Source organism: Lacerta agilis, chromosome 7, assembly GCF_009819535.1.
Source record: "Lacerta agilis isolate rLacAgi1 chromosome 7, rLacAgi1.pri, whole genome shotgun sequence".
Taxonomy (NCBI): domain Eukaryota; kingdom Metazoa; phylum Chordata; class Lepidosauria; order Squamata; family Lacertidae; genus Lacerta; species Lacerta agilis.
In genome coordinates this window covers 1,988,060-2,060,148 of record NC_046318.1, presented here as the reverse complement: position 1 = coordinate 2,060,148, position 72,089 = coordinate 1,988,060, and the positions used below count along the sequence as shown (strand labels likewise).

At 41.7% G+C, this 72,089-nt stretch overlaps 1 protein-coding gene across 1 annotated transcript; it reads left to right on the top strand.

Moving 5' to 3' along the window:
- The first annotated feature begins 32,967 nt into the window (after positions 1-32,967).
- LOC117049607 (bifunctional protein GlmU-like) lies at positions 32,968-55,838 on the top strand. Its single transcript, XM_033154405.1, is given in 5 exon segments — positions 32,968-33,225; positions 54,157-54,237; positions 54,240-54,344; positions 55,469-55,573; positions 55,575-55,838. Coding segments are annotated over 5 exon segments (702 nt in total). The 3' UTR covers positions 55,728-55,838.
- The last annotated feature ends 16,251 nt before the right edge of the window (positions 55,839-72,089 follow it).

The window sequence follows — 72,089 nt, the reverse complement described above, 5'->3', positions numbered from 1 at the left end:
GGTTGGCTCGAAACTGAGCTGTCTTTTCCCACCCTTTGACTTCTGTCTGGCTATGCTGCCCTGACTTAAGCCTCTAATTTAACAGGGTAAAGTCCAGCATGTTGTTTACTGGCCATGAATAAGTGCAGTTCTTACACAGTCTGTGAGCTTGAGGTGGGGAACGCAAGTAACCAAAGAATAGCAAAAAGGGCGATATCATGGTGAGTGATGGTGCCACTATTTCATTGTTATAGGATTGCCAATAATCCATTTTTCTAGTGCTTCAGGCACTAGAAACTAGATATACTGTAATGTTTTAACATACTGCCAAAATCAGTAATTACCCCTTTGCCATGTTTTTTTCCCCACACAGTAATATGTTTTGTTACAGTCACTTCAAATATATTCAGGTGTGTACTAAACCACTAAACCACCAGATGTCATCATTGGCCTAGGGGTGATGCAGGGCTCCATTCCCTTCATACTTTTTAACATGTACATAAAAGCAGCTGGGTGAAGGCAACTGGAGATCTGGACCAAGGTGTCGTAACAAGTATGCTACTACTCAGCAGTATCTAATTTTCATCAGAGGCAGTGGAAACCCTGGAATGATGTCTGGTGGTGATAGGGATTGGATGAGGGAGAACAATGAAAGTTCATTCAGATAAAACCTAAGTACTGCTGGTTTGAGGCTGATCGCCGAAGAATTGATGCTTTTGAATTATGGTGCTGGAGGAGACTCTTGAGAGTCCCATGGACTGCAAAAAGATCAAACCTATCCATTCTTAAGGAAATCAGCCCTGAGTGCTCACTGGAAGGACATATACTACAGCTGAGGCTCCAATACTTTGAGAAGAGAAGACTCCCTGGAAAAGACCCTGATGTTGGGAAAGATGGAGGGCACAAGGAGATTGGGACGACAGAGGACAAGATGGTTGGACAGTGTTCTCAAAGCTACCAACATGAGTCTGACCAAACTGCGGGAGGCAGTGGAAGACAGGAGTGCCTGGCGTGTTCTGGTCCATGGGGTCACGAAGAGTCGGACATGACTAAATGACTAAACAACAACAACTGCTGGTTTGGGGTGTGGGTGAGTCTGGGGTTAGATGTGCAGCCTGCATCTGGGGTCAAGGCACAGGTTCAAGGTTTGATGGGTTCTCTGTAGCCCCCTCAGGCAAATATTGTTAGAAGCTATATTTGGGGTGTCTGTAAATTTCAACTGGTTCAAAATGCCGCTTCCAGACTTTTGTCTGGGACTGGTTGGAGGAGCATATTACTTCTGATGGTTATGATCTTCTCCTGCTTCATTATGGGTTGAATTCAAGGCATTGGCTCCTATATTTAAAGCACTACGTGACCTTGACCTGAGAACCTGAAGGACCATCTCCTGCTTGTTCTGTCCTGTGAATTCCATTCAATATCTGTGGATTTGCACTGAGTTCACCCACTGACTCTTAACGTAAGGTGTCGTGGATCCTTTATGTTATGGTGCCAACAGTGTGGAATGACCTCTCCAGACAAGTCTCCCTGGTCTTCCTTCCTTCCTTGTACCCTTGCCAAAAGGTGGTTCTGCACCAGAAGCGGTTTAGTCCTGCTGGCCACATGACCTGGAAAGCTGTCTGTGGACAAACGGCGGCTCCCTCAGCCTGAAAGCGAGATGAGCACTGCAACCCCAGAGTCGCCTTTGACTGGACTTAACTGTCCAGGGGTCCTTTACCTTACCTTTACGTCTTTAGGTAGACATTTTGAGGAGGCCAATGACTGACCTGTTTCCTTTTTTCTTTCTGCTCTGAGTGGAGATGGCCCTTTTATTTTGCTGACTATTTTGGTATCTCCCATTTTTTTTAAATGAATAATCATTTGCCAAGTTTACTTAATGCATCATGTTGTTGCCATTTATATTTTATAATTTATTGTTAGCCACTTTGAGTTCCTATAAGAAAGCTGGGTACAATTTTGTAAAATAAAGGATTAAATAACAATAAACTATATCATCTCAGTAAAACAGTCTACCACTTCACCACCAGGTGTCAATGTCTCAGTAAGATACCATTTTGAACTTTGCATCATCCTGGCTGTTGATTTCATATATTATTTTCAGTCCTGTTTTTCTGATACCTGACCAGTCTGGAGAGTGGCTGGAGTTTTGGGGAACTGTTTCCTAGTGTGAGTTGCAGGCATCAACTCATTCCGTTGGCTTTTGTTTATTTTTTGAAGGAAAAAGTCAATTACTCTGGGAATGAATGCCAAGTCAGAAACACTCGAGCCCTTTCTGGTGCACGTAAGAATACCTGTCCATTCTTGTCTCAATTGCACATGCATAGAAATGCTGTGAACAGGGCCGTCTTAAAGGGATCGGCCGCCGTGGCGCAATGATCCCTCGGCACCCCCGGCGTGCCGCCTCTCCGCCCGCCTCCCTCCCGCGCTAGCCGCCCCTCGGGTGGGGGGGTGGGAGAGCGGGGGATGAGGGGCGTGGCGCTGGAGCGGCGCAGGGCTTTGCGTGCCCTTCCCAGCGCTCCAGCTGGGGCTCCAGAGGGCGGATGGCTTGCAGCTTGCCCGCCGGCACGCGAGCACCCGCCCGCCCGCCTGTGGGGGCAGGGGCGGGTTGGGGAGGGGGCGCTCGGTATGCCGGTGGGCTCGCGGGGGCGCCCCGGGGGGCCCGGCACCCTGGCGCGCCGCGCCACCCAGCATCTATGACGAGACGGCCCTGGCTGTGAACCTGCCATTTCACTTGCTGCAGCTTGCATGGCCTATTGTGAATAAATAATAACATGCTACAGGACAATTGTTTAAAGTATATTATCATCATAAAGAACAAAATTCTCATTGGTTTCAAATCAGTGCAGATGAAGCCATTGCAGAGGATGATAGAGCACAGCATAATTCAAGCTGCATAATTCAGCAAATGCATGACATGGCAGTGCAGGGGAACAGAAGTGTTATATGCACACACACAAGTGATGCTGTTTTCATTTTTGAATGCTGCAGAATATAAACAGCATTTTATCCAGCAGGGGGAGCAGGAGCTACACCATTGGAATTCAAGATATTTGATGCATATTACTCCCGGTGATGGTTTCTTCCTTGGCTGTTGTCCACTGCAACTAACCTCACAGAGGGAGCGAGTCACGGGTGGAGTGAAGCACAAGGCTCAAGCAGGACATTTTTTAAAATTGCTTTTTGGCACTTTGCCTTGTTAGCCCCCCACCCCACCCCCCACTCCAGTGCTTCATCTTAAGTTGATAAGACGGTTTATTAGTGGTGTGTGTTCAGCCTAAGGAAGGGCGCAAATCCCTCGAAATGGTCATTGAGTAAGCTATGGGCTTCTCTGTGTTATTGACAAGTCACTAATTAATTCTGCTTATATATACACAACACTTGTGAAACTTGTTAATCTGGTGTTTTATTCATAGCACTCTGCAAGCTTGAACAAGGCCATCCCAACCACTTACCACAACCCAATACTATAAAATGGGAGCTGACAGAAAGGGATGTACAGAGATTGTGCCTGGCTACTGAGAAGAACTCTGTGAGTGAGGTCTTTTTAAAGGGGTGAAAGGTTCAGTGACATCCATGCAGCATTTGCAAAGCTTACAAAGTCTGCCTGCTAGCTGCACCCTTCATCAGTGGAAATGGTGAACCAACAAGGCCTGGTCTGAAATGCACATGGCTGCTTCCAGTATCCTGTGCTGTGCTAAAGAAACAGAGCATTCACATTCAAGATACTGTAGCTGCTTAAGGAAAAAAAGTAAGCGCCAATTCTTAAATGGGGTTTCTATCACTACAGTACGTTTGTGTTGCCCTCTCCTTTACTTACCCCTGTATCAAACATACATTACTTTTTTGTATGTTGCATGGGCAGAAATGAATATTCCCGCAGCAAATTTGTGTTTCCAAACCCATGTTTGCAGAAATGCTGCAGATAAAGGGGTGAGGTAGTTGAGTGGGAAAATCCGGTAGGATTAAGCATCCCTCCCATACACTAATTCTCCCTTGCCCACTCTGTGTTTGTCTTGTAATGTGTAGTTCTGTCTGTATGTGTTTATTGACAGGGAACTAGGCTATTCTCACCCTCAGATTAAAAGTGAAAGAGATGAGCTAAGTCCCTTTGGAGTAAGAGTGAAGTTGATCCAAGCATATTCATGACCTCTGCCCTGCTGCATTAGCTTTGCTGAAGTAATTTCCTAATTTCTGCCTGAATATATTAAAAATGGATGCCAAGACACAGCTTGACAAACTCCAAGCTCTTCATTTTTATTAAAGATTTTTGTTGACATTGAGTCTTGCAAGCAAAGATGATGGGAACACAGTTATTTCTGTTCATGTATCTCAATCTGTCTATTATTCGGGCTAGGGAACACCTGCCATGAGCTGAAAATGAGTATTTGGTTTGGATGTGGAAGTTGATGGAGATTCTACAGGAAAAAAGGCTTTATTGCTTGAGATGCTGCACAGGAAGAAGCTGAATCCCCAATTTAAATAGGAATTTGGTAATATAACTAGTATTTCTGCAAGCGTCAATTATATTTCTTGCACTGGTATGTTAGAATTTGGGTCTTCCCAGAAAATTGTATTTTTAATTCAACAAGTTGCACAGTACTAGCTCCTCATTTGTTGACCAGGATCCAAACCTCTGTCCGCCAGGTAGCGCTTTTGTTGTAGGAATGCAATGCTCAAGCTACAATATTTTGTTGCTGTGATTAACGATTATGTGTTCTTTGGCAGATGACTACAGCCCATGCAATTAAGTAAAGTTAATTAGAAAGAAAGTAAAATTAATTAGAAAATATGACTGGAAAAACAGTACCAATCCATTAACTGTTACTGTTCAAGTTTGCTAATAAGAAAGTCAGTACTAAACTGGTCAATGTTCTAATTATATTCTTTAAAAAAGAAAATGGTGGCATGATGGCTGTAACTGACAATTCTGCTGAGATCATGGCTGACCCCCTGGAATGAGAAAATGTTTCGAGACTCATTTGCTGTCACTCATAAGAGTCAAAACAGATTCCTGTTTTACGGAGGAATCTGAGGGTGATACAGTGGCAGGAATGATGGCAGGGGTGGTTCCACTGAAATCTTTGCAGCATGTTAGCTTGAGACTCGGCAGAGGAGAAGTTAATGTTATGAAGCACATTTACAAACTATATAAGACGTGGATGAGGTGCTTTTGTTTCTCCACCACTGCTGCTGTTCAAAAGGTGGAAATAGACATACTGGAGGGAGGGAGGGCTCTTCCTCATTTGTGACCTAGCTGCAGTCATGCTACCAGGCTGCAACAGAGGGAGAAAGTGGAAGCAGCACCCACTCTTTCTGCTCTGCTGGAAGACCAACTCCATTCAGCTTCTCTCTCCTTCAACTGTCATGTGGCAGTAGATATTCTAGCAGGGGAGAGATGGCAAGCAGGGCTCACTGCATTGACTTGACAAGAGAGAACAGCTCCATTTGGCTCCACAACCCTTTTTCCATTCCAGCTTTTCAATATACAAAATAGAATTTTAAAAACTTATACCCACGTCCCCTTTTCTTTTCATTTTGTGTTGTGTCTTTTAAATTGTACACCTGAGAGCAGAGACAGCCTTTTCAGTTGAAGAACAGGGTACTAGATTGTTGGACCTTTAAAATAATGGCCATTTGGCAACACTGACTTAGGGCAGCTGTAATGGTGGTGAATGTGCAGACTAACTTTTCCAGTCTCCTTCTGTAAAGGAACATCATGGAAATTCTGGAAATTCTGGTCTTGAATCTCAAAGCAACAGGCACGTCTGTCCCCAAAGAATTATTGGAGCTGTATTTAGGCGAGATGCTAAGAATTCTTTTAGAAAATTCTTTGGAATTATGAGTTTCCTGGGAACAAGCAATGACTATAAAATCACTTAGTAGTGCAGATATGTTGTAAACTGCAGGGACTATATTTTCCTTTTTCCAGTACAGCAAAGTTTATTTGAAATCTTGTACATAGCTATGTACAAATCTTGTGAATATTTCAACAGGATTATTATAAACAGGAAAAAATTATGGGCATATTTGTTTCTAGACCTGATCTAAGGGTTCTACTGTCTTGTAGCCCTGGTGCCACAGCAAGTTCATTGTCTCCCACCCCCCAGCAGACCTTGGTGGATTATGTGCACAGTGCTTGTTCTCCTGATTGCAACATCATTTATCAGATAAAATGCTGGAGATGGTGTTTGGCACAGTTTCAAGTTGGCAGCCATCCAGCTTTTCTCATTCAAAATATTACATATTATCTCCAGATCTGGAACACCATTATTCAGTGTTGAGCTGGCATATGTTCCAATGAAATGGTTTTTGGAGGTACAGATTTTTTTAAAAAATTGTGAATCATTTCTGCTTGATGAAAGGGTTTATGTAACACAAAGGCTCGGAAACTCCTACCCCCACCAGTAGTTTACTTGCTAAAAACACAGCAACTTTCCCTTTCCTTAATTTTGGAGGCAAAGAAGGCAACTGTTGCATACAGCACAAAGCAAGTAATTTTATAAAACAATATCTTAGTGCTTTGACAGAATAAAACAATTTTTATATCTCAGAAGTGCTCCCCCCAACACATATGGGCTCCTATTTAATTGATTAATTTCTTCTAAGATGTTACAGAGTTGCTAATAAGCCTACCTGATTTGTGCATCTGTCTCATTGATAACAAGACAACAGTGCTCCCACAGGGAGATGACATCTGCTGTTGTGAAGTCAGCTGGCAGATCACAGGACTGCAAGGGGATGGTTTTCATCTCTCCATAATGTACAAGTCTAGGTATCACTTCACATTCCTTGGCTGTTCTTTTAAAAAGAAAAGTATTGATGGTAATTGTTTTATTTATTTATTTATTTAATAAAATTTATACACTGCTTATTATTTTTTAAAAAATCCTCAAAGCAGTATACAAAAAGATAGATAAATCAAGAAAAAATCACAACCATGCTTTAAAATATACAAAAATTGTTTACTAAACATATGGGTAGGCTTGTCTAAACAAGAATGTATTTTGCAGGTGCTGAAAAGAGTACAGTGCTTTTAGGATCATGAAAATATCTAAATTCCTGTGTAAGACAGAACACAGAATTTGGAGTATGTTAGTATTGATTCATGAACTGATGAGCTGAAAAATGATCTTGGAAGGAAAAGGCCCACTGGGATGCCCTGTGCTTAAGAAAAGTTAAGACAATGTGCACCCTTACTCATGGATGACCACATGTAGTCTGGGGAGCTACTCTATTCCTCAGACAGCACTTTGGGGGTCAGAAATGCGTTAAGGCCAACTAAGGTGCCACAACTGTGAGCCATAGCATTGAAATGTGGAATATGTGTCTTTCAAGCTCTGGAAAAAGCTTTCTTTTCCTGATGAATGAAATTGTCCTGATTAGAGTTAGAGTTGCTTAGCAGCTAGATCTATGCTGCAGACTAGCCCTCTTCTTTCTAAGCTGATTGCAAAAAATACTGTGCTGTTCTACATCTCCAATTTATTTCAGTAGGGAAGGTTCAAGAGGACCTCTGGCTTTCCTGCTGGAGGGGTCAGTGGAATGGTGATCTGAGAAAGGGCATTCTTGGTGGTGGCGCTTCATTTATACCCATGGTGACCTCTTGTTAGCCCCCCACCAGAAACATTTGACCACAGGCGAAATCCATTTTTATTGCATAGATCAATAAATTTGTCTCTGTGGATGCTGATGCTCTGTCTGCTCTCTGGTGCTCGTTCTGAGTGCTGGAGCGGAAAACAAACCCAATGTTCCTTAGTATTGAAAGAGCATACTTCACTCATATATTATTTCTTTGCACATTATTTGAAAACTTCACTTTTATTAACTCTGCATCAGAACTTGGGATGAATTCTGTTGAATTACTAGCAATGGATTCTGTTGTGTCTATAAAATACACATGTTACTGAAGTAAAATTAGCCCTCTGGCAGAAGACTATTTTTAGGATTAGGAATCTGCTCCCAATGGGACAAAGTAGATGTGGCAGCAGGAGTTCCATGTGAGGCTTTTACAGCACAAGGCGCCTAGAGGCAGGCAGTGCTGGATCTTCTGCACGTCCAACTCCCTCTCCTCTTTCTCCACAACCACTTCTCACCCAGTTGAGGTGACGTCTTACAGTATATCAGCATAAGTGATGCTGGAGACAAATGCTGCAAGAAAAAAGGATTCTGCAGTTGTCACCCAACACCCCCCGTTGCAGTACACTAGATGCCCACTCTGTCTTTCTATAGGATATGAATACAGTTCCATGTTTAAACACACAATACTTTGCCATGATTTGTCTGCATAGTGCACAGTAAATGGTGGTGGTGGTTGGATGATAGCGTCTTCCCCAAGCCTGAAGAACATCATTATGTGAATTTCAGACTTCTTAGTACATCTTCATACATTGGCCTTGAGTGTATTTCTCCATCCTCCTTCCTCTTTTTGAGCTCTGAGCAGTGGGAAACCCCAACCCACACTGCCTCATCAGCTGTCCCTGCTGCTTTAGGGGCATTTTGATCTAACTCATGTGGAGGCATTATGGGGTAGCAACCAAGACTTTTCTTCAATGCACTGACACTGAGAGCGCAGGTGTGCAAACACAGCTGTAGCAGCTGCTCTGTGCAACCACCCTGAACTGTCACTTGTAAATGATTGTGGTGACCCTGTCTATAATATAGATCAAAAAATCCAAGATAAAAGCAATGTGGATGCAAACAAGCCTGATTTGAATTATGCAATGTGGATGATGCAAGAAAGAAAAGAGACTTGTGATTTTTAAATAGAACATTATCAAACACTAAAGGGACAAGAGAAGCAGATGAAACATTCTTGTAAGGTACAGTGACAGACCAAAGCCCAATTTTTAGTGCTTTGAACAGAATTTTACAAATCATGCATGCTCATGGGGATGTTAATATTGTTTTGGCATTCTAAATTGTAACTTCTAATGTCCTTAAAAATGTTGGTTTTACTTAAGATATTTTTTATTGCATTGTCGTTTACTAAGCAGCTCCAAAATAATAAGATACTAAGTAAGTGCACATAGGTGTGATGTCATGACTCAGGTAGGGTTAGGAAACAGGACAAAAATCAGTGTGTTAACAATATATTTAAAGCTGTTTATCTGTTTGGATGGAAATGGTTTGAGAATGTTAAATGTACAAGAATGCTTTTTACCAGCTGCTGTGTGTGTGTGTGTGTTTGTGTGTGTTTTCCTGGCTTGTTGGGAGGCACCATGCATGTTGACCAGCTAAGTCAATGCCTTGAAGTTCACTTTATTAGGAAGGGCCCCTCAAATATCTTCTACATTTCAAGGCAGGTATTAGGCACCCAAAGATAAATATGTTAAGTGTGTACTTATGTTTAAAGATTCAAAGCTCTGTTGATAATCTATTTTTCAAGTGCCTGACTTTTGTTGGTCTTATAGTCCCTTAATGTGTATAACAAGGTTATTGTTGTTGTTGTTGTAATTTAATGTGTATTAACAACAATGTACTTAACGTTTATATAGTGGTTCTTGTGTGTTCTTAATGGTTCATATACACTGGGTGGTACCTTACGCTGAGCTGTGGTGTGTGTGTGTGTGTGTGTGTGTGTGTGTGTGTGTGTGGATTGAGTGGAGACGTCCCTCTGTTTGCTTCTGCCAGCCCCGACAGCCACCTCCTGCTGACCACCCCTTCCACCCACCAAAAGGGCAGAAGGTATCCCTGCCAGTAGAGCCCAGTGGAAATCCTGAAACAATATGTTCTGGGCATGGGGTGCGGCTGAGCCAGCCCAGGATCTAGTACTGCTGATATCTGGCCCATTCCAGGCCTGATCACTGCTTCAGCCTGGAGCTGGTGCAGAGATTGGGCCCAATCTGTCTGCCCCTTCCCCCGACTTCCGCTGTTGTGAATGTCTGGACTGCGGATGTGACAATGGTTCCCGGGGCCCTGGCAACTGCAGTAGGGACTTGCGATCACTCTGCCAGTGTAAGGCCCACTGAAATCACTTTGGGCACACAGCTGAGGGCACCCACCTGCCAATCACATGATGCCAGGCAATTCAAAGTACACTCCAGTTTCTCCCTTTCTTCCTTTGTAGGAATGGCTTCTTCAAGCTGCACCTGCAAAGAAAGGTTTTTTCTTTGCCACCTTGGCTTGAATTGAAGCTTTGACTGCAGTTGCAAAGGGAGAATTGGAGGAGTGCATCTATATGCCTACCGTTGCCCCAACATTTCGGGAGGAAAATTTGGGGCATCCTCCTACCCCCCCACCAACCCCATCACTCACCCCCTCCTGCCGTCCCCTTCCTTGCCTACCCACTCGCCACAGCACCCCGCTCACTTGCTCACCCCCTCTCTCCCTCCCCTCTCCTTCGTCTGCTGTTTTCTGCTCCTGCTCCACAGCCTTAGGAGATGGCAACCAGCCCAAAGAGGCCTGCTGGAAGGTTGCCCTGCCCTGCACAGCCTTGGGAGATGCCGGGGGAACCAGACCACCCTCCACCCCCTCCTCTGGCGCCACAGCTGAAGGAGGAAGAGGAGTGGTGACATGCAGGGTCAAGGTAAGTTTTCCTTCCGTTTTTTGATCCCATGCTCTGGTATGAGCCAGCTGACCCACGCCACAGTGCAGAACCAAAAAGTCCATCTGTTGGTCCCGCGCTGTGGCACAGCCAGAGAAGAGAAGCTAAAGCAGAACATCCAGGATTGGAATCAGAAGCAGACATGGCTTCTGTCAATCCATGATGTCCCAGTTAAATCCAGACACTTGGGGGGTATGTAGAGGTTCCACCAGCAGTTACACATTGCTGCTGGCCCGACCCACACATTGGATTCTGCTGCTTTACCGTGTTAAATCTGGGGCTCCCATTGCTGGAATGGCCATTCTGCTAGGGGGTTGCCACAATTGGATTTCACCCAGTGTTTTGTTCTTTTCAAAACTCTCCCTCCACCTCCCCTTCTCTACACACTCAATAAATTATATATATATATTTTGTTGTTGTTGCTGTCATCTTCTTTCTAAATTCTACTGTTTTACTTTAAAATTTGAAGGCAACAGATTATTAGTTATTTTTAAAAGTTGCATTAAATTCTTTCCAACTCTCAAGGGAAACTATTAGAAAATCAATTTTCCCAGTCTGGAAAACATTCAAGTTTATTTGAATCAATAGCTGAATAATCACTTTTTGTATAGTGGCATACCTATAGGCTTATTTTCTTCAGACTTTGTTGTTGAACCTGCGGTGGTTGCTTTTTGATCATTAACAGTTTTGTGGGTTTTTTTAATTGCTCTTACCCTTGTTAATTTTTCTACATCTTTGAGTCTTTGCTGATTCTGGAACCATGTGATTATTCCCTGCTGTGGAACAGGTATGCATGCACTGTAAAAAATATGTTTTTTGAAATCAAGTAATCATCTCAGAAGAAATGTCAAGCAGAACTGCAGCTAAATTTAGTGTTTGCTTAGTTGAAACATTTGCAAATAAGCTGCATTGTGTAGAATCCAAACAGTGTGAACAAATAATACACAGGGATTATAGTAAACAGACCTACTTCAGAAGAAAACCCATCTCACATTTGTGAGTTAGAAATGCTGTTGACTTCCTTTTTTCAAGTGACTTCGAAATAATAAAAAAAGAATTTGTCTAAACAATGTAACTCTGAAGTAGATATAATGAAAAAATGTCAGTACAGTGGTACCTCGGGTTAAGAACTTAATTCGTTCCGGAGGTCTGTTCTTAACCTGAAACTGTTCTTAACCTGAAGCACCACTTTAGCTAATGAGACCTCCCGCTGCCGTTGCGTCGCCAGAACACAATTTCTGTTCTTATCCTGAAGCAAAGTTCTTAACCTGAAGTGTTATTTCTGGGTTAGTGGAGTCTGTAACCTAAAGTGTCTGTAACCCGAGGTACCACTGTATCTGTGTCTCCAAATGTAATAGTCGGGAACTTCATGTTGAAGGCAGAAGTATGGGACATGTGCCCTACTTTATAGTTCTCTTTTGGGGCTTGTAAGCACATGTGGAATTCTGATAAGGTGTTGTGGACACCAGTCATCAAATGTCTGCAGCGGAGTTGTGGCAATTCAGAAAACAATTCGGAAAAAGAGGCTCTTCGTGGGACTTTTTAATAAAGGTGCATTGATTGTAACATTCTGCAAATGTTTGTTGCTTCTTGAGAAATTGTCCAGAAAGTGCATGCTAAAATTTTAATTATATTTCCAACATGAGGCATACATGGGTTATTCTTATCCTAATTTTTCCTGATAATTTGTGAGTTTCCCATCTGCATAGGAAATGAGACTTTATGCCTAAATAGATATTTGTTCTAGAAATACAGAGAATGTCCCTTTGTTTCCCTTTGCTGAGTTTTTTTTTTAAATTTTAATGGCAGTATCATTGTGCACTTCAAAGATAATATAAATTCTTCCAGTGTTTCGTGCTGGTCTTCAAGGCCTAACTACAGATGCTCTCTATCAAATCACCATATGTTTTGCCCTCAGGAATTAATTTGTGCACAAGAGCAATTTTGTGATTATCTACATTGCATGCAAAGGACGAAGAGTTATGTCAGCTGCTGTCTCTTATTTTTCGAGATTCCTTGTCAGGACTGTTTTTATTTGTTTTCCTCATGGTGCCATCATAGTTGGCAAGAGGGCAGAGCAGGTTATGTAACTGCTTCAGAAGTTTTTGCTTTTTATGAAGGGATTGCCAATGCCCTCTCTGATATATCAACAGTAGTGACTTTAGTTTTCACACACACAACCACCCAACATTACAAGAAGCTGTCTCTTCTTGAAGTTAATCATAACAAGAATCACATTAAGTTGGATAAATTATATGTTGTGAAGAAACTAATGTATTATTATTTTTGTAAACATACAGCTTATAACAGTTTTTCACACATATATATGACTTAAATTAAAAAGCATAATATATTATTTCATATGCAAGCTAAAAAAGATTAACCTTACCTATTTTGTAATCTAAGGGTCAACTCCTGGCCCCTTCTTTTTAAGAGAAGATAAAGATTTATCAAATAATAATAAGTATTCTTTGGAGGACATAGACTGATAGCACAGAAATTAAAGATCCAATCTGTGTAATCAATCTCTATGGTTAATTTTTTCAGTAACTGAAAAGCGTATTTTCTCCATTTCAAAAATATGGTAGAGTGAGTAACATTGCTTTTTGTTTTTGCTAAACATTCTCACTCATCATTTGGTTCCATAAATGTTGCCAGCACAGAATAAGCTTCAGAACACCTGATGTTAACCTGTTTGATTGATTGATGTGCAGGTCTGGATCTTTTTGTGTGTAAGCTAGAAAGTATGCTGCAAGTGGCCATTAGGTTCCTTTGGGAAGCCATCCAATTTGTCATGGACATTTATCTAAGCAAAACATTGTTATAGTAAACATGCAAGGATTTGTATGATCGTCCTGGATATAAGCTCAAAAAGCATCATAAAAGCGCATCTTCCATCTTTTTGTTGTTTTTGCTAAGAACTATAGGGCAACAGGACACATATATTTCTTTTTCAAGAATGCCAGGTGATAATCCCCCACCTCCATACCTCAGAATGATGCTGCAATTGTTTCCTAGTCTAGACTGCTCTTTGTACTTGAAAGGAGTCCTCCTGCCCCTTAACTAAGCACTATTGCAGGAACTTCTATCTGACATTGTTGTGATGTGTGCAGAATGCAGTAGAAAATAGTATGAAAACCCATCGTGCATTTATACAAATCTACAGTATGTCCTCCCCTGAAAGACAGGGCACAAGACACACATACACACTACTAAGTTGGGTGGGTTACGAGGAGAGATGTGAAGATGGCTGAGGATTTAAAGAAGCAGATAGAAAGAAGGCTAGAGACTTAAAACATGATAAAGCAAAAGGAGTAAACTAAATCTGAGTCAAACTAAATCCGAAGTGAGGACACAGAGAGTAATATCAAAGGCAGTTTTCCTCTATTTTATTAACTGCTAGGATTCTTTACTATCTGCAACCTTTTAAGTAATATTTTAAACATTCAGATAATGTTTGTGTCCTCATGCATGCATCTGAAGGCAGTCATGTATTGGGAAGCTTTTGATGTGTGGTGTTCTGTTGTGATTTTATATATTCTGTTGGAAACCACCCAGAGTGGCTGGGGCAACCCTGTCAGAGGGGCATGGTACAAAAAACAAATTATTATAATATTATTATATGCATATCCCAAGAAAATAGCTTGTTTGCTTTGATCTAAAATTCCCAAATCACTGGCCAAATAACTATATTTCTTATTTTTTAATTACTTTTTATTTACAAGCATACTCTACAAATGTCAATTAATTTCCCCCTTGTCCTCCACATTATGTCCCAATAAAACTTAGGAGACTAATAAGAGGAGAAGGGAGTGTTGTGCTTTGTGGAGACTGTCTCATTGTCTTGCAATAACATTTATACTGCAAGATATAGCTCACAAAGGTTGTAATTTTCCTATCATCTAAATTGCAGGCTGAAAATTGTGTTAAGAAAGGATTGTCGAGAATGAATCACTGCTTTCAGAATGAGTCCTGTTCACTGACAATGTAACTGGCAAATGATTGCCAAAAACAGGATGTTTTTTGTTTATAACGTTTCGTCAATTGCAGACTGGATTTCTAAATGCAATTCAGTTCATAGTATGTCCATGATAATTCTGAAGTGCAAATGACGAATCCATCAATAAAAGGAAATCATGGTACAGTGGCAGTGAAGTACAGGATCTAATTTGTTCTGCAGGGAGCAAGATTAATATCACAATGAAGCTGAGAGTTAGGTTTCTTTCAGCCCATTTATTTCAATGAACTGAGGCCTAACTCTGTCATAGACTGTGGCCTAGAGTTGATAGATGGCAGGTTTGGCTTCCCATTTCAAGGTTTTAACCTTCTTTTCAGGGTCTCTAAGGGAAGAAATACAAACAAGGCCAGAACAAAAAATAATAAAAAAATCCTTCTAGTAGCACCTTAGAGACCAACTAAGTTTGTTCTTGGTATGAGCTTTCGTGTGCATGCACACTTCTTCAGATACACTGAAACAGAAGTCATCAGACCCTTATATATACTGGAAGGATTTTTTTTTATTTTGTTTTGACTACAGCAGACCAACATTGCTACCTACCTGTAACTGAAACAAGGCCAGAATTAATGTGGTGGATTATTTTATCATGCTTGGCCTGAGAACTTCTTACCTCCCTTTCCATGTCCGTTGGGCTCCACCTTGAGACAAACACCAGACACGTCCACACTCTTCTTCTCACCCGCCATAACAACTCTGCCATTTAGTCTCGTGGTCTATACCTGGATCTCCATTGTGACCTAAAATTGCATATTAAAGTGGGAAGCAAAATAGAAATTACAGGTGGGGTAGTAAATTTCCCGTTTGTAAACTTTGGACACTTCTTTTGCCAACAGACACTAAACATTAGTGGAGGCCAACAATGGCAGGTCAAAGTAGGCCTATTGAAACTAAAAGGATAGGATGGTGTGGCCATGTGCTCCCATTTCACTATGCCCCCTGGTTAAACAGGTTGTGCGAGGTTTGTTTTCATTTGTTTGTTTTGTGCCTGTTGTACAACAACCTCTCCAACAAAAGTGAGAGGACTCTGTATTAAAAGAAAGTCTCTGTGGTGTTAGGTACCACTTGTCAAGAGTTTTAAGACCCAGTTTTCTGGCCTGGGCTGATATTGATTTAAAGGGAAGTTTGGTTGTATTTGATGCCGTCTTCTTCATCAATTTATTCTCTCACATCCCTTTTAGGTCAGAACACTGCCTGAAGTCCAGTAAAGTTTTTATATTGCTTATACTTGTCGGTTTGATATATCTCCTTCCCAAGTCACAATTTTCTCACTATCGGTTGTACCAGTTGCCTTGCGGCGTTGTCATGAGTCTGTGCATAAAAGAACACATCTGAGCCCACAGTAGCCATGGCAAAATAATATTTATTATTATTATTATTATTATTATTATTATTATTATTATTATTATTATTATTATTATTATTTGTACCCCGCCCATCTGGCTGAGTTTCCCCAGCCACTCTGGGCGGCTCCCAATTGAGTGTTAAAACAATACAGCATTAAATATTAAGAATTTCCTTCAAAATATTTTTGAGTTCTTTTGACAAAGGATAGTTGTTACAAAAATCCTCCAAGTGGTATACATATTTCAGCCTTCAGCCATCAATATTATACAATCTGCATTTATTTTTGAAGGATGTGTAGGTGGATATAAGATCAGGCTGCCTTGAGATGAATCATGGGGCTGGCCCTGGGCAGTTTGTTACTTGAGATGAAGGGCAAAATTCCTTCCATTCTTTATTAATGTAGCACTAAACTGTTTTCTCTGTGCCCTTTTACCTTCCAGTAAGCAGCAGGTGAGTGCTGCCCTGCTGTATGCTACTGCCTGGTGTTATGGTATTTTTTAAACCTACAACTCTTCTTGATAAACCTTGCTTCCTGCATGGAATGAGTTTGCACATTCACAGGTTTAAGGATTATTCCAGTTGCTAGTGTGACAGGTGAAGTTGGGGTAGTGGAGGAGAGGGAGGAAAGAGGAAGGCAGGAATGGCCAGCAAGGAAGAGGAAAGTGCTGCTGTGAGTTTGTGAAGGACACCTGGTGAGGGGAGAACCTGTGGTCAGGTTCTGGGACTGGCGGTGGTGGAAAGGGACAGCTGACAAGAACAAATGTAAGGTGGAAGGAGGATCACACAGAAACATTTGGACAACACCTTGGCACCATTAGGGACTCAGCTGTGAGAAAGAACTGGAGTGTTGGTTCAAATACAGTACCAGAAAGCATGTCGCCTTGGAGGAAAGTATATTCCTTCCCTCATTTATAATGAAGATGGTTTTCACCATGGTGTTTGTGTAGGTTTCCAAATTTCTTTCCTAGATTGTGAACACTAGCCTGGTGTAAAATATTTTATTTAAGTAAGTTTTATTTTTCTTTCTTTCAAACAAGAGTATATGTGTATAGATATTTAACCTTTAAAAACATTTTAACTCTTTCTTGTAGGACTTTCCGTGTGACATGTCATCAGAGTCCTCAAAGACACAAACTGTCTGGTGAAGAAAGCAATTTCCTGGGCCATGCCATCGTGTGTGTGTGTGTGTGTGTGTGTGTGTTTAAAAAAATGTTTTGAGACCAAAATGATTTTGTTTAAAGTGTGGATAATGAAGGGTTTAAGTTTTTGGTTAAATTAAATTAGTAATTATTGTGCAAAGACAGTCCCATTTTCCCTTTCAGCTTGTGTAGATTACCTGCAAAGATAATAAATTAGTGAGCATTACAGGTGCCTCTTTATTTGAGCTAAGGTGGAGAGTGTTCATTTATTACTAGCATCAAATGTGTGACGCTGGAAGTCAAAGCTCTCTGTTTTTTTGCTCGCTCTTAGTCTGGACCACGAGGCAATCAAGCCATAAGGGTCATTTTCTGCATGAGCTAACCTTTTCCTCTACTATGGTTTGAAGCCTTTGTTGACAATGAGATGCTCAGTGGGAACATTAAATTAACACTCCATATTCGTGCCTGTAAATTTACTGACAGGCTGAGGAAAAGTCAGGGAAAACAAACACTTCATCATTTCTGCTTCATTTAGCTTCTGAAGGGGGACACTCTCACCTGCAGAGAAAAGAGGTCAGGGCAGACAGGGATAATTTTAATCTGACTCTTAGCTGAGTCTTTAGTTGTAGTGGATTGTGTTACACTCTGTGCTTAAAGTATAGGTGAGAGAGAGGTGAACACAAGACAGAGAAAACTAAGTACTAGATGAAATGCATGGGAGAAACCTAGTTGCAGACAGTAACTTGGAAACAATAGAAAGGTTGTATTCAGTTGTTTTAAAAGTGAACAGGTTAAATACCATTTGCTTACTAATGTCTGTAAAGTTTTAGCATGTTTCGTTATTCCCGCAAGGGCACAATGACAATAAAGATATATTCTATTCTATTCTATTCTATTCTATATGGGCACTGATAATAATTCTCAATACCCACCACAAAACTCTTAAATTCAATGTACAGTTTCTGATAAATAAACTGATGTTTGTTTATTGATCTCTCCTCTGCTTTTCTGACTAAAATATATGGCAGCTACAATCATAGACTCTTTAGAATGAGATGGAGACATGTGAAAGCTTGCTTTTCAGTGTAGCATGTGCTTTTAAGAGATCAATGATTTTCAATGTATTTGGTGAGTTGCACCTTTTTAAAGAAGTTCCTCTCCACGCACACACACACACACACACACACACACACACAAAAGCCCCATTCACTTGACCAAATGGGATACTAAATGTGTACTATTTGTATGCATCTACAAGAGTTGTTTGGTCCCAACTCCTGCTAAACTAGCAGTTCGAAAGCACAGCAAAGTGCAGGTAGATAAATAGGTACCGCTCCGGCAGGAAGGTAAACGGTGTTTCTGTGCGCTGCTCTGGTTCACCAGAAGCGGCTTAGTCATGCTGGCCACATGACCTGGAAGCTTCCTAAACATAGTGTATAGTTTGGGGGTGCTTCTGGATCCAACTTGGTCACTGGAGACACAGGTGTCCTTCTACCAACTTCAGCTGGTAAGAAAGTTATGGCTGTTCCTGGATTGGGATAGCCTGACCAGTTGACTGTGCAATGGTAACCTCTTGGTTGGATTTCTACAGATGGTGCAGAGCATGGCAGCTAGGCTGCTTTGGGGGACAAATTACCTCCAGCATATAAAGACTCGCTTGCAGGATTTTCCCTGACTGCCCATTTGCTACTAGGCCAAGTTCAGGGTGTTTGCATTGACATATAGATCCCTATACAGCTCAGGACCAGTTTACTTGAGAGATGGCCTTATCCCTTATATATGTATGTTGTTGTTGTTCAGTCGTTCAGTCGTGTCCGACTCTTCGTGACCCCATGGACCAGAGCACGCCAGGCACGCCTATCCTCCACTGCCTCCCGCAGTTTGGCCAAACTCATGCCAGTCGCTTCGAGAACACTGTCCAACCATCTCATCCTCTGTCGTCCCCTTCTCCTTGTGCCCTCCATCTTTCCCAGCATCAGGGTCTTTTCTAGGGATTCTTCTCTTCTCATGAGGTGGCCAAAGTACTGGAGCCTCAACTTCAGGATCTGTCCTTCTAGTGAGCACTCAGGGCTGATTTCTTTGAGAATGGATAGGTTTGATCTTCTTGCAGTCCATGGGACTCTCAAGAGTCTCCTCCAGCACCATAATTCAAAAGCATCAATTCTTCGGCGATCAGCCTTCTTGATGGTCCAGCTCTCACTTCCGTACATTACTACTGGGAAAACCATAGCTTTAACTATACGGACCTTTGTCGGCAAGGTGATGTCTTTGCTTTTTAAGATGCTGTCTAGGTTTGTCATTGCTTTTCTCCCAAGAAGCAGGCGTCTTCTAATTTCGTGACTGCTGTCACCATCTGCAGTGATCATGGAACCCAAGAAAGTGAAATCTCTCACTGCCTCCATTTCTTCCCCTTCTATTTGCCAGGAGGTGATGGGACCAGTGGCCATGATCTTAGTTTTTTTGATGTTGAGCTTCAGACCATATTTTGCGCTCTCCTCTTTCACCCTCATTAAAAGGTTCTTTAATTCCTCCTCACTTTCTGCCATCAAGGTAGTATCATCAGCGTATCTGAGGTTGTTGATATTTTTTCCGGCAATCTTAATTCCTGTTTGGGATTCATCCAGTCCAGCCTTTCGCATGATGAATTCTGCATATAAGTTAAATAAGCAGGGAGACAATATACAGCCTTGTCGTACTCCTTTCCCAATTTTGAACCAATCAGTTGTTCCATATCCAGTTCTAACTGTAGCTTCTTGTCCCACATAGAGATTTCTCAGGAGACAAATGAGGTGATCCGGCACTCCCATTTCTTGAAGAACTTGCCATAGTTTGCTGTGGTCGACACAGTCAAATGCTTTGGCATAGTCAATGAAGCAGAAGTAGATGTTTTTCTGGAACTCTCTAGCTTTCTCCATAATCCAGCGCATGTTTGCAATTTGGTCTCTGGTTCCTCTGCCCCTTCGAAATCCAGCTTGCACTTCTGGGAGTTCTCGGTCCACATACTGCTTAAGCCTGCCTTGTAGAATTTTAAGCATAACCTTGCTAGCGTGTGAAATGAGTGCAATTGTGCGGTAGTTGGAGCATTCTTTGGCACTGCCCTTCTTTGGGATTGGGATGTAGACTGATCTTCTCCAATCCTCTGGCCATTGCTGAGTTTTCCAAACTTGCTGGCATATTGAGTGTAGCACCTTAACAGCATCATCTTTTAAAATTTTAAATAGTTCAGCTGGAATATCATCACTTCCACTGGCCTTGTTGTTAGCAAGGCTTTCTAAGGCCCATTTGACTTCACTCTCCAGGATGTCTGGCTCAAGGTCAGCAACCACATTACCTGGGATGTATGAGACCTCCATATCTTTCTGGTATAATTCCTCTGTGTATTCTTGCCACCTCTTCTTGATGTCTTCTGCTTCTGTTAGGTCCTTTCCACTTTTGTCCTTAATTGTGGTAATCTTTGTACGAAATGTTCCTTTCATATCTCCAATTTTCTTGAACAAATCTCTGGTTTTTCCCATTCTGTTATTTTCCTCTATTTCTTTGCATTGCTCGTTTAGAAAGGCCCTCTTGTCTCTCCTTGCTATTCTTTGGAAATCTGCATTCAATTTCCTGTATCTTTCACGATCTCCCTCACATTTTGCTTGCCTTCTCTCCCCCGCTATTTGTAAGGCCTCATTGGACAGCCACTTTGCTTTCTTGCATTTCTTTTTCATTGGGATGGTTTTTGTTGCTGTCTCCTGTATAATGTTACGAGCCTCCATCCACAGTTCTTCAGGCACTCTATCCACCAAATCTAAATCCTTAAACCTGTTCTTCACTTCAACTGTGTATTCATAAGGAATTTGATTTAGATTGTATCTTACTGGCCCAGTGGTTTTTCCTACTTTCTTCAGTTTAAGCTGGAACATATATACTGGGTATATATGTATACCCAGTGCTTTTTTCTTTAAAAAAATGTTTAGGGGTACTCAAGAAAATCACCATTTTATAGTGCAGATCGGGGAAAATAAATACAGTAAAAGGAGAAAAGTACAAAGATTCACAACATGTTTAGGGGTATGTGTACCCCTGCATACCCCCAGGAAAAAAGCACTGTGTATAGCTTATGTAAAGGTAAGGTAAATGACCCCTGGTTGGTTAAATCCAGTCAAAAGGCAACTATGGAGTGTGGTGCTCATCTCGATTCAGGCCAAGGGAGCAGGTGTTTGTCCACAGACAGCTTTCTGGGTCATGTTGCCAGCAGGACTAAACCGCTTCTGGAGCTGTGGAACACCGTGAGAAGCTGGGACAGGGCAACGGGAGCTCACCCCATCGCATGGATTTGAACCACCGACTTTCTGGTTGGCTTATGTATACCCAGTAGCTCACTGTGGTCTGCAGTACAATTTCTCCTGCAAGCTCCAAAAACCTCAGAAACCCAGTCTGCAGGGCTTTCAATGTCTGCTCTGTGGAATAGCATACCTGTCAAGATATGACAGGTGCCTGCTAGCTGTACTTTCTGGGGGGGAAACTGAAGAAAATTCATCTGGCTGTCCCAGATGAGTGTCTACTTTCCATGGTTTTACTCTTGTTTTAAATGTGTTTGATGCTTTTGTGTTTTTAACAACTTTTAATTACCGGTATCTTTAGTGTAAATTACATTGAGTTAGTTGTTTAGAAGGTGATCAATAAATCCTTGATGATGACGATAACGATCAGAGTTGATCTTTCGTCCCTAGCAATGTGTGCATAACCCCAATCCAGTAAGACCTACTTTATGCACAGCTCCAGCCCTGTATGCAGAGGTCCATTTTGGTGTAAAGGATGCTACCTTGTTTCTATGGATGCCTTAGCAATGTCAGAAACAGAAAAGCATGTTTTAAAGCCTTTTTAAATTTGCATTTCATTTCCCCAACCCACAGTTTACCATGTTGTTGAAGCAGTTTGAAAAGCACTAATGGCAGCGCTGCAAAATTTTACTTGTCTTCTGCAATGACAGCATCTTTTTGGAGATGGATAGTGAAAAGTAGCAAAGCCCATTCATATTCCTGGGGTTGTTTATCCTTGTTTAAGTGAGCAAGAAGAGTCCGATATGTCATGCTGCTTCAAGTAAATTTATGATACTTAGTCTTTATGGATGGGTTAGCAGACTGCTGTGATTGAACAAGCAAACATGAAAAGGTGTACATTTTGTGTGGCCTAATTATTGCATGGCCTATTTTGCACTTCCCCACACCACTTTTTTCTCTCCAGGTGTCGCCACAAAAGGGGGGGGAGAGAGCGAGCTAAATTCATGTAATCTATTATTGCATAGTCTGTGTTACGTTACTTTTTGTTTAATTTGAACTCTTCCAGTGGGCTAGTGAATTGAGAAATTCCACTGCCTTTCGGCTGTGTGGGAGAGCAGAGCACTAAGTGGGGGTGCTGAACTGGTGTCATGTTAAAATTAGCCTACCAGGTGGTCCCAGAAAGTAGACACAGTGTGTCAAGTAAACTGAAAAGCCAGGGCTCTTTTGGAAGAGGGGGCAAGGCTGTGGGGGTGGCACTGCAATAGCTATTGAGAATTCAGACAACTCTGTGTCCGGCTTGGTTTACTACAATCAGAGCAGTGATTAGGCCTCTTTTGATCACAGGTTTAGCTTTCAGCCTATCAAGGGATTCGGAGGGTAGGGGGCTGGGATACATATTAATGTCTTGCACTGGCCCACATAATTTCCCAGGGGGTCATGGGGTCAGGTTTGTATTTAGTTAGCATTAATGATCTCGTTAAGGATCTGAATGGACCACCATCCAAGCTCTTTCAGGGATCTGAGCATATCCTGGCTTCACCGTCCTCTCCCTTCGTTGTGTGGGCTTGCACAGGGCATGAACTGTGATTAATAGACTTCCAGTGCTTAATAATTTGCAAAACAGTATTAAACAAGGAACGTTGGGGACAATTGCGATTGGACACAGCAGGGACAAGAGGTTGTTGTAAACAGAACCAGTGCAATCCAAGTGTATGGAATTAAATAAGATGCTTGCATACAATGTCACAGCTGGTAACTGGCTGGGAGCCAGACCAGGCTGAGTGTAAGCTCCATTGCTATGCCCAGGTGGTCAGACTGAGCCTAGTCCTTTTAACTTTGGAAGCATAAAAAGAGAGGGGGGGGGAGGGAGTCTCTCTCTCTCTCTCTCTCTCTCTCTCTCTCTCTCTCACACACACACACACAGGGGGGGGGGGGAAAGGACTTACTTCTGCAGTGGGAAAGCAAGCAAGAGGCAACCATTGAATAAGAGAAAGAAAGAGATTAAGAAGCTCAGAAAGTGACAAGCAGATAATGGAAACCACTTTCAATAGTAGTAATCCTTGACATACAAGGACAAATATGAATACTTTTGTTCTTGAATTTAGATTAACTTTCAGCTCAGGGGTAAAACTTGAAGTTACTTCATGTGTTCGTATCTTTTGGTCTACTGTGCAAAATGAGAGCCTCGTAGTTCATTACTAGTGACCTTGTAGAAGTGGCACTTCAAAGATAATTTAAGGGAGACAATACGAGTTCGGTGGCAAATAAGATTAAAATATAGGGAGTGATCATTTTTTAAGGGATCTGTGCTGATTTCTGCTGAATTACACTGCCATGGGTGTCCTGTATTGTTCTGATATATGCATACCATTGCTGATTAAATAATGCAGATCTGATACTGTAATATATTTCTAGAACAAATGTGCTTAGGAGAAATATAGTTGATGGAATATGTTCACTCAATATTCATTGGTATTTCACCCAGAATCATATCTTAAACACATTCACATTGCCCCTCTGGAAGATAAAGAATGAAAATAAAAAGGACAATTGGCTCAGTCTCTGGCACATTCTATCTAGTTGAATGGTAGCTGCACAGGAGCCCTACCCTATAAATCAGGGGTGGGTGACCTGTGCCCCCCAGATGTGTTTGCACTCTAACTCCCATCAGCTGCAGCCAGCATGTCCCCGTGGTCAGTAATTATGAGAGTTAGAGTCCAGCCATCACAAGGGTTCTCCACCCCTCCTGTAAATGAATGGAAGCTGTCAATTAACACTGTCCCACAGCTGCCCCTCATTTGACTTGGGTTTGCCCAGGAGAACTTCCTGGGGGGTTGTGTCCTTTCAGATAATGCATACATAACTTGGCAGACCTAAACCCAATTATGCATATGTTTAACTTGTTATTTTAACTGCCTGAATGTGTGTAATATTATTAGCTTGTTTTTGTGTAACTGTAAAAGTCTATGGGGTTGTTTTAACTTATTGCAGTTTTAAGGTTGAATATGGTTTTGTTTTGTTACCTATTTTGATAGTTTAATTTGTGAGCCACTCTGGGGTTTTCTAAATTAAGAACAATATATAAATGAACCACATAAATACTTTTTAACCCTCTCTGAAATGAACGGTACAAAGTGTGTGCGATCATGTGCAGAACTGCATCCTGAATGAATGGACTTTGGTATTATATGTGACAGAAAGAAGCATAACAATGACTTAGAATGAAAATATGATGAACAAGCATGAATCTTTTTGCTCCCTCAACAAGGTAACGTTTCTGAGCCAAACGCAATTAAGTGTCCCACCCGTGACAATGGAATGGCCTTAGAGCATGATGTTACAAGTATGGTTTTCTTGTATGGAAACATCATAAAATACATTTTTTTTCTTTTTATTTTAAACTGATGTACATGTGGGCCTTGATATTGTTATGTAAAGCCAAAAATCAATGAAATATTTCATCAGGGTCCTTAAAACATTGTTCCTAAATTAACCAGTGAGCTTCTTCTGGCTTTGTGGAAGATGCCGAATGAAGTACATGAAAAACTAAATATTTTTCCCGTTTTTCACAATTTGGTGGCATGGGAGTGAGGGGAAATTTTGAATGCTGATAAGAATTCACAGCAAGGCAAAGACACACTTAAATGATATATTTATGACATAAATTGTAAAAAGGAAGCAGCGTGTGTTGTAATTGATGCTATCTATACAATTCCAATAGCTTTCTTCCCATTTGTTGTTAGAATTTAATGTAATTATTTAAAATCATGTATATCTCACTCTTCCTGTATGCAATAGTAAGCAACAAAATTCACAGCAGCCAAAATACATTGGAGGGCTTAAAAGCCTGATTTAAAAGGAAAGCTTTAGCCACTCTCTGGTGTCACATGCAAGCAGTGGCAAAGCTGTGCAGATCTGCCAGGGGAAAGGGCTCCTTTGACTTTGGTATGTCTACTGGTACCAAGTCTCTTTCTAAGAATGATCGATCAGTGTGTAGAACCCATAAGCTAGTGAGAACTATAAGTCCTCCTGAGGAATGATCACATGTGGTCTGAAACATGGTCAGGTGCACTGCTGCCATTGAGTTTCCCAAATGACGCTCCTAAATATTGCAGGGAGTAATAATAATATAATAATATTACTTATATCCCGCCCATCTGGCCAGGCCTCTCCAGCCACTCTGGGCGGCTCACAACAGACTTAAAAACACAATAAAAACATCAAACATTAAAAACTTCCCTAAACAGGGATGCCTCCAGATGTCTTCTAAAAGTCAGGTAGTTGTTTATTTCCTTGACAACTGATGGGAGGGCATTCCACAGGGCGGGTGCCGCTACCAAGAAGGCCCTCACTTCTCGCAGTGAGGGAACCGCCAGAAGGCCCTCGCTGCTGGACCTCAGCGTCCAGGCTGAATGATGGGGGTGGAGACACTCCTTCAGGTATACTGGGCTGAGGCCGTTTAGGGCTTTAAAGGTCAGCACCAACACTTTGAATTGTGCTCGGAAACGTACTGGGAGCTAATGAAGGTCTTTCAGGACCAGGATTATATAGTCTTGGTGGCCACTCCCAGTCACCAGTCTAGCTGCCACATTCTGGATTAGTTGTAGTTTCCGGGTCACCTTCAAAGGTAGCCCCATGTAGAGTGCATTGCAGTAGTCCAAACGGGAGATAACTACCACTCTGGCGAGACAGTCCACGGGCAGGTAGGGTCTCAGCCTGTGTACCAGATGGAGCTGGTAGACAGTTGCCCTGGACACAGAATTGACCTGCATCTCCATGGACAGCTGTGAGTCCAAAATGACTCCCAGGCTGCACACCTGGTCCTTCAGAGGCACAGTTACGCCATTCAGGACCAGGGAGTCCTCCACACCCACCCGCCCCCTGTCCCCCAAGAACAGTATTTCTGTCTTGTCAGGATTCAACCTCAATCTGTTAGCTGCCATCCATCTTTCAACCTCTTCCAGGAGAACATCCGTCACAATCTGAAGCAGCTCAAGCAGGGAATCCTTGGTGCAGTGGGGAGGTCAGTACACCAGAAGGAATCCTGTACTGCCCCTATTGTCCAACTTCCAGAACACTCAGAAAACTGGGTCTTCCCAATAGGACGCCTGGTGTAAGCTAATGACTTCCTAAAAATAACTGCAACCCCCCCTCCCTGCCCACATGACCTGGGTTCCTGTGCATAAGCGAAACCTGGTGGACAAGCAGCGGCAAGGACAGGCCCATCTGCTTCATCCAACCAAGTCTCTGTTACACATGCCAGGTCAAGTCACCCATCCACGATCAAGTCATGGATGACAGCAGTCTTATGAATCATTGACCTGGCATTCATTGCACAGCAGCACCTTCAGGTCATGTGGGTCTCCCTTGCTGATTCCAGTTTCCTTCCGGTCAAGACCAGACCTGGAGGCAGGGATAGTCTTCAAACAATGACTAAACCTGCCTCCTTGGTAATGATATGGTTAGTTAACTAACTAACTAATAAAATTTACAATTATACTAAAATTAAACTAATCCCCAGCCCCAACTAAATGTTTATTCCACCCTCAACAGAGCAAAAACAAACCAAACCAAAACCAAAACCAAAACCAAAACCAAAACTTAAAATGCCATGACATGATAACGTGTTTGGTTGGCATGCATATTTGTGTATGATAAGATCAAAGCACACAGTGGATTTAAAACGCATATAATTAGGAAATCTTTGTTTAAAGTTTGGTTGAAATATAAAGATTTGTTAGAAAGAAAAACGCCCAGATGGTTGTCACCGTTAGAAGCTAAAGCCCACAAAAGAGCAAATATGGATAGACAATGGCCAAAATACAAGGACATTTTGATACAAGGAGAGAAATTTAAGTTAAAACCGTATGAACATTTGAAAGATCATGTTACAGACTGGTTACAGTATTATCAGATAAACGAGACATTCAAGTTAGATAAAAAATTGGTTTTCAGATAGAAAAATCTAAGTTGGAGACTGAATTAATAGAGCCTAAGAATAAAAATGGATGTGGTCAAAAATGAGATGGCAAGAATAAACATTGACATCCTAGGCATCAGTGAACTAAAATGGACGGGAATGGGCGAATTCAGTTCAGATGACTATCATATCTACTACTGCGGGCAGGAATCCCGTAAAAGAAATGGAGTGGCCCTCATAGTCAACAAAAGAGTGGCGAAAGCTGTACTGGGATGCAATTTCAAAAATGATAGATTGATCTCGATACGAATCCAAGGCAGTCCTTTTAACATCACAGTAATCCAAGTTTATGCACCAACTTCCAGTGCTGAAGAAACTGAAATTGACCAATTCTATGAAGACTTACAACACCTTATAGAAATGACACCAAAGAAGGATGTTCTTCTCATTATAGGGGATTGGAATGCTAAAGTAGGGAGTCAAGAGATAAAAGGAACAACTGGCAAGTTTGGCCTTGGAGTTCAAAATGAAGCAGGGCAAAGGCTAATAGAGTTCTGTCAGGAGAACAAGCTGGTCATCACAAACACTCTTTTCCAACAACACAAGAGACGACTCTACACATGGACATCACCAGATGGGCGACATCGAAATCAGATTGATTATATTCTCTGCAGCCAAAGATGGAGAAGCTCTATACACTCAGCAAAAACAAGACCTGGAGCTGACTGTGGCTCTGATCATCAGCTTCTTATAGCAAAATTCCAACTTAAACTGAAGAAAGTAGGAACAACCACTGGGCCAGTAAGATACAATCTAAATCAAATTCCTTATGAATACACAGTTGAAGTGAAAAACAGGTTTAAGGACTTAGATTTGGTGGATAGAGTGCCTGAAGAACTGTGGATGGAGGCTCGTAACATTATACAGGAGGCAGCAACGAAAACCATCCCAATGAAAAAGAAATGCAAGAAAGCAAAGTGGCTGTCCAATGAGGCCTTAAAAATAGCGGGGGAGAGAAGGCAAGCAAAATGCGAGGGAGATAGTGAAAGATACAGGAAATTGAATGCAGATTTCCAAAGAATAGCAAGGAGAGACAAGAGGGCCTTTCTAAACGAGCAATGCAAAGAAATAGAGGAAAATAACAGAATGGGAAAAACCAGAGATCTGTTCAAGAAAATTGGAGATATGAAAGGAACATTTCGTACAAAGATTACCACAATTAAGGACAAAAGTGGAAAGGACCTAACAGAAGCAGAAGACATCAAGAAGAGGTGGCAAGAATACACAGAGGAACTATACCAGAAAGATATAGAGGTCTCATACACCCCAGGTAGTGTGGTTGCTGACCTTGAGCCAGACATCCTGGAGAGTGAAGTCAAATGGGCCTTAGAAAGCCTTGCTAACAACAAGGCCAGCGGAAGTGATGATATTCCAGCTGAACTATTTAAAATCCTAAAAGATGATGCTGTTAAGGTGCTACACTCAATATGCCAACAAGTTTGGAAAACTCAGCAGTGGCCAGAGGATTGGAGAAGATCAGTTTACATCCCAATCCCAAAGAAGGGCAGTGCCAAAGAATGCTCTAACTACCGCACAATTGCACTCATTTCACACGCTAGCAAGGTTATGCTTAAAATTCTACAAGGCAGGCTTAAGCAGTACGTGGACCGAGAACTCCCAGAAGTGCAAGCTGGATTCCGAAGGGGCAGAGGAACCAGAGACCAAATTGCAAACATGCGCTGGATTATAGAGAAAGCTAGAGAGTTCCAGAAAAACATCTACTTCTGCTTCATTGACTACGCAAAAGCATTTGACTGTGTCGACCACAGCAAACTATGGAAAGTTCTTAAAGAAATGGGAGTGCCGGATCACCTCATCTGTCTCCTGAGAAATCTCTATTTGGGACAAGAAGCTACAGTTAGAACTGGATATGGAATAACTGATTGGTTCAAAATTGGGAAAGGAGTACGACAAGGCTGTATATTGTCTCCCTGCTTATTTAACTTATATGCAGAATTCATCATGCGAAATGCTGGACTGGATGAATCCCAAACCGGAATTAAGATTGCCGGAAAAAATATCAACAACCTCAGATATGCTGATGATACAACCTTGATGGCAGAAAGTGAGGAGGAATTGAAGAACCTTTTAATGAGGGTGAAAGAGGAAAGCGCAAAATATGGTCTGAAGCTCAACATCAAAAAAACTAAGATCATGGCCACTGGTCCCATCACCTCCTGGCAAATAGAAGGGGAAGAAATGGAGGCAGTGAGAGATTTCACTTTCTTGGGTTCCATGATCACTGCAGATGGTGACAGCAGTCACGAAATTAGAAGACGCCTGCTTCTTGGGAGAAAAGCAATGACAAACCTAGACAGCATCTTAAAAAGCAAAGACATCACCTTGCCAACAAAGGTCCGTATAGTTAAAGCTATGGTTTTCCCAGTAGTAATGTACGGAAGTGAGAGCTGGACCATCAAGAAGGCTGATCGCCGAAGAATTGATGCTTTTGAATTATGGTGCTGGAGGAGACTCTTGAGAGTCCCATGGACTGCAAGAAGATCAAACCTATCCATTCTCAAGGAAATCGGCCCTGAGTGCTCACTAGAAGGACAGATCCTGAAGTTGAGGCTCCAGTACCTTGGCCACCTCATGAGAAGAGAAGACTCCCTGGAAAAGGCCCTGATGTTGGGAAAGATGGAGGGCACAAGGAGAAGGGGACGACAAAGGATGAGATGGTTGGACAGTATTCTCGAAGCTACTAACATGAGTTTGGCCAAACTGCGGGAGGCAGTGAATGATAGGCGTGCCTGGCGTGCTCTGGTCCATGGGGTCACGAAGAGTCGGACACGACTGAACGACTGAACAACAACAACAACAAAGAATAAAAATCTATCCAGAATGTACAATTTGTTGCTGGAGTGGCATACTCAATATGAAATTGTTAAATCAACAATGATTGAATGGGCAAAGGATGTGGGGCACAATATCATGTTGGAAGATTGGGAAAAATTATGGAATATAAATATAAAATTTTCAGCATGCAGTTTATTAAGAGAGAATATTATGAAGATGATGTACAGGTGGTATTTAACCCCTGTGAAACTAGCCAAAATTTACCATGGACAGAGTAACAAATGCTGGAAATGTAAACAAACAGAAGGAACCTTCTTCCATATGTGGTGGACGTGCCCTAAAGTGAAAGACTTCTGGGAAAAGACATATAATGAAATTTAAAAAGTGTTGAAAAACACTTTCAAGAAGAAACCAGAGGCCTTTTTACTGGGTATCCTAGGCAAGGACATTGCTAAAGGTGATAGAAATTTGTTTTTGTATGCCACAACAGCAGCTAGAGTTTTGAACGCTAAGAACTGGAAGACAGAAGAATTACCAACAATAGAAGATTGGCAGATGAAAATGATGGATTACATGGAACTTGCAGAAATGACCGGGAAACTCCGGGACCAGAAGGACGACGCAGTGGAGAAAGAATGGAAGAATTTAAAATTGTATTTAAAAGACCATTGCATGATTGAAAGTTAGATATAACTTGAGCATAGGATAGGTTGTAGAGTAGAAATTAGATGATTATGTTAGAGGATGATAAGGTTTAAGATAAGATATAAGTTTAAGCAATTTGGCAATGTGATTATAAAAGTAATAATAATAATAATAATAATAATAATAATAATAATAATAATAATAATTTATTTATTCCCCGCCCATCTGGCCGGGTCTCCCCAGCCACTCTGGGCGGCCTCCAACAAATACCAAAATACAATACAAAGTCACAAATTAAAAATTTCCCTAAACAGGGCTGCCTTCAGGTATTTTCTAAATGACAGGTAGTTGTTTATCTCTCTGACCCCTGATGGGAGGGCGTTCCACAGGGCGGGCGCCACTACCGAGAAGGCCCTCTGTCTGGTTCCCTGTAGCTTTGCTTCTTGCAGTGAGGGAACCGCCAGAAGGCCCTCGGTGCTGGATCTCAGTGTCCGGGCTGAATGATGGGGGTGGAGACGCTCCTTCAGGTATACAGGACCGAGGCTGTTTAGGGCTTTAAATGTCAACGCCAACACTTTGATTTTTTTTTTTTAAGAAGAATTTATTGGCATTTTCATAACACAACACACACCCAAACCCACACCTACAAATATAGAACAAATACAAATACATATATTGCCAGGATTCTTCTTCTTGTTTATATACATAAAGAAAAATTTCTATTTCCGAATCTTGACGGTTGACTTCCCCTGCCTTTTCACCTTCGGTTTTAAATCCATAATCTACTTTCTTAACAACTTTTCTCTAAAAAAAGAATTTAACTTCAATTAAAAATAACACAATTATCTTAATCATCATATTCTATCATAAATCTTGACAAAATATTCTTAAAAAATCTAAACTTATTTCTTCTGTCCTTTATCATGCTGCTATTAACATAAGATCTCAATATCTCCTTACTTATTCAAGATAAACTTACAATTAACAACCTTTACCCTCCGATTTCAGGTACCATAACAGACCATTTAAATTTTACATTAAATACTTCACCCCACACCCCCTCTGTCCATTGTCTTTCTCTGTCTTTCGCCGGGACCAATCTTCCAGTTATCTTCTTTTCCCAGATGTCCACAGATCCAGGCAGCATTCACAACAAACTTTGCATCGAGCTTCAGGATACACATCATTTCTTTTCTGGGCTCCTCCGCTTCTTTGTACCATACTTCTTCTTCTTGTAAATATCTTAATTCCTTGTCCCTTGCCCCCGAGCTCCCACCTCGGGGTCTGGATATTGTAAATTTTACCGTTCCGGGACTGCCACCCCCAAAGAACGGTTCTTTTTCCCGGAGTCGCCCAGACATTTCAAACCATCCTTCAAGCATCCCTTCTAACTCTTTGCAAAGGTTTCCTTCCATTGTGTAAAACTTTTGAAAAGCCTCCTCTGTGGAAAGTAGATTTTTTTTATTTATTATCCCACTCAAGACTTTCAGTTTCCGATTAAGCAGTTCCAGCCTCAAGACAGTAAGCATTTCTTCATCCGTTAATCCAGAGTTCAAAACAAGTTCAAACACAAAGTCCAGCATGTTGGGGGAGGGGGTGAGTGTCAAATTTCAGTTCCTGTCTCTTCCTCCCTTTGTTTCAATTGTTTCCCACATCAGTCCAAATTTTCCATCGCCATTTTTCTGAAGCCAGAGCGTAAAGACCAAAACTTTAAACGGAGATATTTTCTGCCCACTTAATCCCCAAAGGGAAATCTCAGCAGTCTCAGTTTTCAAATTTCAAATACTTTGTATCCATTACTGTAGCAGCAGTCACTTAAACTGGTTATTTTCTTTCTTTCCCGAAGGGAGGGAGGCAGGCTCCCTTTCCTCTTCCCCCCGGATCGTTCCCAAGATGTAAAAGTCAGTCAAATACTCACAACCACCGGGTTCTTTAACACCATTAACGCCAACACTTTGAATTGTGCTCGGAAACGTACTGGGAGCCAATGCAGATCTCTCAGGACCGGTGTTATGTGGTCCCGGCGGCCACTCCCAGTCACCAGTCTAGCTGCCGCATTCTGGATTAATTGCAGTATCTGGCAGAGCACCAGAAATAGCTTGTGTGTATGTGCAAGCATAATTTCCAGCACACTTCCAGGTCGGAGGAGGCCCATGCACATGCGCACAAGCTATTTCCGGTGCTCTGCCGACCCGAAAGTGCGCCGGAAATAGCGTGTGTGCACGCATATGGGCACACGCTCTCCCGCCCTCTAGCCCGCCATGCGATCGGCACTGGAGGAACCAGCCCGAGGCCGGGTAAATTTGCCGACCCCTGATCTAAGCCCTGGAGATGTGAGGGCCTGGGCCACGCCCCCTAGGCCAGCTGGTCAAGGCCTTGTAAGGAAGCAGGCCCTGCAGTCCTCACTGCAGCTGATGGTCCTTAGTAGTAAGGTCAAGAAGTCTGTCGTTTCAACAGGAGTAAAGGCAGCCTCACTACCATGTTCTTCTGTCCAGAATCCTGACTCTTTGACCAAGAAGGTGAGCAAAGCTTTCCATAAAAGACTGACAACAAGTGGGAAAATGAGTGGGAGTGAGACTAGCACATAGCCTATGGTATTTACTGATGGCGAGAGTGCCAGTTGTATTATCCTAGTCATTTATTAGAGTTTTACTGATGTAATCCTTTATGTCCTATGTTTTGTCCAACAAGAATGACTGACAGCTTTATTTAGTGAGGATTTTTTCTTTGACAGATATCCATACAAGGTTTGTGTGCTTCCTTTCAGGGAATGTCAGGCTGTGTGGGGAAAAGACTTCAACAATTCCCTTCAGCCCCATAAGCCACCTTGGAATTGAGTGAGGGTGCATGTGTGATAACAGGCATACGTTTTTGGCAGGTACACCCTAGTTTGTCTGTTTATCCCCTAGCTGGGAACTACTCTAGTCCCTGTATCCTCTCAGCAGAAGCACGAGGACAAGCAGTGGCGGGATGACATTTCCACATGCCAACTTCTTATAAAATTTTACTTTCTCAGGGCCAACAGTTTTGAACACTTTGGCACGGGCAAAGTTTATTTTGTACGCTGCCAAGCGGAATGTGTTCATATATGATTAAAACTGGACACAAACCAGCATACTGAAATCTTTGGTACTTCTTTTAGCCTCAAATATCTTTTCCACAAATATATGCATTTAAAATGTTCATTTTCCCATATATTAGGCACTTGAAAGTTAGCACCCTGAGTAACAAATGTGAGAAAATGTAACTTCCTGTGTGTCTCAGGAAATAATGTATGGTCCCATAAGTGAGGCCTCAAGAGAGCTGTGGTTGAAAGCATCAGAAGGCAGCAGTTTGGAGTAGCCTAATCTAAAGAATGAATGTTGCTGGAATCAACAATGTCTTGTAATGGTTATTTCATTCATTTCAAAGTTCAAACAGATGTTCATAAATACTTCAAATTCAATAGAATTTTCAGTTTCTTAATTGAAAATGCATTTTAATTTCAACTTTTAATCTCATTAAAAACAACAACTAAGGACTTTAGACTCATCGGTATATCTTAAATAATATTGACTTCCAGCTATCAAATATAGTGGCATTAAATAATGATATATATAAATGGTCAAATTCAGCCAAATATTCAATATTGTTGCTATTTGTTATTGCTGTTGTTACTATTTCATGCTTAGAGGGTTACAAGTACACTGGCGTAGGTCAGACATGATGCCCAAGCAGTGTTTGTGGCACAGCTGCATCAGCTTCACCAGGGAGCTGGGACTGGCTGTGCTTCCTTTTTCAAAAGGTGAATGCTCAGTGACAAAGTTGAGTTTTGTGGTGCATATTGTGTGTGTGCGTTGGGTGGGTGGGGGGCTGCTGATCAGGTGAGGGAAAATAAAATACACTTTCAAGGAAGTGAAAAGAGCAGCTGCTCCTTCTCTCACAGCTTCCATTGAATTTGTGTTGTTCACAAGAACTAAGCCATATTCTCAGTTTGTTTAACACAATCGCAGTATGTCCCTGAAGTACCTCAGAAGCTTCTCAGCATTTGCTTTATCAGGCTCAGCAATGTGATGTCATTCTACACCAGCTGAGAGTCTTGGGCTGTCAGTTATTCTTCATTTCTACAAATAAATTTATTTTACAAAATGGCTAAACAACTCTACAGCCAGTGGACCAAGGTGATAAATAGAGCAACTAATAGGCATGCACTCTTATTTATATGTGATAATTTTGTACAGCCATGTTTTATCATCTTGTGAGAATTAGAAGATGCTTTATAAGGCATAAATCATAATGTCAAGACCAGCCAGCTTTGTCACTTTGCACTAGTTGCAGTGTCTAAAATCAAGCATATCTATTTTCTTCTTGTGTATTCTTTTATTAAAATCATGTCTTTCACTAACAAAGAATTCTGTTTTTGTTCAGATGCAAGAGAGGTGCCCTTGCATAAGTAGGCCTATCATTTTCTAGGAAACGTATTGTGTGGACTTGACCAAAATGAATGCTAAAATTAAGCATCATTCAATACACAACCTGCTATTAATATTTGTTACTTGGTCCCCAAAGAACACCTACCTGCCTTCTACTCAAGACTGGATGTCAGGAGCAGGCCAAAACAGAGGGGGGGGCATATTATCTACCTGGCATATTATCTACCTCCTACCTCAGGAGCACGCTTCTGCCACACAAAGCAAAACAAAAAGTAATCACCTTAGCAAGACGGAATAGCTTCCTCTTTCCAGGTTCCTCTCCCACACCTGGACCAAGCAGGTTCTCCCTCCCTTCACAGAAGCTGATGGGTTTGGGTGCAGGGAGCTCTCTTGCACACCCAGGACAAGCAGGCCTAGCTACTTTTCTAGCTGTGGTTTTGCCTTTTAAAAAGAAGTGAGCTGGATCTCATATGATTGACTGTCAGTATAAAGGTAAGGGTACCCCTAACCGTTAGGTCCAGTTGCGGACGATTCTGGGGTTGCGACACTCATCTCGCTCTATAGGCCGAGGGAGCTGGCATTTGTCCGCAGACAGCTTCCGGGTCATGTGGCCAGCATGACTAAGCCGCTTCTGGCGAACCAGAGCAGTGCACGGAAACACCGTTTACCTTCCCGCTGGAGCGGTCCCTATTTATCTACTTGCACTTTGATGTGCTTTCAAACTGCTAGGTTGGCAGGAGCTGGGACCAAGCAACGGGAGCTCACCCCGTTGCGGGGATTCAAACCGCCGACCTGATCGGTAAGCCCTAGGCTCAGTGGTTTAGACCACAGCACCACCTGTGTCCCTTAATGACTGCCAGTATAATTTGAAATAATTAAGGAGGATGAAGAATGCCAGATAGTAAGGGACTGTCAACTCTGGTGTTAATGTGTTGAGTTAATTTATAAGTGGGTAGAACCTGTTTTATTCATTTTTGTTTATTATTATACATAATAATTAATAATTGTAAATAAAATAATATTTTGGATATTGCAGTGGGTTATACTGTTGGTTTATGCTTATTTGCTTATGAAGTTCAAAACTTCTGCTAGAGACAAAAAAAATACATTTATATTTCTTGAAAATAATTCACAATTTAAGGAAAGCTTGCACCGGACTCCCTGGGTAGCTATATCCACTTCCAGTTCCCAGAAACAGAGTTTCTAACTATTTATGGGTAATTAAAATTAATGATCTACTGCTGCATCTAGCCTTCAAAGAGGAATTCATCTTTGAATTTATAATGACATATTAGAAAGTATGCACAGGTCTTGTAATGAAAATCCAGTTTACCTCATCACCATTACTGTACATTTCACTTCTGACTGGAAAAGTACTTCTTGATACTGAAGGATCTGGATCCTAAGCTATATGTTTTTGTAGGCATCCATGTTCATCTGCATTGCAAATGTCATTGTTGCAAACATGCTCTTTGATCATAAAAATATTTCCTGTTTTCTAGGTAACAGCTTGATCTTTGATGGGTCATCAAGCCACAGTCACAAGATGCTGCATGCACACACATTTTGAATGGCAATGTCCATCAACTTTGGGGGAGTCTGGCCCCCTCAAATATTTTATGGGGGGGCTGAAGGGACCTTGACCCCTAGCAGTTGGCTCCTATGACAACTACTAATGTCAAATCCAACTTCTTGGGTGGGAATAAGAGGCACGTTTTAATTTGGCTAGAAAGAAAGGAAAGCAGTTGGAGTTTGGAGCTTAGGCTGCTGCAAGAGTCATGCAGTGGATCTTCTGAGTGACATGACAGTGTTGCTTTAATAACAGCAGTACCTGTAGGTTAGCCTGCTTCTGTGGTGGGGAGCCTCCAGCCCGTGAGCTTAAGTAGGTTCACCATTTGTCCTGAGCGGTGACATCAGGTGTGGTGCAGGTAAAGTTGCATACAGGCACCACTGGTGCTTTCAGAGGGCTGCACATGGTGCTCCTACTATCAGTTGATTGTCTGGACTTCAAAGCGCCACTCAGGGCACCTCGTAACAAGTGATGGACTGATGGACAGCTCCACCCACATATCAAACTTACCGGTAGCTTGGAGGGGAGGAATTGGATCTGACCTGCTATCTCCCCACCCCAGCCAAATTGCTTCCCATCTACCCACCTGCAAAACACACACCCATCCATACACACTGGGAAAAAAAACAGATATTACAAGAATGCCATGTCTCCAGTGCTTATTTTGACCCCCTAAAGCACTAAACCTTTAAAGCTTAGGCCTAAGATAATAGAACGGCTGTTTCCCTATAAACCATCCTGTTCAGGTCTTCAGTAGTGTGGACACTTACGCATTAACAAAAAATGGAAGTACATCACCAAAAAGGGGCACAGATTCGAATACAATTTCCAAGCGCCAATTTATATGACCAAATGCACATTTAGGAATAACTACTATAATTTTAAATAGAAATACATCTCACCATAGCAGGGAGGTCTGGGTGATCTGTGTGCCTGCCCAGTCTGCTAGCAACAGTATTGTAATGATCTCAGGGAGGCAAGCGAGCTGTGATGGCCTGGGAGTCAGGCTCTGATGCTGAACCTGAGGGATCCCAGCCTGCACAGGATTCCCCGCCTCCAGAACCAGCTGAGCCGGGCCAGGGCTTGAAGGATCCCCACCTGTGCTGGATCCCCAGGTGCAGGCATCAGCAGAGTCTGCTCTGGCTCCTGATGGGAGGGAGGACCCATTGCCTGCAGGTGCTCCACTCCCAGCCTCTTCAGAGGAAGCTGAGGCAGCCCCTGGGTCCAGTAACCCATCAGCCTCTCCTGAGCTACAGAGGCTCAGGGCAGAGAGGCGAAGGGAGTTAAGTGTCTGCAGGAGGAGTGCTCGCCTCCAGGCCCGGGGGAGAGGCGAGTCTCCGGAGGATCGGGACCGCCCTAAGCATAGGGCCAGATAAAAGCCAGCCAGACCCAGCCCAAGTTGCGTGAGCAACTTGGTTGCAAGCATGTGCTCAACCTGCAACCTTGTGCCTGAACCTGCCTTGGACCTTGACCTGCTCCCTGCCTCGCTCCCCGCCGGACAGACCTCCTTTGGACTCCTAGACCCAGGACTGGACTTGGACCTCGCTTCATGGACAAACCCTTGGGGCCAGCACACGAGCTCTAATAAGAATTAATTAGTCTCTGGCAGTTTTATGATACGTTTATTTACAATTAACATCCAGAGAGTGGCTCTGAGCCTGCCACTCTTAGCTACGAGTTGGTCACTCTGAGTCTCCGCCCCTTTCGTAGCACGAAGGGCGTCAAAGTCCAGTCCTTCCTCTCTTGTACTTCCGTTGCATTTTAACCCTTTCAGCTCTTCTGGTTCGGGGAGAAGGTGGGTGGACTTCCTCCCCACTCTCAAGTGAAGAGCCCTCTAAATGCTGCCTCACTCCTAGTTGCAAAGCAACCCCCTCAGTGCCGTCTATCTCCTTCCCCCTCCCCGCCCCCGCCTGCGAGCTATCTGAGTCTGCTGCTCTATCTGAGTCTGGGAACTCTTGATGAAGGGGGGCCAAACTACTGGTAACCCATTCCTGCTCTGTCTGTGTCTCCAGGGTCAGACTCTGGCTCCTTCTGCACTGGCATTCCTTCATCTCTAGAGTCAAAAAGAAAAAGACAAAATACAAAAATACAAAATACAAACACTACAAAACCAAAAAATACAAACTACACTCAACTAAACAACAACAACTTAAAACACCAAAAATACAACAACAAAAAATACATCCTAAGCATCCTTATACTTATTTAATCTTACTTAATGGACTTCCTCCCATCTTCTATGCTGCGTTCATTATAAATCTACTTTAGTAACTTTATAACTTTAAATCATCACTCACAATTAATCTATACCTTATTTACCTTATTTATTTATTTATCCTAGAGTGAATGAGCAGGGCCACTGACTTTTTGAACATACTTACACCCTTCTTTTTGCAAGTGGGATGAAATTGGAAAGTTATTAAGCATAATCTCTAATGCACAGCAGGCTATGCTGTGAAACCCTGTGCTGTTTTGCTGGACTATCTGAGGATGTTTGATTCAAGTAAATTTTATAGCAGTGTCCTTAAAGGCAAGTTATGGCCTCTGTGAGATATCACAAAGCCACAGGAGAGCTTTGATTACAACATCCTTTAGCACACTCTTATGGTTTTATTTGATTTGTTACTAAGATGATACTGTTTTTGACTGACAATGTAAGAAGTGGTTAAAAACCCCCAGATTGGATTAATGTAGTACAAACTGGATACCAACTCCAGCCCACCTTCCAAGCTGGAAAATTGCATTTTGTGTCTGGGTTGGAGGACAGGAACACTGGAACACCTAATTTCCAGGTGCTTAGCTTAGTGGACATTTGCAGTGGTAGCGGAAATGGCAACACTATGATGTCATGCCATATGTTTTGCTAGGAAGAAAAAGGAGGCGCAGATTTGAGTTCACCACTTTGAGCAACAGCCAAAAGATATAGTTATCTGGTCATACAGCTGGCTGAGTGACCGAACCCAAAGAGTACTCATTAATGGCTAATCGTCATCCTGGGGAAAAGTGACAAGTGGGGTGCCACAGGGTTCTGTCCTGGGCCGTTGTTGCTCAACATCTTTATAAATGACTTGGATGAATTTTGCAGATGACACCAAACTGGGAGGGGTAGCTTATGGCGCAGAAGACAAAATCAGAATTCAACATGAGCCTAACAGATTGAAGAACGGGGCACAAGCTAACAAAATGAATTTCAATAGGGAAAAATGTAAGGTTATGCACTTAAGCAAGAAGAACAGATGCACAAATATAGGATGGGGGACGCCTGGCTTATTAGCAGTACATGTGAAAAGGATCTAAGGGTCATGGTAGACCACAAGCTTAACATGAGTGAACAGTGTGATGCAGCAGCAAAAAAGCTAACACTATTGAAGTGTCCAGATAGAAGTCTAGTGTCTAGATCAAGGGAACTAATAGTACCCCTCTATTCTGCCTTACTCAGACAACACTTGGAATACTGTGTCCAATTCTGGGCACCACAATGTAAGCAGGATGTTGACAAGCTGGAATGTGTGCAGAGGAGGGCAACCAAGATGAGCCTTATGAGGAGCACTTGAAGGAGTTGGGTATGTTTAGCCTGGAAAAGAGGAGACTAAGAGGAGATATGGTAGCCAACTTCAAATATCTTAAGGGCTGTCACATGGAGGAGGGAGCATGCTTGTTTTCTCCTGCTCTTGAGGGTAGGACTCAAGTCAATGGCTTCATGTTACAATAAAGGAGATTCTGACTAAACATTTGGAAAAACTTTCTGACAGTAAGAGCTGTTTGGCAATGGAACTAACTCCCACGAGAGGTGGTGGACTCTCCTGCCTTGGAGGTTTTTAAGCAGAAGTTGGGTGGCCATCTGTCATGGATGCTTTAGCTGAGATTCCTGCATTGCAGGGGTTGGACTAGATGACCCTTGTGGTCCCTTTCAACTCTAAGATTCTATGATTTTACCACCCATGCTTGTTTATTTGGAAGTAAGACAACCCAGTTCAAATGTATTTATTCCCAATGAATAGGATTTGCAGCCCAGGGCATCTTTCTGTGCATTTAAACCCAGCTCCTGGTTCAAGAGAAGAGGATTAGGGAACATGACCATGACCTTCCTTGGGCAGAAAGACTCTACTAGAATTTGGTGTGTCCAGCAGCACACCCAGCATACTCAGACATTGCTCTCATGGTTTATTATAATGTTAACAAACTCATTCAATGTATTTAATTCACAGTTAGCCATTATTTATTCTCTCCATATGCATTGTGTGTTTATGTTCTACATGTATATTTATATAAATTGCTATTCACCGGGTTCATAAAATATCTTCTAAGAGAGGAGATGTGAGTCTGACCCAGATGTAGAAGAGAGGAAATGTTTCACATCTCAAGGAGTGCCTTATGTGCACCCTAGACAGCACCTCCCCCTTGTGTGCCAGACGTACAACTTAATGGTTTTAAAAATTAGAACATCTGCTTTGCTTAGAATTTATTACCTGCTGTGCGTAATGAGTGGAATTTTAACACACAATTAATGAGGCTGCTTCTTGGCAGGTTGGGGAAGTTTGCCTTTGTTTTAGTACCACATTCAAGGTGCAAGGATAATTTTATGAGATATCAAGTTTCTGATCCGTTATCTATTACAGTTGCCTGGAGCAGAGGTGTGTGTGTGTAATTAGTATATATTGATGGGTGATTTGCATTAGAGCGGCAAGGATTTCTGACTGCCAATGTTTAATAATAGCAGCAGGGAGCCAGCCCTACCATTGGGCAGAAGATGGGGTGGCACTGCCTACCTTGACTTCAGTCCAGTGCTCCTGCCAAGACCCAGTCCAATACTCTTGCAGCTGTGCCTGCACTGAACTAAGGCAGATGAGCAATGCTGCCCTACCAGGCACTACTGCTTCACCTCACTATCCCATGGACCACATGTTTAACTGGGGTTTGGGGGTTTAATTAGGATTGAGAGGTCATGCACAGCCCTAATTTCTACTACAAGGCCTTGATCTCATACAGTCTTGCAATGGAAGCAGTGGGGGCAAGCAGGTTAGGGTGACAGCATATCTGCAACTGGCATTTGAAGGGAATTTCAGCTGCTCGTTAATTACTCTCTTTTTTCATCATTAGGAACTGCAATGGATTCCCCTGAAATGTAACAATAATGCACCTTGTTCTTTGTTCCACTATCTCTTAAGCTGTTTATTAAAAGAAGTACTATAAACTATTGCTATTTTTTGTTTTAATAACCCCCTGCTAAACCCTCAATGTTTCTATAATCTTGCCATTCAGAATTATCTATCATTTACTCTGTTTTTCAAGCACTCAACAGGAATTATTACAGTTAAGGCTCTTTAGCCACACACTATGTGTGGCAGATTAACATGCTTGTAATAAATGAAGTAAATGAAGTCAAATGCAATGGGGTACTTTCTTATTTTAAATGAGAACCTTTGTCTTTTTTTTTTTTAGCAAATTGCTTATGCAAAGCAATAAACTTTCAAAATATGACAAAAAATAGAAATGGATAGAAACCTTTTTATCCCAAGAGGTCAGATCCTTATCTACCCCACCCCTGGGGGACCATTTTGACATGTTGTCCAGGTCACAACACCTATCAATCACGTGAAATCACTATTACGTCAGATAACCCACTTTCCCTTTGCTGCAAAGGAACACCTCAGCTTATCCAAACAGGGCTTGGAAGTCACTGCAAAGGAAGATCCCAGCTTTAAGGCTTGATCAGAAATTCTGGAGTGAAATATTGTTTTCTTCTAGCTTTCTTGCTATGGGATGCTTCAGGGCCCTAAATCATCTTCAATGCTATTGAAGTTGTTGGGAGCAATCATTAGGAGCAAGGTGACATTAACATATTAATGATATCAAATTCCATTTCTCTGTAACATCTGAATTAGAAATGGCTGAGAAGGCCCTAGGGCCTAGGCTATGGATGGGATGGAAAATTGATTCAGTCTGGGTTTAAAGCCAAATTTATCAAACTCGCATTTTCCAAAACAATATGAGAACCAAAACATAGTCATATTTCAAAATTCACACTTCTACAAATTTTGCAAAGCAGCTCTCCGTCCAGCCAGTGTTTACAAAAATGCATGTATCAGGTGAAAGTATGCTGAAAAGTGGATCTATTGGTGAAAATAATGTACAAAAGTATATTATATTGAGATTGGAATTGGGACCGGTCCTCACAGGGCAGCGACGGAACCATGGCTGGAGGCAAGGCTGGCAAGGACAGAGGAAAGGCTAAGGCAAAGGCTGTGTCTCGCTCACAAAGAGCTGGGGAAGGGGGGAAATGTACCGGTAATTGGTTGTAATGTCGATAAACTGTATGGATTTAAAATTGCTTTTAATATATATATATATATATATTTAAAACAAATGTTTGTTGGAAATGTAAGAAGGAAGGCACATTCTACCACATGTGGTGGACGTGCAAGATAACAAAAGCATTTGGGAAATGATATATAATGAGTTGGGGAAAAAAATGTTTAAAATAACGTCTGTGAAAAACCCAGAGGTTTTTTTTACTAAGTATTTTAGGTGCAGAGATACCAAAGGAGCAGAAACAACTATTTATGTATGCGACGACAGCAGCGCGGACACTACTGGCCCAGAAAGAAGGTAAAGTCCTGACCAGAGACAAATGGCTGATGAAGATGCTAGACTATGCCGAAATGGTGAAATTGACCTGGAAAATCAGAAAAAATCAGAAAATCAAAACCAGGAACTCGAAGAAGGAATGGGAAAAAAATTATAATGTATTTAAGAGAACACTGTAAAAAACTAAAAACTTTGGCAGGATTTGAATAATGTTTATAATGTGTGAAAAACTATGGTAAAAATGGATTATTTTTTAAAAATGGGGAAAAAAAGATTGATAATGGTAACCATGGAAGGGCAGAGGGGAGTGAAAGGATTCAGGGGATCCTAAATGATGGTTTTGATGTTTAATATTTGAATTTAAATTTGTAATGTAAAACTTAATAAAAATATTTTTTTTAAAAATGGAGCCTGACCTTGATCTCAGGTTTGCTGTTGTTGTTACGTCTTAGGCATGGTGAAGAAGAGCAGAAAAAGAGTTTGCCCAGGCAGGGCGGAGCAGATATAGCCATGCCCTCTTCCATTCAGCCCCTTCATGCGTCAAAACATGAATTGCCGACTTTTACTTTTAACTATGGATGTCTATGATGACTCTCATTTTACATACCCGTAAAAAGAGGACGTGTCCTGGAAAAAAGAGGACATATGGCAACCCTATCAAGGTTGGATTACAACCATGTGGGGCTAGCCTTGAGGGTTGGCCCAGAGGCTGCAGCTGGTGCAGAACAGCAGCTAGGTTGCTTGTGGGGGCAAACGACTGGCAGCATATAACACCTTGTTTGTAGGATTTTTACTTGCTGCTGATCTGCTGCCATGCCAAGTTCAGGATGTTGGCACTAACCTAGAAGGCCCTATAAATTGAGAGACTGCCTTATCCCTTATATACACTGGTCTGCTGCAGTGTCTCTCCTTAACATCCCCAAAGCGCCACAAGTCCACTCCACAGTGACTCAGAAGGGGACTTTCACAGTGGCTTCCCCGTTTTATGGAACCACATTCTTGTTGAGATACAACAGCCACTCACTATCTGCACTGCCTGGGAACAACAGAAGACCTTTTTTTCTTTTTGTTTGTTTCAACAAGCTTTTCCAGCTGGATGAAAAGGTCTCTGCTTAGGTATTTATTTTGAGTTGTTTTTGTGCTGTTTTTAAAACTATTTTTAGCTATTTATATGATATATTGTAAATTGGTTTGATATGTGTGTGGAAGGCTGATTAATTAATTTAAAATAGTAGCAACAGGGAGAGAGCCATCTTACCTGATGTGAATACCAAGCGGCCAGAATACATCCCTCTTTAATGTCTATAGCATTTATTATGTATTCAGTCCCCTTCATGGATCACTGCCTTGTCGTGGCGAAGGGGCTTGAATTACTCAGGCAAGCTATGGACAGGTCAAGATGGACAGGTCATAGCGGAGAGTTTGGACCAAACGTGATCCACCTGGAGAAGGAACTGGCAAGCCGCTCCAGTATCCCTGCCAAGAAAACTCCATGGACAAAGACAACAGGCATATAAAAGATATGACGCTGGAAGATGAGCCCCTCAGGTCGGAAGGCGTCCAACTTGCTACTGGGGAAGAGCGGAGGACAAGTACAAGTAGATCCAGAGCTGATGAAGCGGCTGGGCCAAAGCCGAAAGGACGCTCAGTTGTGGATATGCCTGGAAGCGAAAGGAAAGTCCAATGCTGTAAAGAAAAGTATTGCATAGGAACCTGGAATGTAAGAACCATGAACCTTGGTAAGCTGGATGTGGTAAAAAATGAGATGGCAAGAATAAACATTGACATCCTAGGCATCAGTGAACTAAAATGGACAGGAATGGGCGAATTCAGTTCGGATGACTATCATATCTACTACTGTGGGCAGGAATCCCGTAAAAGAAATGGAGTGGCCCTCATAGTCAACAAAAGAGTGGCGAAAGCTGTACTGGGATGCAACTTCAAAAATGATAGAATGATCTCGATACGAATCCAAGGCAGTCCTTTTAACATCACAGTAATCCAAGTTTATGCACCAACTACCAGTGCTGAAGAAACCGAAATTGATCAATTCTATGAAGACTTACAACACCTTATAGAAATGACACCAAAGAAGGATGTTCTTCTCATTATAGGGGATTGGAATGCTAAAGTAGGAAGTCAAGAGATAAAAGGAACAACTGGCAAGTTTGGCCTTGGAGATCAAAATGAAGCAGGGCAAAGGCTAATAGAGTTCTGTCAAGAGAACAAGCTGGTCATCACAAACACTCTTTTCCAACAACACAAGAGACGACTCTACACATGGACATCACCAGATGGGCAACATCGAAATCAGATTGATTATATTCTCTGCAGCCAAAGATGGAGAAGCTCTATACACTCAGCAAAAACAAGACCTGGAGCTGACTGTGGCTCAGATCATCAGCTCCTTATAGCAAAATTCCAGCTTAAACTGAAGAAAGTAGGAAAAACCACTGGGCCAGTAAGATTCAATCTAAATCAAATTCCTTATGAATACACAGTTGAAGTGAAGAACAGGTTCAAGGATTTAGATTTGGTGGATAGAGTACCTGAAGAACTGTGGATGGAGGCTCGTAACATTATACAGGAGACAGCAACGAAAACCATCCCAATGAAAAAGAAATGCAAGAAAGCAAAGTGGCTGACCAATGAGGCCTTACAAATAGCGGGGGAGAGAAGACAAGCAAAATGCGAAGGAGATCGTGAAAGATACAGGAAATTGAATGCAGATTTCCAAAGAATAGCAAGGAGAGACAAGAGGGCCTTTCTAAACGAGCAATGCAAAGAAATAGAGGAAAATAACAGAATGGGAAAAACCAGAGATTTATTCAAGAAAATTGGAGATATGAAAGGAACATTTCGTACAAAGATTACCACAATTAAGGACAAAAGTGGAAAGGACCTAACAGAAGCAGAAGACATCAAGAAGAGGTGGCAAGAATACACAGAGGAATTATACCAGAAAGATATGGAGGTCTCATACACCCCAGGAAATGTGGTTGCTGACCTTGAGCCAGACATCCTAGAGAGTGAAGTCAAATGGGCCTTAGAAAGCCTTGCTAACAACAAGGCCAGTGGAAGTGATGATATTCCAGCTGAACTATTTAAAATTTTAAAAGAGGATGCTGTTAAGGTGCTGCACTCAATATGCCAGCAAGTTTGGAAAACTCAGCAGTGGCCAGAGGATTGGAGAAGATCAGTCTACATCCCAATCCCAAAGAAGGGCAGTGCCAAAGAATGCTCCAACTACCGCACAATTGCACTCATTTCACACGCTAGCAAGGTTATGCTTAAAATTCTACAAGGCAGGCTTAAGCAGTATGTGGACCGAGAACTCCCAGAAGTGCAAGCTGGATTTCGAAGGGGCAGAGGAACCAGAGACCAAATTGCAAACATGCGCTGGATTATGGAGAAAGCCAGAGAGTTCCAGAAAAACATCTACTTCTGCTTCATTGATTATGCAAAAGCATTTGACTGTGTCGACCACAGCAAACTATGGCAAGTTCTTAAAGAAATGGGAGTGCCGGATCACCTCATTTGCCTCCTGAGAAATCTGTATGTGGGACAAGAAGCTACAGTTAGAACTGGATATGGAACAACTGATTGGTTCAAAATTGGGAAAGGAGTACGACAAGGCTGTATATTGTCTCCCTGCTTATTTAACTTATATGCAGAATACATCATGCGAAAGGCTGGACTGGATGAATCCCCAACCGGAATTAAGATTGCCGGAAAAAATATCAACAACCTCAGATATGCTGATGATACTACCTTGATGGCAGAAAGTGAGGAAGAATTGAAGAACCTTTTAATGAGGGTGAAAGAAGAGAGCGCAAAATATGGTCTGAAGCTCAACATCAAAAAAACTAAGATCATGGCCACTGGTCCCATCACCTCCTGGCAAATAGAAGGGGAAGAAATGGAGGCAGTGAGAGATTTCACTTTCTTGGGTTCCATGATCACTGCAGATGGTGACAGCAGTCACGAAATCAGAAGACGCCTGCTTCTTGGGAGAAAAGCAATGACAAACCTAGACAGCATCTTAAAAAGCAAAGACATCACCTTGCCGACAAAGGTCCGTATAGTTAAAGCTATGGTTTTCCCAGTAGTAATGTACGGAAGTGAGAGCTGGACCATAAAGAAGGCTGATCGCCGTAGAATTGATGCTTTTGAATTATGGTGCTGGAGGAGACTCTTGAGAGTCCCGTGGACTGCAAGAAGATCAAACCTATCCATTCTCAAAGAAATCAGCCCTGAGTACTCACTAGAAGGACAGATCCTGAAGTTGAGGCTCCAGTACTTTGGCCACCTCATGAGAAGAGAAGAATCCCTAGAAAAGACCCTGATGTTGGGAAAGATGGAGGGCACAAGGAGAAGGGGACGACAGAGGATGAGATGGTTGGACAGTGTTCTTGAAGCTACTAACATGAGTTTGGCCAAACTGCGAGAGGCAGTGAAGGATAGGCGTGCCTGGCGTACTCTGGTCCATGGGGTCACGAAGAGTCGGACACGACTGAACGACTGAACAACAACAACAATGTATTCAGTATTTCCATTTATATCCCATGGTTTTACCAACGACACAATAAAAACGAAAACACAATAAGCAATAATAATGCATATCAGTTGATAATTACTAGAGCAAAGTGGGTTGGGGAATTAAACAAGGATGACACAATAAAACAATAAAACACCAAGCAGCAGTTAGTCAAAATATATTGAGCTTTAAGAGACTAATCAGCTAGAAGGCCTGTCTTAAAAGAAGAAGAAGAAGAAGGTATTTGCCTGATGGTGGAAGGATAGCAAAGAGGGGGACAAATGAGCGCTCTTGGGGTTCAGTCAAAGCACATGAAACATGGAAGGTTGTAATACACAAAATTGACTAAATAATGGCAGGAGCACCATTTATGCTGCCTTGAGCTTTCTGGAGGAAAGGCAGAATATAAATGCAATAAAGAAGAAGAAGAGGAGGAGGAGGAGGAGGAGGAGGAGGAGGAGGAGGAGGAGGAGGAGGAAATACGACTGTAAAGATAAATGGGTTTAATCATTACAGAAACAAATATTCCTTAACTGTGACGTCAAACACTGACAACAGCATTCTTAAATTAAAGGGAAGACTTCAGTTATGATTTTGTCTATAATCTCTTTAGTAGCAGTGTGTGATAAGTGGATTATATGTCAGGCCAAGGAAAGCCTGTCACAATTAATGCGCTAATAAACTGGCAGCATGCAATACTATTAACTCAATCGCAAGGGAATTAATGTATTTACAAAACCTAATTAGCAGTTTGTTACTGTGCTAAGAAATTTAAACAAATCTGTAGCATCACTGACCATCTGGGTTAGAAATCTCAGTTTGGGATTTAATTAGGAAATAATTGTGATAGAAAATTAGTCCTTATTAGTTAGCTAATGATCAGCTTTGCACTAATTGAAATGACTCTCCTGCAGGTTTGGGAAATCGTTTACATGTGGGGGTGAGAAATCAAAAGACTCTTTATCCTTTGGGACACAGAAAAGCACAACAATTGATTAAATTAAAAAAGTAGATATTGTATCGACTAAAATGCAAATGACATTTTTTTTTTAAAATGTGTGCAAAAAAAGCAATTAGAGGGAGAGAGGTGGGCTATATTTATTTTCCTGTTCTTACACACACACACACACACACACACACACACACACACACTATTTTGCAAAGCTACAACAAAGCAAAACAAAAGCTAACAGGATGACAGTACTTATATTTAGTCTGAAATTTAAACCTCAGCCCTGAGTGGAGGTCCAAGACTGATTTCCTTTAAAGTTGGAATTAAGATAGCAAAGGTGATGCAAGAAAATAGTGTGTGTGATCAAAAAGGGAAGGTTCTCACCTTGCTTCTTCTTCTCCAATTCTCCCTCTCCATGTGACATGTGATGTCAGAGAGCACCATGACATTTCCCTTCCCCTGAGCTTTATATGTGGCTCCTAAAGCGGGTGACAAATTAGGCACTACCACAAAAAACCAAAAAACATTTGCATAAAATGTACATCATCTAATTTATATTTCTTGGGCTAGATTCAGTGAAATAGCTGCTTCAGCAGGAGCCAGCACAAGTCCCACTAGCGCAACTGGGCTTTCCATGCCCCTCTTTTGCCCATGCCATCCCAAATCAGTTCGGGGGTGAGGGTGGCTGTCAAGAGAACCCCCAGAACAGCAAGCAGGGGGCGGAGTGGGGAGATCGTTTCATCTGGCATGCAGAAATGCTTGCCCTGATGAAAAGATCATAATAGTGTGACACTGAGTTTCTCCCATAGGAATTATTATTATAGGTCAAATAGAAATATTATACCTCTCTCTCTAGTGTACATTTGGACACCCAGTCACAAACTGTTGAGGGGTAGCTTCAGGGGCCCTGCTCTGTTTCCTTATACTTCTTCATCTTTAAACTGGACAAGATGCACACCATCCAAGTGTCCTTGTTTTCCATGGACATCCCTGATTTAGAGAAGCCTGTTTCTGGTTTGAGCTACTAACATGAGTTTGGCCAAACTGTGGGAAGGCAGTGAAGGATAGGCGTGCCTGGCGTGCTCTGGTCCATGGGGTCACGAAGAGTCGGACACGACTGAACGACTGAACAACAACAAGAAGAAGAAGTTTCTGGTTTGATCCCAGAAGGTTCCCTTTTTCCTTAGGATGTCCCTATTGTCATTGGATTTGAAGAGTTTGGATTTGATATCCCGCTTTATCACTCCCCTTCAGGAGTCTCAAAGCGGCTATTATTCTCCTTTCCCTTCCTCCCTCACAACAAACACTCTGTGAGGTAAGCAAGGCTGAGAGACTTCAGAGAAGTGTGACTAGCCCAAGGTCACCCAGCAGCTGCATTTGGAAGAGTGGGGACGCAAACCCAGTTCACCCGATTACGAGTGCACCACCGCTCTTGTTACCCGACCCCTGAGGAACCCTTTAAATAAACCATAATTCTCTGTGTGTGTGTGCTGCAAGAACAGCAGATTTTCTCAGGTCATTCTATTAAACTGCTTTTGTCTATTTAAAAGCTGAGCCAGGCGGCAAGGATTCAAAAGGGAGTCTTCCCCTTCTGACTCTTGATTCCTTGACCTCATCTCCAGAGGAAGGGGAATCTGACAAACAAACCTGCCAGGATCATGGCATGAGAGGACTTAGTTGCAGCACAATCCTATACATGTTTACTCAGAAGTAAGCCTCAATGTGTTGAATGAGCCTTACTTGGTACACTGTGGTCCTTCAGTTGGTATATAGAGGCCAGATGTTTGCACTGTAATGTTGTGTCCCAAACAGTACTAAATGGATTAATAGCTTTTATCAGTTAATTACATACCACCCAACATTCCTCAGATGAAATTAGGGACATTTCTCACTCCCCACAACAGACCCTCCTCAACTCCCCATTTTAGTCTGCTTCGTTCCCCCACCCTCGGCCAGAGCATTTCCTATCAGAGAAGGGGCGAGTGCCACCACCACAACACCAACGGGACACAGCACATACGCCCTCCACCGTCCCGAGGAAACCCCTTCATCAAAATTGATTTTATTTTATTCCTTGGTAGATTTACAAAAAGAAAAATACATACCAATAAGTTTTCGAAATGGGCAAGGTTAGATGCGGATGCACAAAGCATTTAAACACACACACACACACACACACACACACACACGACTCCTTGTGCTCCTCCTTTCTTCCCACCCAGGGCATCATCCTCTGCCTGCCCCTCTGAGCTGGTGCCTCACACGGGGCTGGACCTCAGCAAATGCAGCCTCTCCTCCCCTTGGCCCACTCTCCAGCAGCTGCTATGAGCTGCCAGAGGTTGCTCCCTCAAGGCCACAGCTGCCATTATCGCTTAGGACAAGTGCCAGCTCATCCTCCTCCCCAAACTTGGCGGCAGCAGCACTGATGGGGGGAAAATAGGGACATTGCAGAAGCCGGGATGGCTTTCATAATTTGGGGACTGTCCTTGGAAAAATTGGGACACCTGGGGGGTGTATGTAATTATATTGGGGAGACGCAGGCCTGGCAACAGGATTAAGGGAGTTCCAGTCATGGAGCAATCCAGGACAACCTCTGGGTGCCTCTGGGGCTTCCCCATCACCCACAGCTGCCTCCCAGGTGATCTGCACCTCCCCCTCAGCCAAGTGTGAGGAGAAATGCCACTTAGATCAGCCCCCATGCCGCTAGATAGAGAGGCCTGGGAAATACGGCAGCCACTGCAGCTGCCTGGACCCGTGCTTCTTTTTACAGCACCAGTTGTAGAAAAATTTAAAACTTTTAAAAACTTTTAATAATAATAATAATAATAATAATAATAATAATAATAATAATAATAACTGCTAGAGCTCAGCTAGGCTTTCTGGGACTGGTAAGAAAAGGGGACTGTGTTTTTTAAATTTAAAAAAAAAAAGCTTTGTGTGTCCATCTCTGATTTTGCCCCTTCTAAAATTTATTAATTGGTGTGTGTTTTTCATTTTGTAAATCTGCCAAATAATAAAATAAAATCGGGATTAAGGGATTTTTCTCAGGACGGTGGCAGTTGTGTGCACTGTGTCCCATTGGTGTAGTGGTGGTGGAAATGCTCTGCTGGGGTGTGGGGACAAGAAGATGGGGGTTGAGAAGGGTCAGTTGGGAGGGGAGCGAGAAATGTCCCTATTTTCATCTAAGGAATGTTGGAGGGGATGACAGTAGCTCATTAATGTTCACTGTTTTAAAATAGCTCTCTGTGAATTGCTGGTGAATGTTCCAGATTAAAGCAAATTGTATACATTGAACATTTTAAATGACCAAATTGTTACTTTTTCAGTAACATGTTATTTAGTACCAAGAAACTGTTTACATATGCGAAAAACGGAATCAGGGGTCCTGAGGGGTGGGTTGTAAATCACAAAGTATTGAAAGGAACTCTCAGCTGGCCTTATCAGTCTCTGTGCAAAATTGTTAGAGGTTTTACCAGCTAATAAATTTGATTTGGGACTGGTTCTGTTGACATTTGTACAAACTCTCTAAGAATAATTGTTGCTGTAGTGTACTTTCACAAAATGTATTCAGAGCTGAAATGCTACATTCTGCACTTGTAGTGACTGAAGAATGAAACTCTATAGTACTGTAGTGCTTTACATCTGTTCATTAATATATTTCCAGAAAGTGTTGGAATATCATCAACAGCTTTAAAACTGGCATCTTTTGTAACCCTGAGAACTGCAATAGGGAATTCTTAGCACCCCTGCCAAAAAACAAAACAAAAAACCACCAGATCCAAGGATTCTTTAGGGAGAAGCTAGGATGGGTAAATTGGTTTGAAACTGTAATAGGAGTATACCCATGTCACCTACATCTTCGCCCCACCACCACCCCTACGCACAGAGAGGGGACCTGAAATCCACTGCAACGCCATTTTAGATCCACTTCTTTCCAGAAGCAGAAGGACAAGTTGGCCAGAGAGGGGAGGGGGAGGCGGACGATAACAATTCGGATGTTCAGATGCAAATCTGACCGCTCATTATCATCCGATCACCCACATCTCCGCACCCACCCATCACCTGCAGCCAGATTAGCTTCCCCACCCAGCCCCTCCACCGTTTGCATATCTAAATGCATCAGCCAAAACCCAGTGAGTGAAAACAATAGACAAACATTGCCTCAGGTCCTGACCGAAATAAACATCCTTATCGCTGGGGCTGCCCTTCCTCAGCGCACCCCACCCGAACCTGCAAAAACACCGTAAAGGCGTGCCTTTTTCCCTAATTGCTAAGCAGATGTCTCCCCTCTGTAATCGCTGATTTTAATGTGCCCTTTTCACCTCCAAAATGTCATGTATCGTTACGTTGTGTGTGGGTCTCTGACATTGTATCCAAAATGTAACTCTTGATTCTCCAGCTATGTACCTTAAATGTATCCCTGCACTCCATGTATTTTTCTCTGTAACAACTATAAGGTTATAAGGTTATCTGCACTCTGACTGTATCAAAATTACGTTGCAAAGGGCTTCCTCTAGCTGCCGCCCTTCATAAAGACCAACTGCCACTCATCCGGGAGCTGTCAGATTCCCGTCCTCAACATTCTATGAACTGTCAAATTGCTTCCCCTATACCACAGCGCCATCTACTGGGTCTACCACCAAAGCAGCAGGATAAAAGACAATGGAAACATCTGCCATTCAAAGAGAATCACCTTTATTCATATACAAAACAACACGGACGTTCACCCTCCAGGAAGTTCCGATCACCAACTCCACCCTGCAGGACAGAAGACAACAGGAGTATTAGCAAGTCCAAAGAACCGGCAGGAAGACCACTTCGTCACTATTGTATAAGCCATCTCCTTGTACTTACCTTATGTAAATCCCTCCTTCCTGCTCTTTTCCTTCCATTCACCTGTATGGGAACAAAAATGTATAAAACCCTCCCTGTGACTATACTCATGGTTCTCTCTCTTCGTGATTCTACACGACGTAGGGGAACCTCTGTTGCAACAGATCCAAATAAACGGGAGGGCTGTGCCTTGCTTTCCCTTCTACCAGCTCCGGTGTCGCCTCTGTTTTTCCAGCGTAAGTGGGGAGCTCAGAAAAGGTGTGGGCTTCTCAGGGCTAAATTTCCGGAACTCCTCCTTGGGAAAACCGGGCCCCTTTTTGCCTTTTTTGTCCAAAATTGGCTTACAACAGAAACCAATTTATGTTTGCTGTAGCATAGATATATCTTTAGAGCAGGAAGCAATAATTCTTACAAAACACGACTGCTGCAAAACTATACAACTCAAATGGATTTGCCAACATATTCTGTAATACACCACCAAGCAATGAGATCAGACATTGAGTGAACACTAGATTGATGAGCATGCACTAATGCCTTAAATATTTATTTTTAACACAGGCTGGACCTGGGCATCTCTCTATTTATGCTTTGCCCTTAGGACCAAGAGAAGAAATCCTTACATCCTTAGTAAAATTTGTGGGGTGGGGGATAAAAAGTTTAAATCTCCCTTTGTCATGACTTGTGTGGGGAGCATCTGCAAAGCTACACTGAGACTTGAAAATGCCACCACTTCCAGTACAAATAAGGTACAGACTGAGGCCCTGTAATATGCAAATATTTCACAGAAACATAGAATTGTAGAGTTGGAATTTCCAGAAAGATTCTTGGTTACAAATTATATCTGCATTCTAAAGGCTAAGCTTCTTAAATTCTAGGTCCTTCAAAACTAAATGTCCAGATTACGTTTTCCAGAAGAAGCGTTGTTAAATGGAGAAATTTGCCTACTGGTCATTAAGAAGAGTCTGAAATTAGGGGCAGTTATCACACGGCTAACTGTGTATTGGTGCCACAGAAACTCTGTTGGGGCAAAGGAGGCAGGGCTGATCCCAAACACTTGACTGCAAATGGTGCCTCCTTGCCCCCAAGTCAAGGTGTATAGTACCCAAGGTAGGTCAAGTTGTCATTTTGGTACACAAGGCAGGATATCTCGAAAATGCATCTTCACCTTGCTGGCAGTAAAAATACAATAATAAAAACAAAATCGAAAATTCTTTCTAGTAGCACCTTAGAGACCAACTGAGTTTGTTCCTGGTATGAGCTTTCGTGTGCATGCACACTTCTTCAGTGTTCTGAAGAAGTGTGCATGCACACGAAAGCTCATACCAGGAACAAACTCAGTTGGTCTCTAAGGTGCTACTAGAAAGAATTTTCGATTTTGTTTTGACTATGGCAGACCAACACGGCTACCCACCTGTAACTAATACAATAATAAGTTAAGTAATAAACCACTTGCTGTCCTTCCATGCCACCCCAAATCAGCCACTGGAGGTGACCACCTCCCTCTACCTGGCCCTGAATACCGGATGACAGATTTGGATTCCTGTTACCTATCTATCCCCATCATAAATGCATCTGTGTTGTTTTTTCATAACAGCACTGGCAATTCTTTGCCTATGAGCTTCTGGGGCAGCACAAACAGATAACTGGATGAGGCTCCTAATCACCAGAAACTGCAGGGACTTTTTCTTCACAAAATGTTCAAAGTACTCAAATACACTCTGAACATCAGCATCTTTAAATGTTGGCATTTTAAAATATGAGAATGGGTTAGATTCTGAACCTGAGTAAAACAGCATATGTGCACGTTTATTCCAGTGTTCATCTCTGCTGCTTCTCCTTGTATTGTGTGTTTGTGTGTTTGCTTTTTTAGATCATTCACCTAAAGGAGAGGTTTGAAATTGTCTACTGGATTGGAACTCTGAATGAAGCTCCTCATCTGCACATCTGCTTGTCAGACAAAGATGGCAAGACTGTTGGGGGGGCCTGTTGTCAATGACCTGGAGGTTTTCACCACAGCCAAGATAGTGGTTGGATAATGTGATGACCTGAACTTCACCCGGGAGATGGATGGCAGCACATGCTTCCCAGAACTTGTTATTAGTTCTTGCTTAGCAGTTCCTGTCCTGTAAATTATGTGCCCCCTTTGCACCAAAAAGTGGATTAAATAAATGGGGCTGGAGCATGCCTTTCTTGCTCTAAAGCTTGAGCTTATTGATCTGGGCATATTTTCACTTGGAGAATAAGGCAATCCTTCAGTGAAAGGACAGAATAAAATAATTTCAACCCAACTCTTTGTCATTAATTTGCCTTTTGCCAGCACTTGTTCACGCCAAACGAGCTTTGTTTAGCTTTCTCCAAGTATGAGCTGAGCATAGCCCCTGGGAGATTTGTGGCACTGATTAACCATGAAGAAGGGGCTGGGGCTGGGGGTGGGGGAGGAAGGTTTGAGGTTGGCAGGGAGCTAATGAATGCACTATGTTTGCTCATCTTTACAGAGTTACTTATTACCACTAATTGGGAGGGACAGTTCAAACAAGCACAGAGGAGCAGTTGTCACACAAGCGTGACATGGTTTTAAAAAGGCAGTTACGGGGGATTGCACTGCCTGGTCCTGGCCCCTGATCGCCTCCTGCATCCTGGCTTGGAGCCTAGCACAGATCCGACTCAAAGCGGAGCCTTTGTCAGGAAGCCCCATTACAAGTCAGCAGTCTTTTTAAAAAAATCAGGGCAAGACAAGTCATTTGAGGGAACTATAGACAGACGCACAGCTGTCTCAGACACTCAGAAAGTCAACAGCTGACGGAAGGGGCGGACTTCGGCTTTGGCTCCAAAAGGATATAAAGATGTGATTGGAATTAATTAGTTGTGCATAGTTTGGAGTTGTTCTTTATTAAAAGCCCTTTCCTTGAAGAGGACCTTGTGGCATTAACCAGCAAGTATGGATATTATAACAGGGATTGCTCATTATTTCTCAACGGCATGATGACATCTTTTGATTTCAAAAAAATCCAGATATATTTCTGCCTACTTTAACTTTCTTCTTCCAAATTGTATCAACAAAGGCTAATTACAATTAAATGTATGGTACTATACTCCCTTTAAAAAACCATAAAAGCCCACAACAATTACATATCACTTTATTTTACACCTTTACGTTTCCTTGTTGCTTTCCTTTACAAGCATGGCTGCTGTTTCTCTTGGCATTGTATCTTTCACTTCAGCTCAACTCTGTTGTGTTGTGTTGTCGAAAAGATGGCATGGCATTTACCAGCCTGGTGGCACTGCTCTGTGCCAGCAGGATTGACTCACTAAGGCTGCCTGAGCATCCCAGCGGCTCACAGAATCAGGCTTTTAGATGAACGTTGAAATTCTGCAACTATTATGCCTTAAAAGCATTTCACAAAAATAGAGACACACATCTCCCATTACATAAACAATGTATTGCAAATTCATTGTTCAACCCAGGTTTTTCCGTGATTAGCTTCCACCCCTTTCCATTTTTTTCCATCATGGATGTCCACACCAGTGGTTGGAACTTGGTGTAGGTTTTCATTTGTCCCTTCCCTCACTCATTCCTCTCCCATCCCCCATATATGCATACAGGTAGCTGGGCACACATATATTAAAATAAAATAAAAAATATCAGAAAGTACACAAAAGCAAATGTTTCATGTTATCATGTTTCACAGTGGGCAAAATGGAAGCTTGTGCTTTTTTGTGGTGTGGGGCAACATCAATTTCCATTTGGTGCTTTAAAAAAAAAGAAATAGTACTGAAGTATTGTACCAGCATGATAAAGAGGTCATGCATGAGACCTATTTCTTAAAAATAAATAAAGTGCAGGTACTGTGAGCACAGTTTCCAAAGTATTTGCTTTATTTTATTTTTTAATTTGCACACCACCCTTCACCTGAAGATCTCAGGGCAGTTCACAGCATAAAAATATAGACTAAAAACACAAAATACGTAATAACCTCCCACATGGAGATCTTGAGAGAACTGCTCTCTCAACAGCATCAGCTGTTGCTTTCAACTTCTGAAAATATCGTTTGGACCACCAGAAACAAGATGGCTGTGTTGTGCTCAGGTGAGGAGCCAAGAGAAGTGTGATGATAGAGGCCTCCCAATGAAATGTCAGCACACACACATGACAGCGCAGCCACCATAGAAAAGTGTTGATGAGCTTCCACATCACCAGCAGTGACAGCAAATGTATACTGGGTTATTTTTGCTTAAAGGTTAATTTTTTTAAAAAAAAGCACGAGAAGCCATATTGATGATAATGACTGTATATGGACACGGGGGGGGGGGGGGAAACACATGCTAAAGTAGGGGCTTGACGGACCTCTTTGGGAGGGTATTTCACAAGCAAGTAGCCACTGCTGAAAAAGCCCTCTCTCTTAAAACCACCCACCATATCTCAGTTGGTATTGGCCATTGGAGAAGGTGTCTGACAATTATCTTAATACACACAGATGGATACATGTGAGAAGAGGCAATACTTTCAGGTGCCAAGGTAAAGGTCTAGCTTAGGGGGGAGCCAAAGCTATTTGTTGTTTTCATTTTCCATTTTCATCAGATGCTTTTTTGTTGGCAATGTGTCCTACTTTGCAGAGGATAGTTCTCTGTTTGAAAGACTGTCTGGTCCAAGTCTAGTTTAAAGTTAAACTGCAAACATTAAACTGCAAACATAAAGTGTGTGGTGGGGTCTGAGTTAGGGGGTGGGAGGATGAGGAAAGAAAAAAAATGTTTCCCCTCACCTAACAAGTGCTGTTCTTAAATATCCCACTAGCCTACCAAGGAAATAATCTCAGCACAGACTTTTAAGTGCAGCAGTGGCAGGAATACCAGAGACCTGTGGAGATGTTTAAACAAACACCTGTGCCACCTCAAGGCTTTGAGGGCCCTTTAGGCAAGATGTCCTCACTGGGGTCCCGCCCCTTCCTGCCACTGTCACTGCTGTTCATTCAGTGATGCTCCCTCTCTGGACCCTCTCAGTAGCACTGCCAGAGAGAGAACAAAAGGCTAGTTGAAGATGCTGTCCCATCTCCTCACTCTTGCCACTGCTTGCATGCTTGGGGAAGGCACTTGAACAGACAGCAACAGCAAGGAGGAGGGTAGGTGTCCTATTTGACAGAGGCCAGCCCTCCATGTCAGAGGAGAATCTTCTATTTGAAGCATTGTCCGGTTTACAGATAAAGAACCATAAGAAGGGAGAAGAGGGCCCTTGAATCTCCCCACCTGCATTTAGCATCTAGAGAACACTCAGCAAGCCCAAGGTCACCTGGTCACCATCTTCCCTACTCTGTGGTGAGATGCATCATATTTCTATTTAAATAATACTATATGTTCTAAATATGCACCTATGCATATAAATTAACATGTACACATTTTATGCAAATATACATCCTCTTTTGTCCTCTCTTTGGTGATGCATTGCTTCTTTGTTTTTCAGCAGTATGTTAAGGAAGAGGAAGGAGGAGGAGGAGGCCTGGCGTCTACAGCAGGGCCCCTGTAAGGGGGGGGGGCCTCAGCAGATACCCAGCCATGCTGCCTCCTGGTGCCAGCCTGCTTAGCATCATGTTGTGCAGTGTGCTCTCTTTGACTCCCCTTATTCCATCTGGCCTGCATGAGGAGGAGGGTTGCCAGACCTCCAGGGCTGACCTGAAAGGGTGAGGTAGGATATATTTTTGATATAGTATAGACAATAAAGGGCTATGGGACTTTGTGGTAGCAATACTTCTTCTCCGGCAGTGACTAGTTGACCTGCTGTGATATTCGGGCACTAAATTGTTTTATGTGGTATCTGTTGAAGGGAAGGGTTGTTGTTGTTTTCCCTTGGCTTTTATTGCTATTGTTTTAGATTGGTAGTATTTTGAATAGTTTCTTGCAGTAAGCCACCTGGGGAATATTTATTGATGGTTGGCTACATAATTTTAAAGAAGAAGAATATATTTGATGAACATAACTATTGAAGGCCATTCTGCGGGCCTGAATTGACATTGCAAGGGACAGAGAGGCACTGATGTAAATGCCTTTCATTTACATGGAAGAAAATAGGAATGAGTCAAAATGGACTTGAATCAACAAGGTAAACAGGGCCTGTACAATTTGTGACCACACTGCAGTGTATTGTGGCCTGCTTGGTGGTTGATAACCTTCATCTCTGTTGTTTTGCAGTTCCAAACAGACTGTGGCTATCTTATTGCATCCATATTCAACCGCCATATTCAAGTTCTCCAGCTCTGGGCAGCCTCATTTTGGGTAAATGTATGAAAGGTGTGTGTTGATAATGCAAACCAAACACCTTATTATTGTGTGTGTGTGTGTGTGTGTGTGTGTGGTGATCTTAGCGTTTGCTCCTGGCAAAGAGCAAGGGAAAGATGAATGACCAGTGCTTGTGCCAGTTCCATACCCTCCAACATTTCTCTGATGAAAATAGGGATGTCCTATTTCATAATGATAATAATAATAATAATTTTATTATTTATACCTCACCCATCTGACTGAGTTACCCCAACCACTCTGGGTGACTTCCAACATATATAAATACATAATAAAACATCAAAGAACTTCCCTTCAAATGTTTTCTAAAGGTTGTATAGTTATTTATCTCCTCGGCTCAGGAGGTCGCATAACTCCATACCCTCCAACATTTCTCCAGTGAAAATTGTGATGTCCTAAGGAAAAGCAGAACATTCCGGGGTCAAATCAGAAACCAAGACAGCTTCTATATATCCCTGGAAAATAGGGGCACTTGGAGGGTCTGCAGTTCTGCCTGGCTTTTGTCTCCGACTGGAGCGAGATGTGGCAAGCCGTTGTGTCCTACTGGTTCTGCGCCTCAGTGGTTTAATCATAGGAAAGGGTCATGGGCGTAGTAAAGCAGTGCAGGAGGGGCAACTGCTCCCCCCCAAAAATCAAGTAAATCAGCAAAAATACTTAAATAACTGAGGTTCTGCCCTCCTAACATGAAACCTCTCCCGCCAACATGAAACCTGTCTCCCCCAACATAAATCCTGGCTATGCCCATGGAAAGGGTAGATGGGGTGAGCCTCATGCCCCTTTGGGTTCAGCCAGATAAAGGGGGGTTGTTTTGCCAAGCTCCGCCTCCTCTGAGATGACTGCTGGCCAGAGGAAAAACAAAACAAAACAAAACAATGATTAGGTGGAAAGGAAATGAGGGCATCCTTTATTCCCAATGTGTTTGAGAAAAAGTTTATCTTGAAAGGCAGTTCTCTGTACAATTAAGTAAGTCTGCCAATGCTGATCTTTTTTTAAAAAACAAACAAACAAACAAACAAACAAACAAACAAACAAACAAACAAACACCTATATTGCTAATGGGATAAACTACACATTGCACTCAACCCCCACCCCACCCCCACCCTGCTGCTTTAAGAACTGAGTGTCTGCAGTTGTCATTAGAGGAAGGAAAGGGCTCTCAGACTTCTTTCCACATTCTCCACCTCCTGCCCCACCTGCTTTCCCCATGGGATTTCAGGTGCATATTTATAATGACATTTTTACATGCCAGGTTCGCAGTTGGTACCAACCAGTCCAAAGCTTCCCATGTTTACAAAGACAAAAACAAATTCAGGCAGCCTTTGGAAACAATCGTGCTCCGTTTAAATGGCTTTTTAAAAGAATTAAGATGAGTCCATTAAAGACAATTAGCCAGGTGAAATTTCCTTGTACAAAGGCCGGTTGCCTTTGAAAGCTAGGGCCAATCAAGAGAGGAAGAAACACCTGCCTGCTTTGGAAACAGAATGCTTGACAAGAGATGGACCTCTGCTCTGATCCATCAGGGGATCTTATGGCCTTTAATAACAGTCAACCCCAACGACCGCTCCTTACATATTCATTTCCTTCCCAGACTCCTCCCCAAACCGTTTTCCTCCAAATATTTATTGCTCCTAGAATCTCCTCAAATAAATTTTCCTCTCTAATTCCCACCCCCATCAAATTATTTGTTTCCAAAGTACAAAAAGAACAGAAGCTGAAATATACTCGGAGTCGCATAGTGATTTCATGCTCTTTATGGTAGCTTGTACAACAGTGAATCCTATCCCCCCCCCCCCAGACCTCAGGCTTATATACATTATTTACACAATGGGTTCCGTCTGATTGGCTGATTCTGCTTCCCTCCTGGAGCCTGATTGGTGTGCTACTGCAGGCCAATCAGTTGTTGCATTCTAGGATTCTACCTGCCCATTGATCTAGGATCCACATGCAGGACATAACAGAAGCCCACCTCCCTCTCCGCCCCTCATAAACTATTACGGGAATATGCCATTTCCATCCACTCCAGCTCATGCTAGCTCTGTTCCTGCTTACATCTTTAACCTGAATGCAGCCCAGTTGTATGTGTGCTTGCTCAAAATGCCTCTGTTCTGCTGCCTCCAGTATTGTTTTACAGTTCAATCAAATTAACAACCAACATTTATACCAGGGCTCACTAGTTCTGGAACTTGTGTTCAATACCAGGGCATGGCTCTAAAATATGTAAATAATGATGGACATCCCTTGAGCATGTCAAAAGTGCTTTTCCTCCCCTGCTGATCTTCCCCTGCTTTGCATAGATGCAGGAGATGAATGGGTGTGTTCCAGGGCACATGCTTAATTAATCAAGGACACCAAATTCTGGCAGGTACTCAGCATAAGCTGAATGTGCACCCTCCCTAGGACATGATTCAGAATTTCCTACACTGCACAGAGGTTCTGCAGGAGATAATGGGAAAGGTTCCCTGAAGGCAAACATTGAAAGCAATTGTTCTAACATATGAGACCCATTTTCAGTCTGCTTCATTTATTTTCCCTTCAGAGATAATCTCAGTACATGGAGATGCACCCTGGCATGTATGTTGTCCCTTGTGAAATATCATGCTACCCACAAGTATGTCAGGAGGAAAGTCATGTCATACATTTAAGTGTAGGAAGGCCATGTGTGAATTGACCCTTAGACAGTTTAAATTGTGTAACTGAATCAGGAGTGTCTAGCAAAGCACGTCTACATGTTTGAATAGGATGTCTCTGGGTTAGCTGCTCCCTGCCCCCCCACTACAAGGTTTTGAACGAATTGGCACTTACTTAGTGCGATAATCTGGGGGGGGGGGAGTATTTTCTGATAGAACTTCTTCATTCAAAGCTTTTAGAAATAATATAAGAAATTAATGGTTTACAGTAATAATTTTAAACACTTGAAAGGAAGAAAGCTAACCTGGAGACTTCTGCTGTTCCATGAATAACTTTTGCCTATGCCTAAAATTGGTATTTGATTTTTATTTAAACTCTGAATGTCTGATGTTCTTAAATGATATTTGAAGGGGGGGAATCAGCCCCCAACATCTGCAGATTACGATTAGCATTTTGAAATAGACTGCTTGAATTGAAGAAGGATGAATGCTGCCAGTCTCCTTTTATTCACTCAGTTTATTTAATGAAATGCTAGAGGTCAACCCTTTGTCCTTAAATTAGTTACTATAAAAATCTTTTTGTACTTTCCTACTTGTTATGATGTCTTATAAGCAGAAGAAAAGGTTGCCATTAATTATGCCTTTGTTGAATATGGATAGCTATTCAGAGTTAGTTAGACAGTTTCAAACAAAATTAGCATTGAACAACTCTTAGGCCGGCGTTAGGAAAAAAAATTCTTGATAACCAACCTAAGAGAATGCTCTTCTGCAAGTGTGCATTATCTAATATATTCAGCTTTCAGCTGCTAATTTTTTTTCCAGATGAAGATGAGCTTAATTGAGGTTGTGCTTTTAAGTTTGTAGAGCTCTTCAACGCCTTATACAAAAGCATCTAGAGGCTTTTCATTTGTCTTGAGTATGTTTCAGATGTACAAATATTATTTACTTTAAACTCTAAATCAAAAGGCATACTGTAACTATTTTAAATAAAACATTACTCTTGCCTGAATATCTGAATATATATGTACATGCAAAATGGGTACATGCAAAATTATCTCTCAATATGTTTGGAACGACACCTTAGAAATTATAGTGAGTAATATTTGGGCAGCTGGCTTTTATTTGGCATTAAATACTGTACTTTTTGAATGCTAAAACCAAGATGAACCTGCAATCAATGCTTCTGTGAAGTGCCATTTTGAGTATGGATTTGAATATATATCTGTTTCTGGACCTTTCCAAGAGGTCCCATTGTGGTACAGTGAAATAGCAATGATCATTCGCTCATTTTGCTAATTTACACTGGTGTTTTTTTAATATAAAATTGGACCCCCAGCCAATATTCCGAACTCATTTCCTTTTTCACCATTCTGTATCAGACTGGAGCCTCCCAGCTAGCTGGGCTGTTGCCCCTGTGCCTAAAGAGTGGAGTATCAATCCTTTCAGCACATTTCTGAGGAACAAAATTGCATGGTTAGTAATGACTTGTTGTGCAGTGTTAAAGTCAGATAATAAAGGACTTGATACTTTTTTTAAAAAAAGCATAGAGTAGAGAAAAAAAGGAGAAGCTACTAGGCAGGCAACTTAGAAGATAATTAGGAAAAATAATATGAAAGCCCTGTGCTAGCAGAGGATTAATCCTGGCCATTGTGTATGTAAATGAGCATTTTAAAATATAAAGTGTATATCTAATTCCCCCCTTTCAATCTCCTTCCAAAGCTTCTCTTGGATTAGCTTCTTTTCTCAATCAACATTCCATATTCTTGGAGATGAGACTGTAACCTTGTAATGCTTTTAGGTATAATGTACATTTTACTCCTGCCCCCCCCCCAAACAAGCACACATATTTTTTAAAGGCTGGGTTCTAATGACCTTGTGGGGAGGGGGTCCCACGTCACTCTTATTATAGTGGCGTCTACTTGAGCAGAACCTCTGAAATATGTGTGAGTGAGACCTTTTGATATATACAAATCATTTAGTTATCTGTAATTTTTTTTATTAAGACTGAGCAGACGCACGGAGCATGAGAAGGAGGGAGGAGAAATCACTCTCAGTGAAGCTGGCCTCAAAACTGTTAAAAACGTCATAAGGAAATATTTTATAAATCACCCATATGGATTTCTTTCATTAGATATGAATCTAAAGAATGCAACGTCCACATTGGATTTAGCAGTGAGACAGGTCTAATGAGACAGGTGTCCTGGTAAAATTGGGCAAAGAGGTTTGTGAACAAAGCAGAACTTACTGTTACAACAACCCTGTTACCCCTGCCCCATTCTCTTATGCTTTTCCACCAAAACATTAAAATAAAGTTGGAGCTCATAAAAAGATCTCATAAAAAAGCAGAGGGTGGTGCATTTGATAAGTAAAACTTTGGGATTGTTTTATTTAATGGTGCATATTCGTGGTTGCAAACTGATTTTGTTTTGTTACTTAAAAAGCTGTCTCTCACATCCCATTTCTATATAGTGTTGGGGGATGGTAACGCAGGGGATGCAGCCTTCGCCCCATTTGCTGGAACAAATTATAAATTTAGTAGACCATTTAAAAAAAATCTTCAGAGGTCAATTCTCCACTTGTGCCTTGTCTCTTCAGCAAGTGCTTTTATGGTTTCCTCTAATATATAGGATTTATCTTCAGCCATGTGAAGAGCTTTTAAATTTAATCCAGCACTGGAGTAGCAATTTGTTGCCACAGCTTTAAAATAAGATTTTCTTTTAACTTTCTCAAGATGCAGACACTTTTGTCTAGGCAGTTTGAAAATGAAGTGTTAGTTTCGGGGTGTGTGTGTGTTGTGTCTCATTCTGTAACTCGTAAAATATGGGTCTACAGTGTTACAAGGATGATATATAATTGTTTAAGATGTGATACTCTAAAGTAAAAATGAATTCTTCTGATTGGTTTAGACACACAGTTTTTCTTAACTCCATCAAAACACTAAAAACCAGAAGTCTAAAAAAGATGTTAAAATCTTTTTTCACAGTTTTACCCTCACATTTGCACATGGTAAAGATTGGTATCTACCTTTTTAAAATTAAGCTTTCCTGTGTCTGCTCTGACTTGTAGCTAGATCTGTAAGCACAATTACTAATCTCTACTGAAATCTAGATGAGTGTTTGGCTCACACTAAAAAAAATTGCAAGACTGTCTTACTTGATCAAATATTTATGAATCTCTAACATAAATGTACATTTTGCATAAGAGTTTGGCAGCACAGAAGGTCAAAATTATTAGTATGAAAGAGGAAAATCATGACAATTGAAAATGACCTCTTAAAAACTAAAACCTTCAGTGTAAGTGTATTACAAAAATAATAATAATCAAGGAAAGGCTTTGGTAAAAAAAAAGAGGCTTTTGCTACAACAAAACAAACAAACAAACACCTAGTCTCAAATGTAAGAAAATATACCTTTGGCAGAGTATTAATAGCATTTTTTGTTCAAAATGCCAAATCATAGCTGGATTTTTTTTTTAAAAGACACACAGGATTTTTGAGCCAGCTTTATAAAATAACTTCTCAGAAATAAAGTTGCCAAACCCCAAATATTAAAAGGAATAACAGAGGCAGATTTTATGTTTTATTGATATATTAATCTTCACTAGGGTGTATTATTGCAATGAACGTTTCTGGTGCAAGATGTTGATCTGGGGATCTTATAGCATTTACTTACCCGATTAGCATTGCAGAACGCCTGAGTGCTTTCCATATATATATATATATATGTGTGTGTGTGTGTGTGTGTGTATATATATATGTATTCACATGTTCATATGTTCTCACAGGCTAATTGTTATTTTTTGCACAAGCTGAGAAATGTACTAAAGGGGCAAAATAACAATCTGGAAGATAATACGGTTGCAAGATGTCCCCGTATTTTTTCATGGGGGAAAATAACATGTCTGTTTTTCTGCTTACCACACTTTTTTGTTGAGCAAAATCATTAAAGTATCACTGGCCAAAACTATGAGGGGAAATATGGGCCCAATGTTTGATATAACTAAATGAACACTGTGCTATAGCAGGTATAAATTGCAAATGAAAGGGGGAGGAGACCCCACCAAACCTCAACAGTCAAAGGAATGCTAAGTGAACATTTTAACTCTATTGTTTAAACTCAGGAACGCACAAAAATCTTCCACATCTATTTGTCATGTAGTTATTTTAATGTAAACATTTGCCCGTTTAGATGAAGTGTTTTCATTATTAAGCTAATTTCAACATGTTTCAGATAGACTGATGAGTAAGAAGCAAAGCACTTGCTGATGAGAAACGAAATCCTGTCTTGGCTCTGCCTGCTGTCAGATACATCTTCATTAGTTTTTGTCATTCACCGATGGCAAATGCTGTATAAATGAGATGACGATCAGGTCCGCCTTGATAACTTGCCTTATCTCATTAGTTTTCACATCAAAGTTAATCAGCAATGTGAATTGTAATTGCTGGAAGAGACAATGCAGTAGATCACTGGGCCCTGCTCTCTCTCTCCCCCTCCCCACACCCCGGTATGGCATCTTGAAACATCAGCAGGCTGGTGCGCGGAGATAGGCTCAGAAAGAAAATGATGTGGAAAGCATAATAAGCAAGCTGCTCAGAATTAATGAGCTTAGCCAATAAGAAAAGAATAACCAATCAATGTGAGCTGGGCAAATATAATTTAGGAATAATAGCTTGATTGGTTGTCTATAGTAGACTGATTTGACCACACACAAGGATTAAGAATTAAGATGTCAAGGCAAAAAAAAAACCCATATTAAAAAATGGCAACGAAGGACTTGTAATTTTTGTTTCTTTTTCCTTTACAGCTGAAGAAGACGGGCGTTTGATATGTTATTCCCCAAGAATGAAAACATTAGCTAGATACACACTGTCTCTCTCCTTTATTATTCCCATATAATTAAGGGTTGTTTTTTTTTCAAACCCCACCGGTGATATTTCTCTGTGGGACATTTCAAATAAATAGGTTATGTTTTAAAGAGGGGCATAGTTCTAAATTTGTTAATGTAGAAGCAATGATTTAAATATCTGTAGCTGTGTCAGACAGAAAACATTTTATTTTCTTTGCAAATTACAGCAACTGCCGTGTGAAACCAGAAAGCAATCCTTGTTGTACCTTGTCCTTTTAGTATAATTTCCCCTGCAGCCTTCACCAATTACTATTAAATACAACCCTTATATGCTACAGTCTAAACTATTGGGAAGGTTCCACCAGAAGGTAAATTTGCTTTGATCTACATTACACCTAATTGAGTCACCACCGATGTCTCTATCCTAACATCAAGAAATGTGAAAATGTTAGATTATTTCACTGGGGATTAAACCTAATTTTCGCGTGTTCTGCATTAACCTATTAGGCTGACTCATCTGCATTGCTAATGTAGCTCAGGCAGCTGTCACTGCTAAAGAAAAACATGATCATGCAATCCTTGAATGAATGATTTCAGCTCTGATTAGTGTTACTGAAGTTAGCTGAGCCCTAGTGATAAGGAAAGAAAATTCCCAGGTTGCCAATAGCTTTGAAAATTATCAGACTGTAGGCAAAAAAAAATTGCACCTCCTGACTCACAGGCTGAAGTCCAAATGGAGAGATGAGTGACATTATTTAAGGCTAACAAAAAATATGCCCTGAATAAATGTCTTTGTTTCTTTTAAGGAGAACTAATGCAAAAGACACATATTAAAATGCTAATAGAAAACAACCCGAAATAAAAAAATGAAACCGTTTACCTTTACTCTATTAGCATTTTTAAATGGTTAGAAAGCACTGCATTGCTTGTATATAATATGTTTCCATGTAATTTACATATTCACTGTTACTTTCAGTACCCCACCTTTTTGTATTCTGTTACTAACAATGAAGAAAACAGGACAGAAAAATAGGATTAACATATCTTGTATTATCTTTTAACATTTAGTTTAATTGCAGTGTGTATATCAATATATTTTACTGTGCTACAAACACTCTTGTAACCTTGAGCCTTTCTTTATGTCTTCCTATCAGATTTAAATAGTAAGAAAACAATACGGACACATCTTGAGATGTGGACATTTTTTTTTGGAATGAGCTAGCCTCCTAGCAATGGAACCAGGAGCCAATTTAATCCGATTAGTACCTCCCAACAATAGATGTTCCTAACCCATTGTGGACAAAGGCTTTTACTTTATTTGTTTCTATTAACCAAGCAAGCAATCTCCACCATCAGAAAAGTGGAATTTCACCCACATCAGATTGCTCAGGCAATCAACAAAAAAACAAATTTGAGAAAATAGTCTAATATGTCAATATTTATCTTTTGCCCCTAATTGTCTGTAAAGAGGACTTGTTGAGTGTGCAAAGTTTGCTGCACTGGTTTATCTGTGCGCTATTGATTCTTCCCATTGTTTGGCTTTAGTGGTAGCTGTTTGCCGTGTATTAGGAAGGGCAGCAGCAATAGCAGAGGCATAATAGACACATTTTAAAGGAAAAGCACTTGGACTTGTAGACCAAACCATAATCCTAGAAAGAAATTATATATATATATATATTGAGAAATTTAAATAGAAACCTCCATCTCATTCAGAATGAATCTGTGAAGCTACATATCTATGTAACTTCTTAAACTGCATGTATTCTTGCAGTAGCTTTCGTGTTAACCATTTAACGTCTGCAGAGTCCTTGCCCACTATCCATTTCACCTGTTTTCCTTTGGTTTGTGTCGTGCCCTGAGAAAATTAAGTGTTGTCGTCATCCCATGCTTTCTTGCAATCAGTAATGAGTTTCTGTTCTGTTTCTGTTCCAGAAGAAGCCATTACTGTGAATCTCAGCACCACCTCTACTTTCCCCACTTGGAGGAAAGACAGTGGGTGCAATCTGGTGCATTTTGCGTACAGCTAATCAAGCCAAACAAGGACTGGCTCTGGAGTCTAGGTGGAGCTGTGCAACCTCATCTGCACCAAAAAGCCACGTCCAGACAGATTCATTGAGGCCCAGATGTCCGCTGCAATGTAGAACTGAATGCCCATCTAGAGGCAAATCAGCATCTTCATTGAACATACACACAGGAACCTGTTTCCACATGTGGATCTACCTTCCTGAAATGGAGTGACATCCGTCAATGAAACAGGCTTGCAAGTCTGTATGTAATTGGAAACCCAAACTAATTTAACATTTAACCACTAGTGAGGAGGTTCCCTATCCTTCCTTTCTGTTTATGTGCATGGATGTCAAACTCAACATGCTTCCATCACCCCCACAGGTGAAATACAGGACACCTCTGCACCAGGAGACTGCTTAGCACCCACTGGTGAAAATGCAAGTGCTGCATTTCTGATGTGACATAGTTGCATAAGAGTAGAAAGTATGAAAAGTGGGCATATTATCCACAGCCTCTTTTAGAATGACATTTCTAATATTTGAAGAAATTTCATAATGGTTCAGGTCATAGCACTTTTTTACATTTTTTTGGCATAATGCATAGTTTGGTTCACTTTATTGAAGCACCTGCTGTTATCTCATGTGCGGGCATGTTGGGTGCAATGCATCCTGTGCAGCTACTTTCTGTTCATGGCATCCTGAAGTCTGGATTATGCAGGTTAATCTGAAGGGCACAGATATGATGAAGTTAGGGCAGTTGCAAGGTTCATTAAGATCTGATGGCCTCTTTCTTGCACCATACAGCAATGCATCAAACAGCTGTATTTCTCAAGAAACTACAGGATACATATGGGTTCTAGCTAACACTCTGTTTACTGAACTTTAAACATCAGTGGTGGAAGTGCACTGGAGCTGCAATAAACAGTAATATGTACACAGCTTCAGATTTGGTAATGTTTTTTTTTTTTTTACCCTCTCCCATATGGGTGCTACTTCTTGCCTGAGTGATATCACCTCCTGTATAAAATTTCCAAACTGACACTTTTCCTCACCTGGATCTGACACCTGCCAGCTGGGACCATTGCTCCTGATGAGCTGTTGGATAGTTATAACATGGTTTACAGCTAGTTTCCACCTAGAAGTGCATCTAGAAGGAAGGCATGGTTGTCCCAGGTTGCATTCTGCATTCTGTTCTGAAACCATATGCCATCAGTGCTCCCAGCTACGTACGTGACACCACAGATTTTCTGAGGAAAATACAATCTTTGAATAATCTTCCTAACAATACTATTCTAGTCACTATGGATGTGGAATATCTGTATACCAACATCCCACACAACGATGGTTCACAAGCTATAAGGAACACCATTTCACATAAAACCACAGCAGACTTTGCTACCAAACTCTGTCATTTTGTCCTTACCCACAACAACTTCAAATTTGGAGATGATCTGTTCCTCCAGATCAGCGGCACAGCAATGGGCACCCGCATGGCCCCACAGTATGCCAACATCTTCATGGCAGATTTAGAACAACGTTTCCTAAACTCCTACCCACTCAAACCTCTCTTGATACATTGACAATATTTTTATTATCTGGACACATGGTCAACAGACCCTGGACACCTTCCACCTGACATTCAATGACTTTCACACCACCATCAACCTAACAATGAACCAATCTATGCAAGAAATACATTTTTTGGACACTACTATAAAAATACAGGATGGGCACATAGACACCACCTTATACTGTAAACCAACTGACCGACAAACATATCTACATGCTTCTAGCTACCATCGCAAACATCCCAAACAATCCATTGTATATAGCCAGGCCCTACATTGCAGCCGCATCTGTTCCAACTCTACAGACAGAGACTCTCACCTAAGTGATCTACAGCAAACCTTTTTAGAACTAAAATACCCACTGGATGAAGTTAAACAACAGATCAACAGAGCCAGACTGATACCCAGTGAGAACTTGCTGCAAGACAGACCCAAAAAAGAAAATAGCAGACCACTAGTAATGACATACAGCCCCCAAGTTAAAACAGTACAACGCATCATCAGAGATCTACAACCTCTCCTAGACAATGACAGTTCTCTTTCTCAAGCTCTGGGAGGAAGACCTTTCATTGCCTACAGAGAGCCACCCAATCTTAAACAACTCCTCATCCACAATAATACTACAACCAGACTTAACATGGACACTGGTACCAGAGCCTGCAATAAACCCAGATGCCAACTTTGCTGCCACATACACCCGGACAACACCATTACTGGCCCCCAACAACATCAAACACACCATCTCAGGACTATTTAATTGCTCATCGTCTAACATTGTGTATGCCATCAAATGCCAACAGTGCCCTTCAGCTCTCTATATTGGACAAACAGGCCAAACCCTACGCCAAAGGATAAATGGACATAAATCTGATATCAGGAATCACAAGACAGAGAAACCAGTAGGAGAACACTTCAGTCTCCCAGGACATTCTATACAAGATCTCAAAGTAGTTGTCTTATTAAAAAGGAATTTGAGAAATAGACTGGAAAGAGAAGTTGCTGAATTGCAACTAATTACCAAACTTAAAACCATGGAGAGACCTGGTCTGAACAAAGACATTGGATTCTTATCTCATTATACATGACAAAGCTATTTTTAACCTTCTCACCCCTTGCCTTTTCCTGTAAGGCCAATTGCAGTCGTTAACAGTCGTCAACAG